Here is a 72,089-nt window from a genome sequence, read left to right as displayed (position 1 = left end):
ACTAGCTCCCGATACTTCACGCCTTCCTTGAAGGCACAAACAGCTTGGTGCTGAGATACATTTTACACTGTGTGATGCAAGGTGGTCCACCTCTGAATATAATCCCTCAAAGTCTCATTCGGTTTCTGCACACAATGTTGCAATTCTGTCAGCCCTGCTGGTCGTTTGCAAGTTCCTTCAAAGGTTCTAACAAACACTCGAGCGAGCTCTTCCCAGCTCTATATACTGCCAGGTGCCAACTGAGTCAACCATGCTCTGGCTGAGCCCTCCAACATCAAGGGAAGGTGCTTCATGGCCACTTCATCATTGCTGCCTCCAATCTGTACAGCCACTCGGTAATCCTCTAGCCAAGTATCAGGCTTGGACTCACCAATAAACTTGCCGACTCCAGTCGCCAACCTGAAGTTGGGTGGAATCACCGCAGCTCTGATGGCTCTGCTGAAACACTCAGGGCCTGAAACATGTACTCTGCTGCCAGTCGGTTGGTCTCTGTCACGGCCCTCTCTGTGTGCTCTGTTCCTGTCTACCAGACCTTGAACGAGAATTGATCTCGCATCAAAGCCTGGCTCTCTGGGGTCGACTGGACCTCTGCGCGCGCCATTGTGAGGGCGTATGTCATCATGCTGCCGAGGCGCATTCAATCCACTCCTCAGAGGAGGTGTGGGCACTCGACGACGATCGTCTCGACCGAGTCGGTGATCATATTGCTCATGGTTCCTGTGCCGATCTTGCCGGGGCTCACGTCCCTCACGCCTCGGGGGCGATCTTGGGCTGTGGGCCGACTGAATTGTGTCCGCCCTCACCGAGCTACTGTGAATCATGTTCCGTGTGACTGAGACACTGCTGTATTCTGCTCTCCTGCTGCCCGGAGTAAAGCCCGAATCTACATCAAACGTCAGCCAGCCTCCGATTGGGAGGGCTGAATCGACTCCGCTATACGAGCTGCAGCAGTGACATTTTCAATCGGCGTGCGGTATACCTGCGGTGGAGGTGGAAAAAGTTGTCGTCGACTGGAATCAGGGATCCGCTGCCGAGCGCGCTCGTCGAGAGCTCGCTGGAGGTTATCCAGTCGAGTGCGTTCAGCCAGGTTGGCCAAGCGCACCTCCTCCAAGGCCCGAGCCTCGGGGGTCTCCCCAACGATGGGAGTGTGGAGTGCATCCATATTGCGGCGGCGAAGCTCTTCCCTTTGCTGCGAAGAAAGTGGCTCGGGGCGGTACTCCTCGTGGACATGCGACGAATCGTCATTGCCATCACCACCGTCCTCGCGGGGGAAGCCAGGAGGACTGCGCGGTTCGTTGACCATCAAAACTTCTGCTGCGGGATCGCTGCTGTCGCACTCGGATGCGGTCTCTGCGGAGCCAGTCGAACAGGCCGTAGAGAGTTTCGTCGGGCTCGATTGCCGCGACTTGCGGAGTAGCCGACTGGCGGGCCACCGCATGCCTCACCCACCGCTGAAGTCGCGACCGATCGGACCGCTTGCGACGGCGTGCGGCGGGGAGTGAGGACATCACAGGAGTCGACTGGTACTGAGTCGACTGCTGCCGGAGGAGGACGCCGCGAACGCACGCGCGAAAGTGCGTCGCCCCACGGACGGGGAGCGCCTCAACGTCGAGTGGAGCTTCTTGGAGCCAGGCAGAGTTGTCGGCAATGAAGACGAGCGCGTCGAGACGGACCTCGCGGCCCTCAGCCAATCCTCCGCCGGAAACCATGACGATGGGAATCGGAAAAATTGCAACTTCACCGAAAAGTCGCTAAGACACCTGCCCCACGGTGGGCGCCAACTGTCGTGGTTCTAAGTCTGACAGTAGAGGAGGGGGGTAGGTATGGAGAGGCAAGATCCCAGCTACGGTGAAGTTGTACACACGAGTTTACGAGTTCAGGCCCTTCTCGGAGGAAGTAAAAGCCCTACGCCTCGGAGCCCGGAGGCGGTCGATTGGTTTATGCGTGTGAATGTTACAGGGGGTGCGAACCCTTGTGCCAGTGGAGGGGGGTGGCTTATATAGAATGCGCCAGGACCCCAGCCAACCCACGTTACAAGGGGTTCAATGTACATAAAGACGGGGCGTTACTGATAACGCCAGCATCAAGTGCTATAAATGGCTTTAAAGACTACGGAGTGAACGCCTGACCGTTGCAGTGCCGGTCGACTCCTGATCTTTGATAGGTCGAGTGCTTCTTCATATGATCGAGTGACCACACGAAGGCCCGATCTCCGAGTGGTTGATGCGTCGAGTGGATGGCAATCGACGCCTTGGCAGGACCCTTCTTGTTGCCCTTTAGGTTTCTTTGCTTCTTTGATAATGACCCTGGATAGAGCTCATAGGTCGGGCCTATGACCCTACCCCAGGTCTATGTCATCATCATTCGCCGCCAAGGAGTGGGGCCGGGGCACCTCCATTTTAATTACTACCGAGTCTGCTTTGAACCGTTTATGGTTTATGCATTGAACCGTTATATCTGCGGTACTGCTTATATCTGAATTATGCTAGTTGATGCTCTATTTATACTCTGTTGTGCTTATGATGTGTGCTGCCGAAGTGTGGTGGTAACCTCACCAACTAGCCAAAGAGGTTACCACACATCAGGCCTTGCATACAACCAAACACCATGCCCTGGGTTTGTGGACTAACATGCAGGCAACCAAACACCAGGCAGTGTGGTTCAGCCCATGCAGGTAAGAGGGCATGCAGGCAACCAAACAACATGCATATGGTGCATTTGAGGCTGCATTTGCATAGTCAGGTTGGGTGGAAAAGTGTATGCAATGCGGGTACTGTAGCGCACGGCAACCAAACACGCCCTATATCTTCATTGAGGAAACGTAGATAAGCATCGGTGGTATGATGCCTCGTTGATATCCCAGCAAGGGGCCAGGTTGATCGCGCACATATGGTTAGTGGATACTCGCTAGCCACGACATCGACACTCGATGTAAATTTTATTATGCTTGAGGTACTTTATTACTTCGGTGAATCTTTGATTGTAATTTTTTATTGATAGTTTACTAAGCTGACCGCTCGGTATAATTCCTATGAATCTTTATGGTATAACCGATCCTTTTCTGATAAAGAAAATCACCTAGTACGTAGTATTCGCTCCGTCCTAAAATAAGTTAGTACAAAGTTGAGTCACTTAATCTGGGATGGAGGGAGTACTAAATAAGCTTGTGGTTATTTATAGAAAAAAAGAAAGTGAGAATGGCATGGATTCACTTACAGGAAATATAAACCAAACAAAATGGGAAATTATTAGCCGGCAAAAGGAAGGTGACGGAGTTGCTGGGAAGACTGAAACCCGAATCGTCTGTCAAAGATTGCCATGTCGAAGGGATTCTCGACCTTTCTCGTTTATTACCCACAAACAAATCTGCCAGTCGAGTGGACACCATGTCGATGTCACCCTCGGCGCACCGCAAGCGCCGCCCTTCGGCCGCGACTGCCACCAACAAGCGCCGCCGCCGCGTGTCCTCCTCCTCCTCCGCCGCCGCCGCCGCCTCGGAATCCTCCGATGTCTCCTCCTGGGGGTCGCCGCTTCCCGCAGACCTGGTCTGCCTGATCGGGTGGCGGGCGCTGGCCGGCGACCTGCGCGACTACGTGCGCCTCCGCGCCGTCTGCCGCGAATGGCGCTCCGCCACCGTCTGCCCGCGCGGCCGCGGCCTCCACGACCCGCGCTTCCACCCGCGCCGCTGGATGATGCTCCCCGAGGGCCACGGCATCCACCCCGGCCACCGCAAGCTGGGCGGGTACATCCGCTTCATCAACCTGTCCACCGGCGCCATCGTCCGCGTCCGGCTCCCGCTTTTCAGCAGCCACTGCATCCTCGACTCCGTCGACGGGATCCTGCTGCTGCAGCGGGACGAGGACACCGTCATCCGCCTCCTCCACCCCTTCACCGGCGACATTGTGGACCTCCCTCCGCTCGCCACCCTTCTGACAGGGTTAACACCCATCCAGATGAAGATGTTCAGCTGGAACGTTCTGAGGACCGTCGGTGCTACCGCATTCACAGTGAGCGCAGATGGAGTCGTCACCGCCATGATTGGGCTCTTCAAATTGGGACGGGTAGCCTGTGCCACCACCATGGACCAGCAATGGAGGCTCTCGACATGGAGCATATCAAATGGTTGGAGGCCGCTGTCGTTCCAAGGCAAGATGTACACGTTGCACACTCCCACAAATGGCAGCGAGCTTCAGATCTTCCAAATCGAGTTACCAGGGCCCGGGGAGAAGGAGGACTTTGATAGAATCTTGTGCTATCTACCAGCACCTAAGTTGATTGCCACATGTCTGGCAGGCAAACCTCGGAGGCCTTTTTACTACCTCGCAGAATGTGATTCGGAGATCCTGGTGATCGGCCGTTGCCTTACAGATTCACTGCACGTTGAGGTGTACAGACTATCTGACATCATCCAAGACAGGATTGTCCCGGTAACGAGCATCGGAGGAAATGCTCTCTTTATTGAAGAAAGGGTCTTGAGTGTCAGCAGTAGAGTGCACCCCACCATTGTAGGTGACTCTGTTGTACATCTCCATTGCAAAGAATTTTATCTTGGGCATTACCAACTTGCCACTGGGACATGGTTGCCAACAGCGGATGGGTGTGCCAGAGGTGGTGTACCGAGCCCTTGTAGCCTCATCTACCATATCTTCACCTGTTGCTGTCGACCGACTTGGTGAGCGAGTCGTTTCCATGCTTTGCTGTTGCTTAATTGGAGCCTATATATGCTACTTGTTGAGCTGATTGTTTTCACACCTACGCCGTGCTTGTAGGAACAAAGGGGGGCTTCTTTATCAGGGTAATGTGCAACCTAGTTGGAGAGTGAAGAGAAAATGGCGTGAGGGGGTGAGTATGATCTGGAATACCTCAATGGTCGCAAACTTATAAGTAATATCATATCAGTAGGGTAACTTTATCTTTTGACCATTGATTAGATTTGAGATATACAACATACCATTCGTGATTGCACAAACATAAGTTGCTACAATTCTTCTTTGTCTTTACAACTAGTGAAATAACACTCTGTAGACACTAGCTACACCTATAGTCATTGGAAATATATGTGGTGTGATCACCATTTGTGATATGAATTGTGCAATCAGCTTTTGCTTGGGCACCAAATTAGCATGGGAATTTGCCCGAAACTCCATTTTCCAAGAAAACAGACACAGACTCTGACTGCGTTGTAGTGTTGAATATATAACCGGGGCAAAATATTTACAATAGGAAGTGTTACAACTTTGAAGCCTATGGCTGAAATGGAACTCAATTTGAACTGCGTAAAAAACTCAAAGAAATAATTTTATGGTCCTTCTTGACTTAATCAACCATGAATTCCTGGTTGGGCAGCACTTGTTGGTTCTGTGCTTCCAAGTACACCAGGCATGCATCAAGCATGAAAACCTCTTAGAAAAAGGGGCACTGGAAATTTTGTTTCCCCTGATGCATCATCTCTGCTCTGTCATGCCCAGCCGTAGCTGCCAGACAACACCCATTGGTGTTGCTGAAAGCACACTGAAGAAAGAAGTGTCTTGATGTCTCCTCTGTGTTCTCCATAGAGCATCCTTCTTGATAGCATTTACTGTCTTTTAAGCTACATCTCCGAGCATCACAACCCCGTGGGTTTCTCCTTAATTAGCATGCATGTGGCACTGTTCTGATAACCTTGCAGCATGATCACATTCATCATGTGTGGTACTTGGTTTGTCACTGTTGAGTTTTGTTAGAGAAGAGAAAATGCAAGTGATTTTGCCAAGGTCTGCATTGTTTTTTGCATTGTTGGGGGTCACTTTTGTCATGTGTGGTATGGTGTGTCAATGTTGAGTTTTGTTGGAGAAGAGAAAGTGCAAGTGGTATGTATGCATAGGTTTTTGTATCGTTAGTGAGTCAAACACATGTATTACTAGCATGGTACTTCGACGGATTTTATAGTAACTAACAAGGATAGTGGTGGACTTAATCTTGTCAACTGTGATGCATTTGCAGATTCGGTAGCTCGTCAATTACATCTTGATACTCGGTTGTGTATCTCTGTTTTGCATTCGATCATATTGATTTAGTTTTCTTTTTGTGTATTTCTGCTTCGATCATATTGATTTAATTAGTAGTTTTCGTTTTACAGGGATTTGGCTAGTGGTTTAACAGTCACTGATCTGATATCTGTTTTCTTCTTGCCCTTTTGCTAGGCCTAAATGGTTCTCGTGTCACAGAAAAGGAGCGGAGACTAAACTAAATTATCTATCACGTTTTCCTTTTGGCAGTGGCACTCTATTTTCAAGGCAGTGTCAGACTTTTAAATTATCGTAATCTTTTCGCTAAATAATTGTAATCTTTATGTTTAAAAAATACAAGTTAATGCATCCTTTTTATACTATGAAATTGTTCTAACGTAGTTCTGTACTTGTTTATCTCCAAATCAGCTTATATCACTAGTCTCATTGATTTTCATCTTGCACCTGAATAAGCAACCAGGACTTGTACATGTTTTGTTATCATGCATAATCTTAATATCTTTTCTATATCAGCATAAGGTATTTCCTCCAGTTCATTGCCCTCACTCCGCTTACCTGCTCGCTCCTTCCAATAGGAAATCAACTTCTTCAACCGCATGATTTCTCTTGGGGCAACATGCTTTCTCTCGTGCAACATATATACATACAGCACAAAAACAATGCCATTGAACACCTGCATAACAAGTTTGAAAATTCAGTCCAAAACCATGGAACAGAAATATATCACAGGAGCTAAGCACCTGATGGATGGAACACATAAATATCACGAGATAAGCATATTATGCAAGAAGATTCAGTTAAAATTTTCATATCTCTTTGTTTTGTCGACCGAAAATGCAAATGACTCTTCATCTCTTTTCTCTGACCAACGGAAGCATTGTCTCTTGATCTCTTGGATCGTTTCCTCGTCAACACTCAATCAAGCGACTGTTCGTTCCCAACGAGGCATTGAATTCTGACGCGATACACGAGGAGTCCTTCCCTGTTCCATTCAGTAAAGAAGAAGTTCACGGATTCACATCTGCCCACTGCAGCTATATAATGCAGGAGCTGGTAGTTCGATCGACCAACGCACAAACACCTTCTCCCATGGCCAAACCAGAACCCCATATCTGCATGACCCTTACCGTCGCCGCGAGAAGGATCTACGACTTCAAGGTTGAGGGCTACTCCGTCGCCAAATCGATGACTTCCGGCGGCAAATACTTCCAGTCCGACACCTTCAGCGTCGGCGGCTACGACTGGGCCATGCGCTTCAGCTACAACGCAATGTTTGGTAGTACATCGTTCTACCTCGTTTGCCTGAGCAAAATCAAGTCTGAAGTCGGCGTGGTCTCTATGTGCACGCTGCTCGAAAAGTCCGGCAAGCCGTCGGCGACGATCGAGCAGAGGCTGTCCACTATATTCTCATGCTGCGGTCAGCGGGAAGTCTTCGCCGGTTTCATGAGCGAGGAAGATTTCAAGGATCACCTTCAGGGCGATTGCCTCACTATACGCTGCACCATCTCTGTCCTGAGAAATCCGATGACTTAGAGGAACAATCTACTTCATGCTACTCTCTCCGGTTCATAATAAGTGCCGTGGTTTGTGAGATTGAGATTGGGTTTATGTATGCATGGGCGATGATGTATTGATATCGGCTGTCAAGCTCGTTATGTAATGAATATTTAAGTTGCGCGTATGAACTTTGAATTTGCAGTTTTTTTTTAATTTTTTAGAAAAGGAGAATGTACCCCGGCCTCTGCATCTGAACTATGCATGCAGCCATTTTATTAAATTATTCACAAAGACCTTACAAGGTACTCCCTCCGTCCCATAATATAAGAACGTTTTTGACACTACAGTAGTGTCAAAAACGTTTTTATATTATGGGACAGAGGGAGTAATACATAAGCAAGCCTAAAGCCAGCATCTTGACAACACCTGTCGTTACTCCTATCCCCTTGATGAAGAGGTGTCGAATGTCCAAACCTAATACCAAACAGACATCGCACCAAAGCCTACCATCTAAAGCCGGATGTCCCAACCAAGCCACAATACCTGGACTGGAGCACAGACGGTCCGGCGCACTCTCAGTGGGCACCACATGCGCTTACTGCAAGGGCCGTCACCTCCATCTTTCATCGATCCATCTTCAGAGTAGATACGGACGCATCGACTTTGCCAGGCCTCTCTGCCATCGACGTCAGACAACGTCGTCCCCCCTGCGCGAGTCCATTGCCACACATCGGACACCGAGTCTCCACGGCGCCACGCCGTCGAGATCCGCCACCCTCAGTGTGTAGGATGAAGCATCACTCCACCACATGTGCACTCGAGTCGGCACCTGCTCCACAACGATGCCTCCAGCAAGGAGCGCGATGCGAGACGTCGCCATCTTCTGATCCGATAACAGATCTAGGGTTTCCCCCGAAGCAGGCCGAAAGGAGCGAAGCGACATGCTATGACGATGCCTTCAACAAGGTAACACGCCAAGGAACGCCGCCATCGTCCGCCATGACCATAGTCGAGGCACATTCTTTACCGGTTGTCTTATCGCTCCAAACTCACCCCTGGACAAATCTAAGAGCAGACCCGCCGCCACCTCTTGGCCGGCCGCCACGACCACGTGAACGCGCAGCCTGGGCGACCGCCGCCTCTGCACCGCCTTCCTGGCCGCACCTGACTTGGAAAGCCCGACCCAGGGCCAAAGATCAGAGAAGGGATCCCCAGATCCAGGAGACTGAGCCAAGGCCGCCGAGCTGGGATAACGGCCAGGTCGCAGCCGTGTCACGCGCCACCGGAACGCCGCCGCGCGCCATCCCGCGCTGGTGGCCGCCGCCGCCCGCAGCTCCAAGCTGCTGGGATAACGGCCAGGCCGCAGCCGGCGTCAACCAATACAAGTCCGCACAGACACAATGTCGTAAAAAATCACACACACGATTGCACGAAGGTTGAGAACAACAAAATCATTCAAAGAGAGAGCGACAAACAACCCTGCCTGTTTCACCATCTCGTACTACATATTATTGTGAAATTCGTGATCCGAAATTCTCGCTCGGATCTTGCTTGATCTGTTTAAGCTGGCTCCATGGCAGCTGGCTGCTGCCATGCTTCCTGCTTTCCTCACGCGACACCTTCACCATCTCCTCCATCTTGGGAGTCAGGTACGCCCGAGCCTTGCTGCTAGTGGACGCCGAGGCCCGCTGCTGCGCGTGCGAGCTCATGCCGGCCAGTAGGCACGCGCGCCCCGCCCGCAGGTACTCCAGCGGGCCGCGCACGCAGGCGGTCAGGTCACGCAGCTCCTCCTTCGGGGCTAGATAGCAACGATGCACTGCACAAATTCTCTGACACGGCAAATATGCACACTACACAGCCCCCTCCACTTGTGATGAACTTTGAGGACAGCTTCAACCAACAAGTAAGCAGCGGAATAACACAAACAACATGCACAAGTGACACAGGATTTAACGTGGAAAAACCTCCTCAACTTGAGGAGTAAAAACCACGGCTGTGGACCGACCGGTCCACACAACTTCACTATGAGAATGATGAGTACAAAGTCTTCTCTAGAACCACTAAAGAGATTTACAACACACTCTCCACGTTGCCAACCGGCAACAGCAACAACAACCACAAGAAGTAAGATTTCAGCAAAGCAGAGTTTACACAGCTTCTGTACCCTCCAGTGTGTTGCAAACTGCTCTTAAACTGCTGAACCAAACATCACCAAATTTGGCAAACAAGTAGACACACGAGTTCCTGAGATCCCCTCCAAATTTCAGCTCAATCGGACATCGTTTACCTATCCAAACTGTTCGTCTCCCAAAACTACTCTGTTCTGAAACTGCAGCAGTCAGAGCTAACAAAACCACTCTCAAATCTGATGCTCCACTCACCCAATCCTCAGACCAGCTAACCAGATCGAAGTACTCAAAGTAAGGAAGGAGCTCACCAAGTTTGGGGTCGATCCAAGCACGTTTGAGCCTCCAACCACCAGCTTGAATACTGTCTAGTCAGATACAGCAAATCTGGATAGAACCTCTACTTCTTCTTCTTCCTCTCTCTCAGGTTGTATTTTCTCTTGTGTGCTCTCACTCTCACTCTCACGAATGGTAGCCACCACCAGCAAGGGGTGGGGTGGCTAGGGTTTTCTCCTTGCTCCCTTCACCAGGAAACACTCACAACCGTTGGATGCAGCGAAGATCAACGGCTGACATGTGTTGGACTTATGGGCTGATGTTGGGCTGCCAACACACCTCCATGTGGAGGGACTTAGCCCAACAAACTCCCCCTCCCGACATCATGGAGGGTCTCACTGCCTTCCGGCAGCCATGCCAGCGAGCCGGCGGCATACTTCAAGCTTCTTCCTTGTCACCACTTTAGTCAACATATCAGCCCCATTGTCATCGGTGTGAACCTTCTCAAGTTGCATTTTCTTGGAATACAACACATCTCGAATCCAATGATAACGGACTTCTATATGCTTAGACCTTGAATGAAAGCTTGCATTCTTACTCAAGTGGATAGCACTTTGGTTGTCACAAAACAACACATACTTGTCTTGCTTAAAACCAAGCTCACAAGCCAACCGTTTCAGCCACAATAGCTCTTTGCTCGCCTCTGTTACAGCAATGAATTCAGCTTCAGTTGTATTCAGTGCCACACACTTTTGCAGCCTGCTTTGCCATGACACCGCTCCCCCTACATAGGTAACCAAGTAACCTGAAGTAGACTTCCTTCTGTCAACATCTCCAGCCATGTCAGAATTTGAAAAAGCAATCAGCTTGGCCTCACCGTCACCGAAGCAAAGTTTCAGATTGTGCTGCCCCGAAGATATCTCAAAATCCACTTCACGGCTTCCCAATGAGGTCTTCCTGGATTGGACATAAATCTGCTCACAGTACTAACCGCATGAGCAATGTCAGGCCTTGTACACACCATAGCATACATCAAACTCCCAACGGCTGAAGCATAAGGAACATGATGCATTTCCTTTTTCTGCTCATCAGTGGTAGGACATTGCTTTCTGCTCAACTTGAAATGGGCTGCTAGTGGACAACTCACAACTTTAGCATTTTCCATCCCGAACTTCTGAAGTACCTTCTTAATATACTTCTCTTGAGACAAGTACAGCTTGTTGCAATTTCTGTCTTGCTCAATTCTCATTCCGAGAATGTTCTTTGCTGGACCTAAGTCTTTCATAGCAAAACATTTGCTCAACTCCTTCAACTTAGCAATCCTAGAGACATTCTTGCCAACAATCAGGATATCATCAACATAGAGCAATAATATGATGAAATCATCACCTGAGAACCTCTGAATAAACACACAATGGTCTGAGCTACACTTCTTGTAGCCTTGCTCCCCCATGATAGTTTCAAACTTCATGTACCATTGTCTTGGTGCTTGTTTCAGGCCATAGAGACTTTTCTTCAGCTTGCACACATAGTCTTCTTTGCCTTTCACAAGAAACCCCTCAGGTTGCTCCATGTATATTTCTTCCTCCAACTCACCATGAAGAAATGCAGTCTTCACATCCATTTGCTCAACCTCCAAGTTGAGACTTGCTGCCATGCCAAGGATTACTCTTATAGATGCCATCTTCACAACCGGAGAAAAAATTTCATCATAGTCAATGCCTTCTCTCTGGCCAAATCCTTTTACAACTAGCCTGGCTTTGTACCTTGGATGTGATGTGTGCTGTTCTTGCTTGATTCTGTAGACCCACTTATTCTTCAAAAATTTCTTGCCCTTGGGCAACTTCACCAACTCATAAGTATGATTCTTATGCAAGGAATCCATCTCTTCTTGCATAGCCTTTTTCCACTCCTTCTTGTGCTCATCTTTCATTGCATCTGCAAAGCATTCATGTTCTGAACCGTCAGATAATAACACCACGTATTGATCTGAGGGATACCTGCTGGAAGGAATTCGACCCCTGTTGGATCTTCTGAGTGGAGCAGCTGGTGGACTTTCTGGTGCTGGTGCTTCCTGCTGATCCGTATCATCAACTTCAGCATCATATTCTTGCTGCTGCTGTTGGGGAGCTTCTTCTTCACCTGTACCACCATATACATCATCATGTACATCTTCTGCATCTGCTTCAACTTGCACAGGAGCTGGAGCTGCAGGAACTGGGTCAGAATCAATCATGTCTTGCTGCTGCTGAGGAGGAACCTGCCCCTTTGTCTTCACAATATCCTCAATTGTTTGGTCTTCAACAAGCACAACATCACGACTTCTCACAACTTTCCTTGCTATAGGGTCAAACAGCTTGTAGCCAAACTCATCACCACCATAGCCAAGAAAGATACACTGTCGTGTCTTCGAATCAAGATTTGACCTTTCATCTTGAGGAATATGAACAAAGGCCTTGCACCCAAAAACCTTCAGGTGGTCATGTGAGACGTCCTTGTCACACCAGACCCTTTTAGGAACATCTCCCTGCAAAGAATAACTTGGTGAGAGATTAATAAGATAAACTGCAGTCATCAAAGCCTCACCCCAAAAGTGTTTACGTAGCTTTGCACTTGACAGGAAGCATCTAACTCTCTCCACAATTGTCCTGTTCATCCTCAAGACCATTCAGCTGTGGTGTCTTCGAGGGAGTAAATTGATGCCTAATACCTTGCTGCTTGCAATATGCATCAAATGGCCCAATATACTCTCCTCCATTATCAGTGCGAATGCACTTGATCTTCTTCTCAATTTCTCTCTCAACCAAGGCTTGGAATTGCTTGGATACACCTAGTACTTGATCTTTGGTCCTCAAAGTGAAGGCCCAAACTTTCCTGGAAAAGTCATCAATAAAAGTCACAAAGTACTTAGCACCACCAAGAGATCTTACTGACATTTTGCAAACATCGGAATGTATCAAGTCCAGCTTCTCGGGCTTCTTGTGAGGAGGTAGAGTCTTGAAGGCAACTCGGTGTTGCTTCCCTGCTAGACAATCTGAACATTTCTTGATGTGAACTCCTTTCACACTCTTCAACAATTTTTTCTTCACTAGCACTGTCATCCCCTTCTCACTCATGTGCCCAAGTCTCTTGTGCCATAGAGCACAATGGTCATCCTTCTCTAGTGCATTGAAAGAAGCACTAAAGAGCTTAGCATGAACATGATACAACACTGAGACCATTTTACCTCTTGTAACAATCATGTTGCCTTTGGTGAGCTTGTACTGCCCCTTTCCAAAACTGCTCAAGTAATCATCTCCATCAAGCAAACCAACTGAAATAATATTGAGACGAAGTGCCTCAACATGCCTCACAGATTTGAGGACTAACCTTGTACCATTTGTGGTCTCCAAATGCACATCTCCTTTTCTAATGATGGCTGGTCTATCATTGTTCCCCATCTTCACAACACCAAAATCACCTGATATATAGTTAGTGAAGAGCTCTCTGCGAGATGTAGCATGAATGGTAGCACCGCTGTCCGGTATCCAAATCATATCGTCACCATCCACAAGGTTGACGGTTTCATCAGAAACAACAGTGATCTTCTCCTCAACAGTGGAACCAAATCCGCCCTCATTTTCTTCATGCATAACAAGCATGATGTCCTCTTCTACTGCAGTAACTCGGTTGCCCTCTGTGGCACTATCACTGTCAACTTGCTTCTTCTTTTTCTTTTTGTCTTTCTTCCACTTGTCACATTTCCACTTAATGTGGCCCTTCTGATGGCAGTGATGGCACTCATAATCAGCATACTTACTTTTTGATTTGCTCCTACCTCTTTCTGCCCCTTTACCTGGACCTCTGCTCTTGCTTCTCCCCCTGGACTGAGTGACCAACACCTCTGAATGTGAGGAAGAACTAGCTTCAGCCACCTTTCTGGACTCTTCATTTAGTACCCTAGTTTTCACAAGATTCCAAGTGACAACTCCATTAGGTGCTGAATTGCAAACCGTGACCTTAAAGGTCTCCCAGCTATCCGGTAATGAGCCTAGTAGCAGCAAAGCTCTCGCTTCATCTTCAAATGTAATTCCCATTGAAGAAAGCTGATTTATAATGCCTTGGAATGTATTCACATGATCTGCAATTAGAATGCCCTCTTTGTACCTCAAGCACATCAATTGTTTGATCAAGAATATCTTGTTTGTACCTTCTTTTCGGGCAAACAGCTCTTCCAATTTCTGCCATAAGGTGCGTGCATGTGTCTCATCAATGATATGGTTCAAAACATTGTCATCGACCCATTGTCGAATATACCCACAAGCTTGGCGATGAAGTACCATCCACTGACCTTCCTCAATGCCCTCTGGCATCTCAGTGGAGAACACTGGCTTCCAGTATTCTTTCACATACAACAAGTCCTCCATCTTGCCCTTCCATGCTTGATAGTTTGTACCATTCAAAGATATCATTCTGCTGGTATTCACTTCCATCTTTTACCACAAGAAACTCAGCAATTTGCACAAGCAAACCAAGGCTCTGATGCCACTTTGTTGGGGCTGGACAGCAACAATGCGCTGCACAAATTCACCGACACGGCAAATATGCACACTACACAGCCCCCTCCACTTGTGATGAACTTGAGGACAGCTTCAACCAACAAGTAAGCAGCGGAATAACACAAACAACATGCACAAGTGACACGGAATTTAACATGGAAAAACCTCCTCAACTTGAGGAGTAAAAACCACGGCTGTGGACCTACCGGTCCACACAACTTCACTATGAGAATGATGAGTACAAAGTCTTCTCTAGAATCTCTAGAGAGATTTACAACACACTCTCCACGTTGCCAACCGGCAACAGCAACAACAACCACAAGAAGTAAGATTTCAGCAAAGCAGAGTTTACACAGCTTCTATACCCTCCAGTGTTTTGCAAACTGCTCTTAAACCGCTGAACCAAACAGCACCAATTTTGGCAGACAAGTAGACACACGAGTTCCTAAGATCCCCTCCAAATTTCAGCTCAATCGCACATCGTTTGCCTACCCAAACTGTTCGTCTCCCAAAACTACTCTGTTCTGAAACTGCAGCAGTCAGAGCTGACAAAACCACTCTCAAATCTGATGCTCCACTGACCCAATCCTCAAACCAGCTAACCAGATCGAGGTACTCAAAGGAAGGAACAAGCTCACCAAGTTTGGGGTCGATCCAAGCACGTTTGAGCCTCCAACCACCAGCTTGAACACTGTCTAGTCAGATGCAGCAAATCTGGACAGAACCTCTACTTCTTCTTCTTCCTCTCTCTCAGGTTGTGTTTTCTCTTGTGTGCTCTCACTCTCACTCTCATGAATGGCAGCCACCACCAGCAAGGGGTGGGGTGGCTAGGGTTTTCTCCTTGCTCCCTTCACCAGGAAACACTCACAACCGTTGGATGCAGCGAAGATCAACGACTGACATGTGTTGGACTTATGGGCTGATGTTGGGCTGCCAACACACCTCCATGTGGAGGGACTTAGCCCAACAAGATCTAGGAGACTGAGCCAAGGCCGCCGAGCTGGGATAACGGCCAGGCCGCAGCCGCATCACGCGCCACCGGAGCGCCGCCGCGCACCATCCCGCGGTGATGGCCGCCGCCGCTCGCAGCTCCAAGCTGCTGGGATAACGGCCAGGCCGCAGCCGGCGTCAACCAATACAAAGTCCGCACAGGCACAATGTCGTAAAAAATCACACACACGATTGCACGAAGGTTGAGAACAACAAAATCATTCAAAGAGAGAGCGACAAACAACCCTGCCTGTTTTACCATCTCGTACTGCATATTATTGTAAAATTCGTGATCCGAAATTCTCGCTCGGATCTTGCTTGATCTGTTTAAGCTGGCTCCATAGCAGCTAGCTGCTGCCACGCTTCCTGCTTTGCTCACGCGACACCTTCACCATCTCGTCCATCTTGGGAGTCAGGTACGCCCGAGCCTTGCTGTTGGTGGACGCCGAGGCCCGCTGCTGCGCGTGCGAGCTCATGCCGGCCAGCAGGCACGCGCGCCCCGTCCGCAGGTACTCCAGCGGGCCGCGCACGCGGGCGGTCAGGTCACGCAGCTCCTCCTTCAGCACCTCGCACGTCGGATCACCAGCCGCCCCTGGTGCAGACTTCTCCACGGTCTTCAGCTGAGAATCCAGGATCCGAACAGCGCAGGCGTACTCTGCCCCCTCAGCGGCTACCTGTGCGGCCGCCATGTCTTGCGTCGCGGCAAGCCGGATCCATTCCCGCTCCACCTCAATGGATGGAGCGGGGATTTCGGCCAGCTCTAGCTCCAACAGCCGCTTGATCACCGCCGCCGGTGCGGCGACGTGGGCCGCCTGCGCTGTCGCGGCGTCCTTGTAGGTGCAGCTCACCTTGACAAGGCGGGTAACCGACTCCGTGGGTCTGACTCTCGGAACGTGCATGAGCACCAAGAAGCGCCTGTCCTCCCCACCGTAGAGCTCGCCAACGTCGATGGAGGCGACACGTCCATCGGTGCCCACGTGGTTGCCGTAGGAGCCGGACTTTAACTCCAGGACGCGCACGCCACGGTGCAGGCACGTCACGGAGATGCGCGCCTCCTGCACGGCGACCGAGAGGAGCCCGCCGATGCACTGCGCGAACGACTCCTTGATCCCTGCCTGATTCTCAATGAAGGAGAAGGTGCCGCCGGTGGCCTCCGCGATGCTGTGCATCACCACGGCGTCGATGTAGGTGCCGAGACCAAACGTGTGGATCGGCCCAGGCCGGGTGCCGACGTGCATGAACAACGGCGGCACGAGCGTCATGTAGTCCTTGGCACCGCCATTCTTTATGATGCCTAGCGGGATGAACGTGTCCGCGTACACACCGTCGGAGAGAAGGATCATACTGGCGACGACGCTCTCGGCGTCCGGCGAGAACCTGGGCACCCATACGGAGGCCCTCGCCGAGGTTGGTGCCCGTCCATCGGACGACAATGCCCTCAACCGCGAGCTTGGCCGAGCCCTTCCCCACGACCGTCATACGCGTGAGAGGGATCAGGCGGGTCGCCTCCCCGAAGAAGGACACCATAGACAGGTGGTCGTCGGGGCCGAGTTGGTCGATGACGAATCCCATGGCCTGCTTCAGCAGCGCCAGCTTCTGACCCTCCATGATGCCGCTGACGTCTAGCACGGTAACGAGGTCGAGCGGTGCGTGCGCCACGTCGGCTGGCGCCCTTGCGTGCACGAGCACCGCGAACTTGTCCCGGGACGCGCCCCTCCTGAGGGTCGGGAACTCACAGTGCGTCTTGAGGACCAAACTGCCGTTGGTTGGTGCGGCCGGCGCCCCTTCGGCCCGATGCTTCAATGGCTCGACGTCTTGGTACACGGCGACCTGGGCGTATGGAGTCGGCGGCGGCGGGGCGCGATGGAGAACCTTTGTGTTTGACATCGCTCCGCCGAAAAGTTTGTCCCCGACGGTCCGGGCAATCCGATGCTCCGACGGCCTGTCGTCTTGGTACACACCAGCTAGGGCCTGCGGAGTTGTCGGCGGCGCGGCTAGACGGGGAACCTTCCTGCTTGACATGTCGCTCGATGGATAACCAACGTTTGTTGCTAGCTAGGGTTCGTCGACTGGATCGCTTATAAGATGTATGTTTGGGCCAGAGCCGCCCGAGGTTATACGGAAACAGAATCCTCTAATTTTGTGATCTTCCATGCATGCCGGAACTATCCAAAACATGTTTTCGGAGGAACAGAGAACTCAACTTATATTCAGTACTTTTTGGTAAATGAAAATTAGGGTATTGTTATGGCTATTACTGTTATATCTTTCCTAAAATCTAAAACGTGCACGCGCATTTATTGGACGAGTCAAGCGGCCGGCTCTCGACCGCACGATCGCGCCCGCGTTGGTCAGGTGCCACCTGGTCGGGATTGGCCCCGTCCGCGGTCGTGGGTGGTTTTATCCCCATCCGGACGTGAGGAGACCCACCTGTAGGTGATAGAGGGGGGTCGTGGGTGGTTATTTCGAAATCGGTGCCTAAAATCCCTCGCGTCGGTGCTCTCTTCTCATTTCATCTTCGTCTTCGTCGTCGCCAGCCTCTCCACCAAACGGGCTGCGATACGGGGAGGCTCGACGGAGTCCGCAAGTCGGCGGCGGGCTTGCGGGTGCACTAGTAAAAAACAGACCTTTCGTCTGGAACATTAGTCCCGGCCTGGTTTGGGCCCGGGACTAATGTGATCATTTGTCCTTGTCCCAATGGCTAGGAGCAGACGGGGGCACGACGACCATTAGTTCCGATTTAGTTTTGACCTATTTGTGAGTAGGGACTAAAGGGGTGGTGGCACGTGATGACCCACAAGCATATGGGATCAATCGTAGTCCTTTCAATAAGTAAGAGTGCCGAACCCAACGAGGAGCAGAAGGAAATGACAAGTGGTTCTCAGCAAGGTATTTTCTACAAGCACTGAAATAGTCGGTCATCACGTATTTTCTAGCAAGATAATTCGTAACGGACAAGTAACAAGTAGTTTGATAGCAAGATAATTCGTAACGGACAAGTAACGGTAACGGTAAATAAAGTGAAGCAAGGTAGCACAATCCTTTTGTGGCAAAGGACAGGCCAAAATGGTCTCTTATGATAAGCAAAGCTTTCTTGAGGCTGCACGGGAATTTAACCATGTCACTTTCATCATGTTGGTTTGATTCGTGTTCGCTACTTCGATAATTTCGTATGTGGGTGGCCCGGTGTTGTTCTTATTTGAACAAACCTCCTACTTATGATTAACCCCCTCGCAAGCATCCGCAACTACGAGAAAAATATTAAGATAAAATCTAACCATAGCATTAAACTTTTGGATCCAAATCGTTCACTTACGAAGTAGCGCATAAACTAGGGTTTAAGCTTCTGTTGCTCTAGCAACCCATCATCTAATAACTACTCCACAATGCATCCCCTTAGGCCCTAATATGGTGAAGTGTCATGTAGTCGACGTTCACATGACACCACTAACGGAATCACAACATACATATCATCAAAATATCGAACACATATCAAGTTCACATGATTACTTGCAGCATGACTTCTCCCGTGATGTAGCGACCAGACCTCAAACAGTCTGATCTCTGTACATCAGTGTCATCCCTGGATCGGTAATGCTGACACGCACAGTACTTGAGGATTTATAACAGAGTAGCAATCACACACTTATTACATCAAATATCTCAAGAGAGAACTTATTACAGTAATATGGCTTAAGGCCATCTAAAACGATAACAGAGGAAGGCTTGGAAGATAAAGTGAGTCCATCAACTCCAACAGCATAGCTGAGTGAAAGACAACGACCTATGGCACCTTACTCGTCGTCTGAAAAGTCTGCAACATGAAACGTTGCAGCCTGAAACGGGTCAGCACATGGAATATGCTGGCAATGTAACACATAGAGTAATGAACAGAATAAATGCTATCACTACATGCATATTTGGCTGGTGGAAAGCTCTATGGTTACAGTTTTGTATAAAGCCAATTTTACCCTACAACAAAGGAATAAATTTTATTTAACTATCATGGTGGTTGTTAAACATTGAGAAGGTTCCTCCAACTCAATCCCAATTAAGCATCATCATTAAACCCAATCAAGTTATATTAAGAGTGATGAGATCAACATGATAATCCAAGAACCAGATACTCAAAAAGTCCATAACCGGGGACACGGCTAACCATGATTAGTTTGTACACTTCGCAGAGGTTTGCGCACTTTTCCCCACAAGACTCGAATGCATCCATGGTCGAAGAATCAAGATACAGTCTTTCTGAAACAATAACTCTTTACTCCGGGTGGATAGTTACACCTACTTTCCCCTACATCTGCTAGCCCACCACTGAAAGAGGTCATGCAACTTACTCAACTATGCTAGAGCCCATAATTGAAAATTTGGGATGTTACAAACCTACCCCCCTTAAGATGAATCTCGCCCTCGAGATTCGGGTTGGTTAGAAAATAGGTGCGGGTGGTCCTTCCGTAGGTCTTCCTCTCGTTCCCAGGTGGCTTCATCCTCGGTATGGTGGCTCCACGAACTTTGCAGAACTTGATAACCTTGCTGCGTGTGACTCGGCTGGCAAACTCGAGAATCTTGACTGGTTTCTCCTTGTAGGTCAAATCGCTATCCAACTGAATCGCTTCAAGTGGCACTGTATCTCTTAGAGGAATATCAGCCATCTCTACGTGGCACTTCTTCAACTGGGAAACGTGGAACACATCGTGAACTCCTGACAATCCTTCGGGCAACTCCAACTTGTAAGCAACTTCTCCCATACGTTCCAAAACTTTATATGGTCCCACAAAACGTGGTGCTAACTTTCCCTTAACTCAAAAACGCTTAACTCCTCGAAGTGGGGACACACGAAGGTACACTCTGTCTCCGACTTCGTAAAATGTCTCCTTGCGTTGAGAATCCGCATAGCTCTTCTACCTGGACTGGGCTACCTTGAGTCTATCGCGAATCAACTTAACCTTCTCTTCAGACTCTTTAATCAAATCTGGTCCAAACAACTGACGGTCTCCAACTTCATCCCACAACAACGGTGTCCTGCACCTCCTTTCGTACAAAGCCTCGAAAGGGGCCATCTTCAAACTGGCTTGGTAACTGTTGTTGTAAGAAAACTCTGCATATGGCAAATTGTCGTCCCAACTAGATCCATAATCTAGCGCACAAGCTCTCAACATGTCCTCCAGAATCTGATTGACTCTCTCGGTCTGTCCATCTGTCTGTGGATGAAAGGCTTTACTGAATTCTAGCCTGTTACCCAAAGTCTCATGCAACTGATTCCAGAACTTTGAGGTAAAATATGTTCCTCTATCTGATACAATGGTCCTCGGAACTCCATGCAGACATACGATCCTGGTCATGTATATCTTTGCCAACTTTGCACTGGTGTAAGTGGTCTTCACTGGGATGAAATGAGCTACCTTCGTCAACCGATCGACTACAACCCAGATCGAGTCATAGCCTGAACGAGTCCTGGGCAATCCCGTGATAAAATCCATGCCTAGCTTATCCCACTTCCATTCGGGTATCGGCAATGGCTGTAACAATCCTGCTGGCTTCTGATGCTCTGCCTTCACTCTCTGACATACATCACAAACTGCTACATACTCTGCAATATCCTTCTTCATTCCGGTCCACCAGAAATTGTCCTTCAAATCCAGATACATCTTGGTATTTCCTGGGTGATCGAATACGACGAATCATGTGCCTCCTGTAGAATCAACTTCCTGATCTCCGGATCATTAGGCACATATACGCGGTCCTCAAACCATAAGGTATCGTGCTCATCCTCACGAAATCCTTTAGCTTTTCCTTTGCTCATCCTTTCCTTTATCTCGGCGATCTCCTTGTCCGTCTTCTGAGCTTACCTGATCTTATCCATCAAAGTAGACTGAATTTCCAATGCTGCTACATAGCCTCTTGGAACTATCTCCAAACATAGCTCGCGAAGATCCTCTGCTAACTCCTTGGGTATCTCTCCGGTTATGAGTGTATTGACATGGCTCTTGCGACTCAACGCACCAGCTACTACGTTAGCCTTTCCGGGATGATAGTGCAACCTCATATCATAATCCTTGATGAGCTCCAACCATCTCCTCTGCGTGAGATTTAACTCCTTCTGCGTGAAAATATACTTCAAACTCTTGTGATCCGTGTACACCTCACAATGGTTTCCGATGAGAAAGTGTCTCCATGTCTTCAACGCATGCACTACGACTGCTAACTCCAAATCGTGTGTAGCATAATTCAACTCATGGGGTTTCAGCTGTCGTGAGGCATAAGAAACAACTCTTCCATCCTGCATAAGCACTGCTCCAAGTCCTCGACGAGAAGCGTCGCAATACACTTGATAATCCTTGCGTTGATCTGGAAGAATCAACATTGGGGCTGTAACCAAACGTTTCTTCAACTCCTGAAAACTGGCCTCACATTCCTGAGTCCATTTGAACTTGGTGTCCTTCTTCAACAACTCTGTCATGGGCTTGGCAATCTTCGAGAAATTCTCAATGAACCTCCGATAGTATCCTGCGAGTCCAAGAAAACTCCGGATCTCTCCAACTGACGTGGGTGCTTCCCAATTTGTCACAGTGACAACCTTGGTGGGGTACTGCTATTGCTTCTCCGGATATAATATGTCCGAGGAATCCAACTTCCTTCAACCAAAACTCACACTTGCTGAACTTGGCATATAGCTGATGTTCTCTGAGCTTTCCAAGTACCAAACGCAAATGCTCCTTATGCTCCTCTTCATTCTTCGAGTAGACCAATATGTCATCAATGAACACCACGACGAACTTATCCAAGAACTCCATAAACACCTCATTCATCATGTTCATGAAATAGGCAGGTGCGTTAGTCAGACCAAATGACATAACGGTATGCTCATATAGCCCATACCTTGTGGTAAAAGCTGTCTTAGGTATATCCTGCTCTCGAATCTTCAGCTGGTGGTATCCTGATCGCAGATCGATCTTGGAAAATACTTTAGCTCCTTGCAACTGGTCAAACAAATCGTTGATCATCGGCAGTGGGTACTTGTTCTTGATTGTCACTTCATTCAATCCACGATAATCAACAACCATTCTCAATGATCCATCCTTCTTCTCCACTAGAAGCACTCGTGATCCCCAAGGTGACGAACTTGGGCGAATATAGCCTTTATCTAGTAACTCCTTAATCTGCTTCTTAATTTCCTCCAAATCCTTTGCGGGCATCCTGTACGGTCTCTTAGATATTGGCCCTGTGCCTGGCAAAAGCTCAATAAAAAACTCAATGTCTCTATTCGGTGGCATGCCTGGCAACTCTTCTGGAAATACATCAGGGAAATCCTTCACCACTGGTACTTCCTCCTGTACAACTCCTGATAAGGAATTCACTTGAGTCCTCTTCAGCACATGCCAGGATACATACTTAATTCTCCTTCCTTCTGGGGTGGTGAGCATAATCGACTTACTGGCGCAATCGATGTTTCCTCCATACATCGATAGCCAATCCATACCCAAAATCACATCCAAACCTTGCGACTCTAGAATTATCAGGTCTGGGGGGAAAACATGCCTACCTATGGTCAATGGCATCTGAAAACATCCTTGGCTTGCCATATGTTCCGCTCCTGGCGAGCTTACTAACATAGGTGTTCTAAGAACTTTGGTGGGCAACTTATACTTATCCACAAATCCCCTTGATATGTATGAATGCGATGCACCAGTATCGAAAAGAACGATTGCAGTAAATGACTTAACCAAAAACTTATCTATTACTGCATCTGGTTGCGCTTCAACCTCCTCCACGCTCACGTGGTTCACTTGTCCCCTGTTGAAAGGGTTAGGCTTCTTCCCAGAGCTTCCATTGCCGTTTCCATTCTTTGCTTCAGAACACTCCGTGGCGTAATGTCCATTCTTCCCACACTTGAAACACGTAATGTGACTTAGATCCTTCTTGGCGGGCGTTGCTGGGTTGGAACGGTTCTGGCCGTTGCTTCCTCCAATCCCATTCCCATTCTTGGGGCCACTATGGTTGTGAGAACTCCCTCCATTGTGATTGTGACCTCCATGGTTATGGTGAAGGTGTCCTCCCGAGTTCGGGGTAAAACGGGGTCTCTGCTGAGCTCCTGAATTGTACTTCCCTTGTCCATACTTCCTCTTGCGGTTGTCAATCTGCTGCTTCTTCCCTTTAATCATGAGAGATCTATCTACCAACTCCTGGTAGTTGTTTAAGGTTGCCACCATCAACTGCATGCTCAGCTCATCATTCAGTCCTTCCAAAAACTTCTCCTGCTTAACTGCATCCGTAGCGACGTCATCTGGGGCATAACGTGCTAACTTACTGAAATCATCCACATACTGGACAACTGTGCGTCCTCCTTGGCGCAAGTTGCAAAACTCACGCTTCTTCATGGCCATAGCTCCTGCTGAAACATGGGCAGTATGAAAAGCCTGCTAAAACTTATCCCATGTGACAGTGTCGATGGGGTAAGTGGCTGTGAAATTCTCCCACCATGATGCTGCGGGTCCATCAAGCTGATGTGCGGCAAAGCGCACTCTCTCCGCATCTATGCATCCTGCAGTGGTCAACTCCCTTCCAATCTTGCAGAGCCAATCATCTGCAACTATCGGCTTGGTGCTACTGGAGAACACCGGCGGATTCAGCCTTAAGAAACGGGCTAAGTGATCAACAGGTGGTGGTGGTGGTGGGTTGTTGTTGTTGTTGCTCCCCTAGTTCTGATTCTGAACTAGTATCTGCATCAATGCATTCTGCTGCTGGATCAACTGAGTGAGTTCCGGTGGGAAAGCAAATCCATTGTCGCGTCTCGGAGGCATCTGATGGGTTTAGAAAAGATGAGAAAGCAGAATAGAATGAGATCTAGAGAGAAAACACTACCCATATGCACATGAGACAAACACAAACATATCACTTCAATCAATTCAAACAAGGGCATACAATCGGTCTAACTATCGTTACAAAAGTGCTCGGACTATACTATATACATGGGGGAATACTACTACTAATATGGTGGTCGACTAGAAAACTTGATCGGTGGAAGACTCCATGATATCTGCTCTAGCTTCATCAACGTAGTCATCATCGCTATCGAGGTCCGAGTCGGTGTCGTCGATGATGATGTAGTTCTCCGGACAAATGGAATCGTCGTCTTCTCCTCCTGGTGCGGGGTCTCCCATGAATATTCCTAGTTTCCTCATCAAAACGTCATTCTTCTCCACGAGTATCGTCATTTCTTTCTCATATCCATCGCGTGTAGACTTGAGTTCTTCCTCCAGCTCTGTGATCCTGGCCATTGCCTTCTTCAGATCTATCGTGCCTGCGCACATCTGGTTCTCCTGGCGATGAATGCGCTGGTTTAACTCCTGGATGATAGCTGCAATTGATCTATCCTTCCTGGTGCTGATCATCTCCCATTGCTCATCTCGGCGCCCACAAATCTGGTAGATAGTATCCTTGAGATCCTTGTGGTAAACTTCTCCAATGCGTCCCATGGTGATGTGGGCTGCCATGCTCTTTCCTAGACTCCAGGTTGGTGCATCAAAGGAAAACTCTATGGGCTCAGTGGCTGGCATGAACGTCCTTCCTGGAACTTGAACTCAAATCATCGAACGCTCCTCTTCTGGTAAAGTGGCGATGTAGGTCCCGGTGAAGCTTGGTATTCCGATGTTCAGGTACCTAGTAACTTCCTTCAAGTGTCATCCAAAAGGTGTATCTTCATCCGGTTGTGTGAACTTGTCCCTTGCATCCGCCATCCTATAGAGTAGAAAAGGGAGAGGGGTCAGAAAGGAGAAGAGAGTAGTGATCTAGGGCTTTAGCTTAGTGGTCGTGTCCTATAGTCAGCGTGTGCTCTGTACCATCTTGTAGCGACCAGACCTCAAACAGTCTGATCTCTGTGCATCAGTGTCATCCCTGGATCTGTAATGCTGACACGCACAGTACTTGAGGATTTATAACAGAGTAGCAATCACACACTTATTACATCGAATGTCTCAAGAGAGAACTTATTACAATAATATGGCTTAAGTCCATCTAAAACGATAACAGCAAAAGGCTTGGAAGATAAAGTGAGTCCATCAACTCCAACGGCATAGCTGAGTGAAAGACAACGACCTATGGCACCTTACTCGTCGTCTGAAAAGTCTGCAACATGAAACGTTGCAGCCCGAAACGGGTCAGCACATGGAATATGCTGGCAATGTAACACATAGAGTAATGAACAGAATAAATGCTATCACTACATGCATATTTGGCTGGTGGAAAGCTCTATGGTTACAGTTTTGCATAAAGCCAATTTTTCCCTACAACAAAGGAATATATTTTATTTAACTATCATGGTGGTTGTTAAACATTGAGAAGGTTCCTCCAACTCAATCCCAATTAAGCATCATCATTAAACCCAATCAAATTATATTAAGAGTGGTGAGATCAACATGATAATCCAAGAACCAGATACTCAAAACGTCCATAACCGGGGACACGGCTAACCATGATTAGTTTGTACACTCTGCAGAGGTTTGCGCACTTTTCCCCACAAGACTCGAATGCATCCATGGTCGGAGAATCGAGACACAGTCTTTCTGAAACAATAACTCTTTACTCCGGGTGGACAGTTACACCTACTTTCCCCTACATCTGCTAGCCCACCACTGAAAGAGGTCATGCAACTTACTCAACTATGCTAGAGCCCATAATAGCTTGTGGCTGCACACGGAAGTTTCTAGCATGAATAATCTTATGATCCCTTTGAGCCTTGGTGGCGGACCATAGGGTGATCACACGGGTACTCCGGGGTCCCCTTGGACAACACTGGATTCTCCAGGTGCCCTGACAACCACTGGGTACTCCAGGGTGCCTTCAAGCAATCCACCCAGATGTGTATTAAAGTAGCCACCTTAAGTTAACCATTAATAATAACTCTCACATCTGTCATGAATCACTCGAACCAAACCACGTCTACAAGCATAGCATAGCAATATAAGCAACGTAGAAGTAACTCCCAAAGGTTTGATAATAAACAGGTGAATAGGTACTACCTCATCTACTTCCCAAAACCCACATGTTAATCAGATCCTAACCATGCAATTGTTTGAGGATTGATCTAATGCAATAAAACTGGGTAGTAAAGAGGTATGATCAAAGTGTCACTTGCCTTGCTGATGATCTGTGAAACTTAGAGACTCGTAGTAGCACGCTTCGCACTCCGGGTACTCTATCGCAAACAAACAAGCATACAATAAGCACCCAACTAGAAGCACGAGTAAAACTCAAATAAGAGATCTAACCAGAAAGTTCAACTTAAGAACTCCGGTTTGCAAAAAGAATCAAATCAAACGAAGCAACGAAACTCAAACTGCGAAAGAAACAAGATCCGTTTACTAATCTGGACTAAAGTCAAATTTTACAGTACCAAAATCTTGTTCAAGTTAGCTAAACATAAAGAGGGCTTCGAGACGAAGATCTAGGCGCTTGAATCGCCTGATTCTGATAGACGAGCGAAAAGATAAACTAAAATGAAAATCAAGGCAGAAATCGCGATCGAAAATAATCACGGAAAAACCCTGGAAAAAGAAAAACTGACGAACAGGCCAACGAACGAACGTTCGCTGTCTGCGACTAACGGATGAAAACCGTTCGTTAAAACGAGCGTACAAACGGGCGTTCGCTAAATAACTAAACCGGGAAAAAAATAAACCGATCTAAAAAAATAACCTAGGGTTTCTAAAAAAACAAACGGTTAACCGGAAAAAACCGGCGGCGGATCGGGCGGCTACCTTGGGATGGGGTCGGTGGGCGGCGCGACGGCGGCGACTCTGGCGATGGCTGGCTGGCGGGGACGGGTGGCGGCAGGGCTCCTGGGAACGGTGGCGACGCGGGCGAGAGGCGGCGGCGTCGAGACCCGCGGCGGCGGCGGCGACTCGCGGCGGCGGCGGCGATTGCTGGCGGCGGCGCTAGGGTTTTGGGGGGCTGGGCTGCGGCTCGGGCCTCCCGGCTCTTAAAGGCCGGCCGGGCGCAGTGTCCGGGTCGGACACGGCCCGTTAAGTCGGTTGGCGTTTTTTTTAAATAATTTTGCGCACAGAAAAACAAAGAAAATAAATACTAAACAGACTCCAAAAATCCTGAAATAAATTTTCCCCGTCCTATAAAAACATAGCAGACAAAGTGAACATTTATTTGGGCCTCTAATGCAATTTTGAAAAACGCATATGATCCTAATTCAAATAAAATAGCAATAAAACTCCAAATAAAATTCTTATTTGATTTTAATACTTAATCTCCAATATTTCTTTATTTTGGGGAAGTCATTTTATCCCCTCTCTTTTATTTTCATATATGAATTATTCAGAGAGAGAATAATTAAAATCAAGTGATCCTCTTTTCAAAATTTCAAGTCATTTTATCCCCTCTCTTTTAAAATCAAGAAATCGCAAATATGAAAATTAACGAAATCCCCAACTCTCTCCATGGGTCCTTGAGTTGCGTAGAATTTCTAGGATCAAGCCGAAATGCAAATAAAATATGATATGCAATGATGATCTAATGTATAACATTCCAAATTGAAAATTTGGGATGTCACACGTGACCTCAAGAACAAAAGTAACTACTCACAAATGATAACCATGCTCAAGATCAGAGGGGTATTAAATAGCATAATGGATCTGAACATATAATCTTCCACCAAATAAACCATATAGTAATCAACTACAAGATGTAATCAACACTACTAGTCACCCACATGTACCAACCTGAGGTTCTGGTACAAAGATTGAACACAAGAGATGAACTAGGGTTTGAGAGGAGATGATGATGTTGAAGATGTTGATGGAGATGGCCCTGTTGGAAATATGCCCAAGAGGCAATAATAAATTGGTTATTATCATATTTCCTTGTTCGTGATAATCGTTTATTATCCATGCTAGAACTGTATTGATCGAAAACTCAGATACATGTGTGGATACATAGACAACAACGTGTCCCTAGTAAGCCTCTACCGGACTAGCTCGTTGATCAAAGATGGCTATGGTTTCCTAGCCATGGACATGAGTTGTCATTTGATAATGGGATCACATCATTAGGAGAATGATGTGACGGACAAGACCCAAACTATAAACGTAGCATATGATCGTGTCAAGTTTATTGCTATTGTTTTCTGCATGTCAAGTACATGTTCATATGACCATGAGATCATGCAACTCACTGACACCGGAGAAGTACCTTCTGTGTACCAAACATCGCAACGTAACTGGGTGACTATAAAGGTGCTCTACAGGTATGTCCGAGGGTGTCTGTTGAGTTGGCATGGATCAAAGATTGCGATTTGTCACTCCGTATGACGGAGAGGTATCTCAGGGGCTGATACGTCTCCAATGTATCTATAATTTTTTATCGTTCCATGCTATTATATTATCTATTTTGGATGTTTAATGGGCTTTAATATGCTCTTTTATATTGTTTTTGGGACTAACCTATTAACCGGAGGCCCAGTGCCAGTTGCTGTTTTTTTGCCTATTTCAGTGTTTCGCAGAAAAGGAATATCAAACGGAATCCAAACGAAACGAAACCTTCGCGAGGATCTTTTCTTGGAACAAACGCAATTCAGGAGACTTGGAGTGGAAGTTAGAAACGCAACGAGGCGGCCACGAGGCAGGAAGGCGCGCCCAGGGGGGTAGGCGCGCCCCTCGCCCTCATGGGCCCCTCGTAGCTCCACCGACGTACTTCTTTCGCCTATATATACCCTAAAAACATCCAGGAGAGCCACGAAACCACTTTTCCACCACCGCAACCTTCTGTACCCGTGAGATCCCATCTGGGGCCTTTTCTGGCGATCTGCCGGAGGGGGATTCGATCACGGAGGGCTTCTACATCAACACCATAGCCTCTCCGATGATGTGTGAGTAGTTTACCATAGACCTTCGGGTCCATAGTTATTAGCTAGATGGCTTCTTCTCTCTCTTTGGTTCTTAATACAAAGTTCTCCTCGATGTTCTTGGAGATCTATTCGATGTAATATTCTTTTGCGGTGTGTTTGCCGAGATCCGATGAATTGTGGGTTTATGATCAAGATTATCTATGAACAATATTTGGTTCTTCTCTGAATTCTTATATGCATGATTTGATATCTTTGCAAGTCTCTTCGAATTATCGGTTTAGGTTGGCCTACTAGATTGATCTTTCTTGCAATGGGAGAAGTGCTTAGCTTTGGGTTCAATCTTGTGGTGTCCTTTCCCAGTGACAGTAGGGGTAGCAAGGCACGTATTGTATTGTTGCCATCGAGGATAAAAAGATGGGGTTTATATCATATTGCTTGAGTTTATCCCTCTACATCATGTCATCTTGCTTAATGCGTTACTCTGTTCTTATGAACTTAATACTCTAGATGCATGCTGGATATCGGTCGATGTGTGGAGTAATAGTAGTAGATGCAGAATCGTTTCGGTCTACTTAACACGGACGTGATGCCTATATTCATGATCATGCCTAGATATTCTCATAACTATGCGCTTGTCTATCAATTCCTCGGCAGTAATTTGTTCACCCACCGTAATATATGCTATCATGAGAGAAGCCACTAGTGAAACCTATGGCCCCCGGGTCGACTTTACATCATATAAGTTTCCGATCTACAATTCTAGTTTACTATTTATTTATTTAGCAATCTTTACTTTCCAATCTATACAACAAAAATACAATAAATATTTATCTTATTATCTTTATCAGATCTCACTTTTGCGAGTGGCCATGAAGGGATTGACAACCCCTTTATCGCGTTGCTTGCTGATACGTCTCCAACATTTCTATAATTTATGAAGTATTCATGCCATGTTTACAATAGTTTTATATGATTTTGGTATGATTTGATTAGAACTAACCCAGACTGACGCTGTTTTCAGCAGAACTACCGTGGTGTTGTTTTTGTGCAGAAATAAAAGTTCTCGGAATGCGATGAAAATCAACGGAGAATTTTTCTGGAAAAATATAAAAAATACTAGAACGAAGAGTTACCGGAGGGGAGGCCCGTGGGCCCCACGAGGGTGGAGGGCGCGCCCCTATGCCTCGTGGATTTCCCGTGGGGCCCCCTGACTTGTTCTCGATGTTAACCTCTCCTATAAATACCCAAACCTCCAGAAAATAACCTAGATCGGAAGTTCCGCCGCCGCAAGCCTCTGTAGCCACGAGAAATCAATCTAGGCCCTCTCTGGCACCCTGCCGGAGTTGCCATCATCACCGGAGGCCATGGAGGAGGATAGGAGAACCTCTCCCCATCCAGGGGGGAGGCCATGGAGGAGGAAGCACAAGGGGGAGAACCTCTCCTCCTCTCTCTCTCGGTGGCGCCGGAGTGCCATCGGGAGGGGTATCATCGCCGCGGTGATCGTCTTCATCAACATCACCATCATCATCACCATCCTCATCTCTTTTACGCGGTCCACTCTCCCGCACCCCGCTGTAATCCCTACTTGAACTGGTGCTTTATGCCACATATTATGATCCAATGATATGTTGCCATCCTATGATGTTTTCAGTAGATATCCTTTGTCTTTGGGTTGATTGATGATCTAGATTGGTATGAGTTGTATGTTTTATTTTGGTGCAGTCCTATTGTGCCCTCCGTGTCGCGCAAGCATGAGGGATTCCCGCTGTAGGGTGTTGCAATACGTTCATGATTTGCTTATAGTGGGTTGCTTGAGTGACAGAAGCATAAACCCGAGTAAGGGGGTTGTTGCATATGGGATAAAGGGGACTTGATATGTTAATGCTATGGTTGGGTTTTACCTTAATGATGTTTAGTAATTGCGGATGCTTGCTAGAGTTCCAATCATAAGTGCATATGATCCAAGAAGATAAAGTATGTTAGCTTATGCCTCTCCCTCATATGAAATTGCAATGACGACTACCGGTCTTGTTAAGATTGCCTAGGATAATTCCGCACACCGACCCATCATTATTCACACTCGCTATTTATAATATTTAGTAGTATATTCTAACTTTATGATAACAGCACCTACTTTTATATTTTAGCTCTCCGATACCATGCAAAGTTATCCTCTTCATACCCACAACGTAGTTTTATTTCTCGTTTTAGTTGGAAGCAAACATTCGGTGTACGTAGAGTCGTATCAGTGGCAGATAGGACTTGAGAGAATATTGATCTTACCTTTAGCTCCTTGTGGGTTCGACAATCCATACATATCACTTCCACCTATGGAAATTGCTATGATGATTCCCTGCACTTGGGGATTATCAAGCTCTTTTCTGGCGCCGTTGTCGGGGAGCAATAGCGTGGGGTTGATATTCTCGTGTGTGCTTGTTTGCTTTCTTCACTAAGTAGATTTTGTTTTTCCTTTTTGTTTCTGTTTAGTTGTGGGTGAAACATACAAAAAAAATTAGAATGAAATTACAAAAAAATTTACTTGCCTCTCATGCCTAAAAAGTTTTTCAATAAGAGAAGTGATTGGAAGGTTATGCATTGGAAAAGTGAGGGTCGACCTTGAACACTTGTGTTCATGCTCATGGAAACAATGTAAAAAAATTCATGGAAGTTTCTCTAAAAATAATTGTCCCCTTGTATATATCCATTGTATTATAAAAGTAATGTGCCCAGCTTTGGTTTTAGGATGATTAGATTGCTTGTTTACTTTGTCCAGTACAAAAACAGAAACTTTGGCTGTAGCGCGTGAATTTACATTTTTTACTGGAAAGTCAAATGGGTCTGAAACTTTTTGCACATTACTTCCGTACAATTTGTTTAAATTTTCATTTTTTTTAGAATTTTTGGAGTTACAGAAGTATACTAACCTTCCAGATTACTACAGACTGTGTTGTTTTTGACAGATTCTGTTTACTATGTGGTGTTCGCTTATTTTGCTGAATCTATGGGTAGTATCGGGGGGTATGAAGCATGGTGAAGTTGGAATACAGTAGATATAGTTCTAATATGAAATTGGAATGAGTTTGCAACAGTACCTAAAGGTAGTGATTTGCTTTATTATACTAACGAATCTCACAAAGTTTTTGTTAAAGTTTTGTGTGGATGAAGTGTTTGAAGATCGAGGAGCTATCAATATGAGAAGAATAAAGAGAGGCAAGAGTTGAAGCTTGGGGATGCCCAAGGCACCCCAAGTAAATATTTCAAGGATACTCAAGCATCTAAGCTTGGGGATGCCCCGGTTGGCATCCCATCTTTCTTCTTCAACGATTATCGGTATACCTCGGTTTTTATTTTGCTCACATGATTTGTGTCCTTTGTGTTTTTCTTTTTCTTTAAGAACCATGCTAGTATGAGATGTCCCTTCATCGATTTATAGAATGATTCATGTGCTTCACTTATATCTTGTGACGCCCGAATAATTAAGCTACAGTAAACCTCTGTTAATGATGCCACGTCACCACGGTAATTGTTCCTAATCTCGCGTTAGTTCAAAACCGATTCAAATTCAAATTCAAAATCAAGTCAAACGGTAAAAGTTTTCAAACATTAAAACTAAAATGTTTGGGTTGTGCCAAATAATGCATAGGTATTTATGGTGGAGAAATCACATTTTTATAAAATGTTAGACTACTCTAAAATGATTTAAACACTAGCAAAACCTATTGATTCAATATGTGCGTACGCACGCAGTCATCAGGGTATCCTTTTTAAAATTATCTTCCCGACTCAGGCGTCATTCCGGACATGAGTTGTTTCTCGGCAATTCAAACCTTTATTGATTGTCCAACTAAGTGTTTTCAACTTATCCATCCTTGATCAGAGCGTCTGCTTCTGATCCTTCTTTTTGGAAACCATAATTTCTTTCTTTTTAAGTGTCAGACTAATCAGGTGATTCTTGAATCTGAGGCCTCTGCATTCTTTCTTCCTCTGAGTGAGTACCGATACTCACATCAGCTCCATTGTGGATCACCCGATCCATTGTTGGAATGTCATCCGACAGTGTCCTTCATATTCAATCACCTTGTGAGTTCTTCCCCTGATACGTAGTGCCGTTGGTAAATTGTATCCTCTCCTTTTGTCACCCATGCTCTACTATCGAGCTTGTGTTATTTACTATTGAAGCTTGTGGTATATGTTCCCAAGATGACCCTAAGGGTTGAACCTATGCCTTTCCAGATCCGGGTAAACCCGAGAGCTATCACGAGTCGTACTCTTCTGGAGTTTTGCTAGATAAAATTTAAACATTACAACTTCTTTGAAAAATGAGAAGTGAATGAAAGGTTATGCATTGGAGAAGTGGGAGTCGACCTTGAACTTTGTGTTCATGCCCATGGACACGATGTATATCCTATCATAGAAGCTTCTTGTAATAATAACTATTTCCTTGATATGATATCGTCTGGTATCTGTGTATTGATCCTTTGCAATCGTGGTTCCGACCATATTTTCTCCTTGATTCCATTTCTCAGACAAGTTAAAGCACTTGTCTTTTGTTGATCGATACATCTCCACAACCTTTATTCTGATCTTCCTCGAGTATTACCCTCTGGTATCTCGAGAACTGTGTTGCTTCATGCGAGTCTTCATCTAGTATTGCTTCTCACCGATTTCAGATTCCCCCAGGTTCTTAGTTATTAGTCACTCGAGAACACCGATAAGTGAATCGATTCCGCACTCTGATTCAATAACTCTAAGTGATTTACGTTGCTTACGAGTTTAATAATCCTTCAAGTCATTCCTAGCCTTATCGGCTATATCATTATCGTGCAAACTTTTTACTGTGCTACCTGGTCCTTCTTCTCGGAGCACAATTTTTGACGATGAGCTAAGCTTACGTTGATTTTCCTCATCATATCATTTCGCCTTGAACAACTAGCTTGATTCCGAGTTTGTGTCATATCCGTGGTTTCAATAACTTTTTGCTCCATCCTTTCTTTTGCTTGATGTTGTCGATGAGCGATTATATCTTCATGAAACCTCTCGACAAATGTGTCATGATCATCATCAACATTCCGAGCTCTTCAAGGATATTGATTGAATCCATGTTGAGAAATACCATCCTTCCCCTCGATGTTTTGTGTTAATCATCGACCACTTTATTGCCTTCCGTTCAACACAAACTTTTTCATGTTCTGTGTTATACCTTGAGTTCCTTGCTACCCATCATTTTTTCTTCTTTACCTTGAAGTATTACCATATTTTATGTCAAGAATGTCATGCGAATTTCACCATGTCTTGAGAATCCTTGATACATAGTGATACTTCTCACCATCACCATTATTCCTTGTTCCTTGTGTTGTTTCTAACCGGGATACCGACAAATGCACTATGATGTGTAAAATTCAAAACTTCTAGCAACCCTATTGCTTGTAAGTTAATGGTCGATAGTTCATTTTACTTCTTTTGTCATTTAGTCACCATTCAAACATTGATCGTGCGACCCAGCCCATATTTCGGGTGCACCTTTCAATCAATGTTCAATTGAGTATGCTTTCCTCTAGCACACCATTATATCATTTGATCTGACAAATGTTATCTCCTTGTTCACATGACTGTGGAAACCCATCTTTTTGGAAATCTGGAGGAATTGTCGCTGAGTCAATCAGCCACCTCCTCACCTCTCCTTGGTTTAATGATGAACTCTTGTTTTGGAACTCGCTTCCATGGTTCATTTCCCGAGAATCTTACAATGTCATCCCGTCAATTTGTGTCGTACCTTCTCTTCTCAGGCATCCTAAGCCTAAGGTATTCTGACAACAATCAGATCTGAATCTCAGTCAGATATGATGGTTGGAACATATTTCAAAGAGTTATAACATTGGTCTTTATATGACCCGGTAAGGTGATGTCATGCCTGGCACACCTAGCCGGAGGGCCTATTGTTATAGCTTGCTTTTGGCAAGGTTATCCATTCTTCCATGAGGAAATTGTAAGACTTATTCTATAAGTTGTTCCTGATGGATCCTTTGTGTATCCATAGCCTAATCTTTACCTGATGACCATGTCAATGCTATCTCGAAGCATGACTGTGCTACTCCGATCATCAATAAGAGCACTTGAAGCACAATGTTGAATTCTCTTTATCAATTATCCAAACACTGTTGTATGGGTAATGTCATGAAATTTCTTCCCCCTTTCCTAAAGGGTTTTCTACGTTATATCCTGTCATGGATATCATGCTCTGCTTGTCCTTGGGAAGGATATACCCCTGAAGCACATTTTCCTTTCCATTGTTCTGTTTAATCGGATAATCGCTTTTTCCTTTCCATTGTTTGTTTAAACATTTCTTGTAATCTACTTATCTGAGCAGTGATAATTCACTGCTTAGATAAGCTCCTTGTTGTACCACTGTATCAGTAAGACCCTGTTACTATTGTTGATGACATTCCGGTAACCACCGATGGACGAGAACTTTGCCTATTGGTCCGCCTCGTTCAACGAGCAGGAAAATGGTTCTCTTCGTCCCTCGCCCTTGGTACCGATGTTGTTGCCGACATAACTGGCAGGCTATCCTCTGGCATGCCTTGCTTACATGATCGTGCAAGACATTACTACCCTTTCTACTTTTAACCCACATGGTGGGCCCATAACCCACAGTTCCATAGGATCGAAACCTGACACTCCTGTACCCCTTGTTTCCAAAGTTATTCCTCACGCGCGGCTTTGTATGTAATTCACGAGCCACCTTTCGAGAGATCACCAATTCTGGTATCCGAAACAATACTTATGCCCATTGCTCTGAACCCCTTTCACACTCTGTTTCAGGCATCGAACGATTGCCTGCCCGCTTGAAACTTGCCGTGATACCTCTTTATATTGCTCTCGATATTTTCTTAAGTTTCAATTCGATAGTTACTTTCCGCCACCTTCCCTGATGTTATCTACCACATAGTCAACCTTGTAGAGGTCCATTCTCCCAGAATACCCCCTTATTCTTTCGTAAGTACGATGAAGTTCCCGAAGAAAGGATGTCGATTTCATCACGATGACCTGAAGAAGAGAAACGAAGACATTAACGTAATGGATTGACCTCTTCGAGAAGAGCAACCAAGACCGAGAAGATCCGTTAGAATTTCACAACCACAAATTTCCCCCTTACACCACCTCTTAAATCTCGGGACGAGATTTCTTGTAGTGGAGGAGAATTGTGACGCCCGGATAATTAAGCTACAGTAAACCTCTGTCAATGATGCCACGTCACCATGGTTATTGTTCCTAATCTCGCGTTAGTTCGAAACCGATTCAAATTCAAATTCAAAATCAAGTCAAACAGTAAAAGTTTTCAAACATTAAAACTAAAATGTTTGGGTTGTGCCAAATAATGCATAGGTATTTATGGTGGAGAAATCACATTTTTATAAAATGTTAGACTACTCTAAAATGATTTAAACACTAGCAAAAACAATTATTTAAACGCTTTAAAAAATTTAAAACAAATGAAAACTACTTTATTTAAAGTTCCCAACTTAATGTGGTTGTGGTATAATTAGAACTACCAATTTAGGATCTATTGCACTAATTAATAAAACTAAATAAACTTAAGAGATAAGTGAAAACAGAAAAGAAAGAAATAAAAAGAAGATTAACAGGAAAAGTAAACAAAAGATAAAACGGGAAACAAAGAACCCCCCACCCCCTGGGCTACGGCCCAGTTGGCCTAGCGACCAGGTCGGCCACCCCGCGCCCCAGCCTACTAACCCCCCAGTCCACCCGACCGAAACCCTAACCGTCCCACTTCTCCTCCCGATCCCCCACTCTCCCCTCGCGCCCCTCCTCCTGGTCCCGATCTGGATCGGGAGCGTGCCGTCGCCGTCGCCACAGCAACCGACGCCGCCTGTCCCTACCTCGTCGCTGGACCTCCTCGCGCCTCCCGTCGCTGGAGCCACGTCGCCACGCCGATCTTCGCCGTTGCCTGGACATCGCCGGAGCTGCCCCGCCGTCGTCCCCGTCCTCCTCCTCAACCCCCGCTGCTGTTTCCCTATAGCCCCACGGTGAGGCCCTCGGCCTCCTCTCCCCCCCCTCCGCCGCGACTTTGCCCCGCAGCTCCCTGCTCCGGTCGTCGCCGCAACACCTGCCCTCGCCTACGTCCGGGGCCGCGCCTCCCCGGTGCCCCTCTGCCCCCTTCGGCCACCGTCCCACACCACGCACGTCGCTCCCTCGGCGCGCCACCCTGCTCCGGCCACGGCCGCGGCCGCCGGCGTCGCATCACGCGCCTGCCCCCTCCGCTCGCTGGTTGGAGCGCTCGCTCGGGTGCCCAGCCGGGCTCCGCCCGTTAACCCGGCGCCCAGCGCCCACACCCGTCTGCCCACGCGCCCGCTAAGGCCCCATGGGCCAATGACAGGGGGGCCCCAGCCCCCTGAACGTTTTTAAAAAAAGATAAAAAATTAGTAATTAATTAATTAAGTAATTAATTAACTTAATTAATCCCGCTTAGTTAAACTAATTAAACTTAATTAACCTAAATATCTAATTAAACTAACTAATCTATTAGTTAGGGCAATGTGTCAATGACAGATGGGACCCACACGTCAGCTTGACCCAGTCAACACCTCTGTTGACTGATGACGTCATGCTGACGACATGCTGATGCAGTAATGCCATTTTCGGATTAAATTAATAATAATAATTTGTAAATTGATTTAAATCTTTAAAAATGAATATAAAATAAACCGTAACTCGGATGAAAATATTTTGTACATGAAAGTTGCTCAGACCGACGAGACGAATCCGAATACACAGCCCGTTCGTCAGCCACATGTCCTTAGCATAGCAAACGTGCAACATTTCACCTCCGGTTCATCTGTCCGAAAACGTGAAACGCCGTGGATACTTTCCCGGATGTTTCCCCCCTTCGTCGGTATCACCTACTACCGCGTTAGGGCACACCTAGCACCGTGTATTGCCATGTTACGCTTTGTGATGCTTTGATTGCTCTATTATTTATTGTGTTCCCCCTCCGTTACTCCTTTTCGGTAGACCCCGAGACTGCCGGCAACCCCCAGTTCGACTACGGAGTTGACGACCCCTCCTTCTTGCCAGAGAAACCAGGCAAGCGCCCCCCCCCTTGATCACCAAATATCGCCTATTCTTCTCTCTACTGCTTGCATTAGAGTAGTGTAGCTTGTTACTGCTTTCGGTTAATCCTATTCTGCTGCATAGCCTGTCATTGTTGCTACAGTTGTTACCCTTACCTGCAATCCTAAATGCTTAGTATAGGATGCTAGTATTCCATCAGTGGCCCTATACTCTTGTCCGTCTGACATGCTATACTACTGGGCCGTGATCACTTCGTGAGGTGATCATGGGCATATGCTATATAGTTTATACTGTTACATTACTTATGATACTGTTCAGAGATGGGGGCTGAAGGGGCAGGTGGCTCCATCCCGGTAGAGGTGGGCCTGGGTTCCCGATGGCCCCTGACTGTTACTTTGTGGCGGAGCGACAGGGCAGGTTGAGACCACCTAGGAGAGAGGTGGGCCTGGCCCTGGTCGGCGTTCGCGGATACTTCAATTAACACGCTTAACGAGATCTTGGTATTTGATCTGAGTCTGGCCACTGGCCTATCCGCACTAACCAACTACGCGGGAACAGTTATGGGCACTCGACGTCGTGGTATCAGCCGAAGCCTTCTTGACGTCAGTGACTGAGCAGCGCGCGCCGGGTTGGACCGCGTAACGCAAGTTCCTTTGTAATGGAGGTTTCTAGGTCTGCTCTCCGGCCACCCACGCAACGTGCAGGTGTGCAATGGGCGATGGGCCCAGACCCCTGCGCGCATAGGATTTAGACCGGCGTGCTGACCTCTCTGTTGTGCCTAGGTGGGCCTGCGACGTGTTGATCTTCCGAGGCCGGGCATGACCCAGGAAAGTGTGTCCGGCCAAATGGGATCGAGCGTGTTGGGTAATGTGGTGCACCCTTGCAGGGAAGTTTATCTATTCGAATAGCCGTGTCCCTCGGTAAAAGGACGACCCGGAGTTGTACCTTGACCTTATGACAACTAGAACCGGATACTTAATAAAACACACCCTTCAAAGTGCCAGATATAACTCGGTGATCGCTCTCACACAGGGCGACAAGGAGAGGATCATCGGGTAGGATTATGCTATGCGATGCTACATGGAGGACTTCAATCTACTCTCTTCTACATGTTGCAAGACGGAGGCTGCCAGAATCGTAGTCTTCGACATGACTAGCTATCCCCCTCTTATTCTGGCATTCTGCAGTTCAGTCCACCGATATTGCCTATTTACACATATACCCATGCATATGTAGTGTAGATCCTTGCTTGCGAGTACTTTGGATGAGTACTCACGGTTGCTTTTCTCCCTCTTTCCCCCTTTCCATTCTACCTGGTTGTCACAACCAGATACTGGAGCCCAGGAGCCAGACGCCACCATCGACGACGACCCCTACTACACCGGAGGTGCCTACTACTACGTGCAGGCTGCTGACGACGACCAGGAGTAGTTTAGGAGGATCCCAGGCAGGAGGCCTGCGCCTATTTCGATCTGTATCCCAGTTTATGCTAGCCTTCTTAAGGCAAACTTGTTTAACTTATGTCTGTACTCAGATATTGTTGCTTCCGCTGACTCGTCTATGATCGAGCACTTGTATTCGAGCCCTCGAGGCCCCTGGCTTGTATTATGATGCTTGTATGACTTATTTTATTTTTAGAGTTGTGTTGTGATATCTTCCCGTGAGTCCCTGATCTTGATCGTACACGTTTGCGTGTATGATTAGTGTACGATTGAATTGGGGACGTCACAAGTTGGTATCAGAGCCGACTGCCTGTAGGAATCCCCCTTCCACACTCCTTGGCCGAAGTCGAGTCTAGTCAATTGCCAAACTTTTACTAACATGGCTGTGTGGTTTACGGGCCCACGTCGCCATTGGGTGGTATTAGAATCTTTTACTCCTCGTCTATACTCTGGGACTCTGATCTCTCTTCTATTCAGGTTAAATGGTTTTGCTAACTCTAACATTAGGATCTCGTAAATACTTCCTCCCGGAGAGCCTCCCTGCTCCACTAGAAGATTCTGAAGATACTCTCCAATGTTCTCCCGAGAACTTGCGTTCAACGGCTTTGCAATTCCCTATCACCAATACAACCCTATGGATAACTACTTACACTTGCCGTTGATACATTTGTTCCCGGTTGTTGCTGTTATTACAAGATGCCCTGAAATTCTCTCTATTGTTCCGAGAATACTTTGAGCCTACTGCCTTGCAGTCCTTTGCCACCTTAATACCCCAGCGGGTAATTCCTTCCACTTATCGAGTATCCGCTCATCCCCAGTTGTTCATGTGTTTCACATAAGTCTTCGAAATAACTTTTCGATCTTTCGAAAATCCTCTGCAGCTTGTTATTCTTGAAATTCTTGCCTGCTTGCATTATGGTTAATTCCATATGACTAGTAGTCCTCGATAAGATCCCTTGTCTTAGTCATTTTGAGCCTATTGATTCAATATGTGCGTACGCACGCAGTCATCAGGGTATCCTTTTTAAAATTATCTTTCCGACTCGGACGTCATTCCGGACATGAGTTGTTTCTCAGCAATTCAAACCTTTATTGATTGTCCAACTAAGTGTTTTCAACTTATCCATCCTTGATCAGAGCGTCTGCTTCTGATCCTTCTTTTTGGAAACCATAATTTCTTTCTATTTAAGCATCAGACTAATCAGGTGATTCTTGAATCTGAGGCCTCTGCATTCTTTCTTCCTCTGAGTGAGTACCGATACTCACATATCAGCTCCATTGTGGATCACCCGATCCATTGTTCGAATGTCATCCGACAGTGTCCTTCATATTCAATCACCTTGTGAGTTCTTCCCCTGATACATAGTGCCGTTGGTAAATTGTATCCTCTCCTTTTGTCACCCATGTTGTACTATCGAGCTTGTGTTATTTACTATTGAAGCTTGTGGTATATGTTCCCAAGATGACCCTAAGGGTTGAACCTATGCCTTTCCAGATCCGGGTAAACCCGAGAGCTATCACGAGTCGTACTCTTCTGGAGTTTTGCTAGATAAAATTTAAACATTACAACTTCTTTGAAAAATGAGAAGTGAATGAAAGGTTATGCATTGGAGAAGTGGGAGTCGACCTTGAACTTTGTGTTCATGCCCATGGACACGATGTAGATCCTATCATAGAAGCTTCTTGTAATAATAACTATTTCCTTGATATGATATCGTCTGGTATCTGTGTATTGATCCTTTGCAATCGTGGTTCCGACCACATTTTCTCCTTGATTCCATTTCTCAGACAAGTTAAAGCACTTGTCTTTTGTTGATCGATACATCTCCACAACCTCTATTTTGATCTTCCTCGAGTATTACCCTCTGGTATCTCGAGAACTGTGTTGCTTCCTGCGAGTCTTCATCTAGTATTGCTTCTCACCGATTTCAGATTCCCCCAGGTTCTGAGTTATTATTCACTCGAGAACACCGATAAGTGAATCGATTCCGCATTCTGATTCCATAACTCTTAAGTAATTTATGTTGCTTATGAGTTTAATAATCCTTCAAGTCATTCCTAGCCTTATTGGCTATATCATTATCGTGCAAACTTTTAACTGTGCTACATGGTCCTTCTTCTCGGAGCACAATTTTTGACGATGAGCTAAGCTTACGTTGATTTTCCTCATCATATCATTTCGCCTTGAACAACTAGCTTGATTCCGAGTTTGTGTCATATCCGTGGTTTCAATAACTTTTTGCTCCATCCTTTCTTTTGCTTGATGTTGTCGATGAGCGATTATATCTTCATGAAACCTCTCGACAAATGTGTCATGATCATCATCAACATTCCGAGCTCTTCAAGGATATTGATTGAATCCATGTTGAGAAATACCATCCTTTCCCTCGATGTTTTGTGTTAATCATCGACCACTTTATTGCCTTCCGTTCAACACAAACTTTTTCATGTTCTGTGTTATACCTTGAGTTCCTTGCTACCCATCATTTGTTCTTCTTTACCTTGAAGTATTACCATCTTTTATGTCAAGAATGTCATGCGAATTTCACCATGTCTTGAGAATCCTTGATACATAGTGATACTTCTCACCATCACCATTATTCCTTGTTCCTTGTGTTGTTTCTAACCGGGATACCGACAAATGCACTATGATGTGTAAAATTCAAAACTTCTAGCAACCCTATTGCTTGTAAGTTAATGGTCGATAGTTCATTTTACTTCTTTTGTCATTTAGTCACCATTCAAACATTGATCGTGCGACCCAGCCCATATTTCGGGTGCACCTTTCAATCAATGTTCAATTGAGTATGCTTTCCTCTAGCACACCATTATATCATTTGATCTGACAAATGTTATCTCCTTGTTCACATGACTGTGGAAACCCATCTTTTTGGAAATCTGGAGGAATTGTCGCTGAGTCAATCAGCCACCTCCTCACCTCTCCTTGGTTTAATGATGAACTCTTGTTTTGGAACTCGCTTCCATGGTTCATTTCCCGAGAATCTTACAATGTCATCCCGTCAATTTGTGTCGTACCTTCTCTTCTCAGGCATCCTAAGCCTAAGGTATTCTGACAACAATCAGATCTGAATCTCAGTCAGATATGATGGTTGGAACATATTTCAAAGAGTTATAACATTGGTCTTTATATGACCCGGTAAGGTGATGTCATGCCTGGCACACCTAGCCGGAGGGCCTATTGTTATAGCTTGCTTTTGGCAAGGTTATCCATTCTTCCATGAGGAAATTGTAAGACTTATTCTATAAGTTGTTCCTGATGGATCCTTTGTGTATCCATAGCCTAATCTTTACCTGATGACCATGCCAATGCTATCTCGAAGCATGACTGTGCTACTCCGATCATCAATAAGAGCACTTGAAGCACAATGTTGAATTCTCTTTATCAATTATCCAAACACTGTTGTATGGGTAATGTCATGAAATTTCTTCCCCCTTTCCTAAAGGGTTTTCTACATTATATCCTGTCATGGATATCATGCTCTGCTTGTCCTTGGGAAGGATATACCCCTGAAGCACATTTTCCTTTCCATTGTTCTGTTTAATCGGATAATCGCTTTTTCCTTTCCATTGTTTGTTTAAACATTTCTTGTAATCTACTTATCTGAGCAGTGATAATTCACTGCTTAGATAAGCTCCTTGTTGTACCACTGTATCAGTAAGACCCTGTTACTATTGTTGATGACATTCCGGTAACCACCGATGGATGAGAACTTTGCCTATTGGTCCGCCTCGTTCAACGAGCAGGAAAATGGTTCTCTTCGTCCCTCGCCCTTGGTACCGATGTTGTTGCCGACATAACTGGCAGGCTATCCTCTGGCATGCCTTGCTTACATGATCGTGCAAGACATTACTACCCTTTCTACTTTTAACCCACATGGTGGGCCCATAACCCACAGTTCCATAGGATCGAAACCTGACACTCCTGTACCCCTTGTTTCCAAAGTTATTCCTCACGCGCGGCTTTGTATGTAATTCACGAGCCACCTTTCGAGAGATCACCAATTCTGGTATCCGAAACAATACTTATGCCCATTGCTCTGAACCCCTTTCACACTCTGTTTCAGGCATCGAACGATTGCCTGCCCGCTTGAAACTTGCCGTGATACCTCTTTATATTGCTCTCGATATTTTCTTAAGTTTCAATTCGATAGTTACTTTCCGCCACCTTCCCTGATGTTATCTACCACATAGTCAACCTTGTAGAGGTCCATTCTCCCAGAATACCCCCTTATTCTTTCGTAAGTACGATGAAGTTCCCGAAGAAAGGATGTCGATTTCATCACGATGACCTGAAGAAGAGAAACGAAGACATTAACGTAATGGATTGACCTCTTCGAGAAGAGCAACCAAGACCGAGAAGATCCGTTAGAATTTCACAACCACAAATTTCCCCCTTACACCACCTCTTAAATCTCGGGACGAGATTTCTTGTAGTGGAGGAGAATTGTGACGCCCGGATAATTAAGCTACAGTAAACCTCTGTCAATGATGCCACGTCACCATGGTTATTGTTCCTAATCTCGCGTTAGTTCGAAACCGATTCAAATTCAAATTCAAAATCAAGTCAAACAGTAAAAGTTTTCAAACATTAAAACTAAAATGTTTGGGTTGTGCCAAATAATGCATAGGTATTTATGGTGGAGAAATCACATTTTTATAAAATGTTAGACTACTCTAAAATGATTTAAACACTAGCAAAAACAATTATTTAAACGCTTTAAAAAATTTAAAACAAATGAAAACTACTTTATTTAAAGTTCCCAACTTAATGTGGTTGTGGTATAATTAGAACTACCAATTTAGGATCTATTGCACTAATTAATAAAACTAAATAAACTTAAGAGATAAGTGAAAACAGAAAAGAAAGAAATAAAAAGAAGATTAACAGGAAAAGTAAACAAAAGATAAAACGGGAAACAAAGAACCCCCCACCCCCTGGGCCACGGCCCAGTTGGCCTAGCGACCAGGTCGGCCACCCCGCGCCCCAGCCTACTAACCCCCCAGTCCACCCGACTGAAACCCTAACCGTCCCACTTCTCCTCCCGATCCCCCACTCTCCCCTCGCGCCCCCTCCTCCTGGTCCCGATCTGGATCGGGAGCGTGCCGTCGCCGTCGCCACAGCAACCGACGCCGCCTGTCCCTACCTCGTCGCTGGACCTCCTCGCGCCTCCCGTCGCTGGAGCCACGTCGCCACGCCGATCTTCGCCGTTGCCTGGACATCGCCGGAGCTGCCCCGCCGTCGTCCCCGTCCTCCTCCTCAACCCCCGCTGCTGTTTCCCTATAGCCCCACGGTGAGGCCCTCGGCCTCCTCCCCCCCCCCTCTGCCGCGACTTTGCCCCGCAGCTCCCTGCTCCGGTCGTCGCCGCAACACCCGCCCTCGCCTACGTCCGGGGCCGCGCCTCCCCGGTGCCCCTCTGCCCCCTTCGGCCACCGGCCCACACCACGCACGTCGCTCCCTCGCCGCGCCACCCTGCTCCGGCCACGGCCGCGGCCGCCGGCGTCGCATCACGCGCCTCCCCCCTCCGCTCGCTGGTCGGAGCGCCCGCTCGGGTGCCCAGCCGGGCTCCGCCCGTTAACCCGGCGCCCAGCGCCCACACCCGTCTGCCCACGCGCCCGCTAAGGCCCCCTGGGCCAATGACAGGGGGGCCCCAGCCCCCTGAACGTTTTTAAAAAAAGATAAAAAATTCGTAATTAATTAATTAAGTAATTAATTAACTTAATTAATCCCGCTTAGTTAAACTAATTAAACTTAATTAACCTAAATATCTAATTAAACTAACTAATCTGTTAGTTAGGGCAATGTGTCAATGACAGATGGGACATGCTGATGCAGTAATGCCATTTTCGGATTAAATTAATAATAATAATTTGTAAATTGATTTAAATCTTTAAAAATGAATATAAAATAAACCGTAACTCGGATGAAAATGTTTTGTACATGAAAGTTGCTCAGAACGACGAGACGAATCCGAATACGCAACCCGTTCGTCAGCCACATGTCCTTAGCATAGCAAACGTGCAACATTTCACCTCTTGTTCATTTGTCCGAAAACGCGAAACGCCGGGGATACTTTCCTGGATGTTTTCCCCCTTCGTCGATATCACCTACTACCGCGTTAGGGCACACCTAGCACCGTGTATTGCCATGTTACGCTTTGTGATGCTTTGATTGCTCTGTTATTTACTGTGTTCCCCCTCCGTTACTTCTTTCTGGTAGACCCCGAGACTGTCGGCGACCCCCAGCTCGACTACGGAGTTGACGACCCCTCCTTCTTGCTAGAGCAACCAGGCAAGCCCCCCCCCTTGATCACCAGATATCGCCTATTCTTCTCTCTACTGCTTGCATTAGATTAGTGTAGCTTGTTACTGCTTTCGGTTAATCCTATTCTGCTGCATAGCCTGTCATTGTTGCTACAGTTGTTACCCTTACCTGCAATCCTAAATGCTTAGTATAGGATGCTAGTATTCCATCAGTGGCCCTACACTCTTGTCTGTCTGCCATGCTATACTACTGGGCCGTGATCACTTCGGGAGGTGATCACGGGCATATGCTATATACTTTATACTGTTACATTACTTATGATACTGTTCGGAGATGGGGGCTGAAGGGGTAGGTGGCTCCATCCCGGTAGAGGTGGGCCTGGGTTCCCGATGACCCCCGACTGTTACTTTGTGGCGGAGCGACAGGGCAGGTTGAGACCACCTAGGAGAGAGGTGGGCCTGGCCCTGGTCGGCGTTCGCGGATACTTTAATTAACACGCTTAACGAGATCTTGGTATTTGATCTGAGTCTGGCCACTGGCCTATACGCACTAACCAACTACGCGGGAACAGTTATGGGCACTCGAGGTCGTGGTATCAGCCGAAGCCTTCTTGACGTCAGCGACTGAGCGGCGCGCGCCGGGTTGGACCGCGTAACGCAACTTCCTTTGTAATGGAGGTTGCTAGGTCTGCTCTCCGGCCGCCCACACAACATGCACGTGTGCAATGGGCGATGGGCCCAGACCCCTGCGCGCATAGGATTTAGACCGGCGTGTTGACCTCTCTGTTGTGCCTAGGTGGGGCTGCGACGTGTTGATCTTCCAAGGCCGGGCATGACCCAGGAAAGTGTGTCCGGCCAAATGGGATCGAGCATGTTGGGTAATGTGGTGCACCCCTGCAGGGAATTTTATCTATTCGAATAGCCGTGTGCCTTGGTAAAAGGATGACCCGGAGTTGTACATTGACCTTATGACAACGAGAACCGGATACTTAATAAAACACACCCTTCCAAGTGCCAGATATAACTCGGTGATCGCTCTCACACAGGGCGACAAGGAGAGGATCGTCGGGTAGGATTATGCTATGCGATGCTACTTGGAGGACTTCAATCTACTCTCTTCTACATGCTGCAAGACGGAGGCTGCCAGAAGCGTAGTCTTCGACAGGACTATCTATCCCCCTCTTATTCTGGCATTCTGCAGTTCAGTCCCCCGATATTGCCTCTTTACACATATACCCATGCATATGTAGTGTAGATCCTTGCTTGCGAGTACTTTGGATGAGTACTCACGGTTGCTTTTCTCCCTCTTTCCCCCCTTTCCATTCTACCTGGTTGTCGCAACCAGATACTGGAGCCCAGGAGCCAGACGCCACCATCGACGATGACCCCTACTACACCGTAGGTGCCTACTACTACGTGCAGGCCGCTGACGACGACCAAGAGTAGTTTAGGAGGATCCCAGGCAGGAGGCCCGCGCCTCTTTCGATCTATATCCTAGTTTGTGCTAGCCTTCTTAAGGCAAACTTGTTTAACTTATGTCTGTACTCAGATATTGTTGCTTCAGCTGACTCGTCTATGATCGAGCACTTGTATTCGAGCCCTCGAGGCCCCTGACTTGTATCATGATGCTTGTATGACTTATTTTATTTTTAGAGTTGTGTTGTGATATCTTCCCGTGAGTCCCTGATCTTGATCGTACACGTTTGCGTGTATGATTAGTGTACGATTGAATTGGGGGCGTCACATATCTTTTGAGTTTGACCTTATAGAATGCTCTTTGCGCTTCACTTAAATCTTTTGAGTATGGTTTTATAGAATGCTTCGTGTGCTTCACTTATATATTTTGAGCTTGGATATTGGTTAGTCTATATTAATTGTAGAATGCTCCATGAACTTCACTTAGATCGTTTGGAGTATGAATAATACTATCATCTAAAGCGGATTTGGAAGAGTGTCGACTTTAGTTAGTAATGATTCCACTATTTCGGAAGAGGTTCCAATTGATTATGAGAACAAAGTTGCTATCTATGATGATTATTGTGATGACATGTATGCTATAAAGAATAATGTTAACTATGAAACTTGTCATCATGATTTTAATTTTCAAATGGATTATGCCTCACATGACAGTTATTTTGTTGATTTTGCACCCACTATTCCGAAGAAGAAGAATTTTGCTTATGTGGAGAGTAGTAAAATTTCTATGCTCGTAGATCATGAAAAGAATGCTTTATGTGATTGTTATATTGTTGAACTCATTCATGATGCTACTGAAAATTATTATTTGGGAGGAATGTTGGGGAACGTAGTAATTTCAAAAAAATTCCAACGCACACGCAAGATCATGGTGATGCATAGCAACGAGAAGGGAGAGTATTGTCCACGTACCCTCGTAGACCATAAGCGGAAGCATTATGACAACGCGGTTGATGTAGTTGTCCGTCTTCACGATTGACCGATCCTAGCACCGAAGGTACGACGCCTCCGCGATCTACACACGTTCGGCTCGGTTACGTCCCATGAACTCACGATCTAGTAGACTGTCGGGGAAGAGCTTCGCCAGCACGACGGCGTGATGACGATGATGATGAAGCTACCGGCGTAGGGCTTCGCCTAAGCACTACGACGATATGACCGAGGTGGATTATGGTGGAGGGGGCACCGCACACGGCTAAAAGATCAATGATCAACTTGTGTGTCTATGGGGTGCCCCCTCCCCCGTATATAAAGGAGTCGAGGAGGGGGAGGGACCCAGCCTCCTAGGCGCGCCCCAAGGGGAGTCCTACTCCCACCGGGAGTAGGATTCCCCCCCCCCCCCTCCCTAGTTGGATTAGGAGAGAAGGAAGGGGAAGGAAGGAGGAAGGAAAGGGGGGGCCGGTGCCCCTCCCAATTTGGATTGGGCTTGGGGGGGCGCGCCCCCTCCTTTGCTCCCTTCTCCTCTCACCCACTATGGCCCAATAAGGCCCATATACCTCCTGGGGGGTTCCAGTAACCTCCCGGTACACCGGTAAATGCCCAATCTCACCCGGAACCATTCCGATGTCCAAATATAGTCATCCAATATATCGATCTTTATGTCTCGACAATTTCGAGACTCCTCGTCATGTCCGTGATCATATCCGGGACTCCGAACAACCTTCGGTACATCAAAACACATAAACTCATAATATGATAGTCACCGAACGTTAAGCGTGCGGACCCTACGGGTTCGAGAACTATGTAGACATGACCGAGACACGTCTCCGGTCAGTAACCAATAGTGGAACCTGGATGCTCATATTGGCTCCTACATATTCTACGAAGATCTTTATCGGTCAAACCGCATAACAACGTACGTTGTTCCCTTTGTCATCATTATGTTACTTGCCCGAGATTCGATCGTCGGTATCTCAATACCTAGTTCAATCTCGTTACCGGCAAGTCTCTTTACTCGTTCCGTAATGCATCATCCCGATACTAACTCATTAGTCACATTGCTTGCAAGGCTTATAGTGATGTGCATTGCCGAGAGGGCCCAGAGATACCTCTCCGACAATCGGAGTGACAAATCCTAATCTTGATCTATGCCAACTCAACAAGTACCATCGGAGGCACCTGTAGAGCACCTTTATAATCGCCCTGTTACATTGTCACGTTTGGTAGCACACAAAGTGTTCCTCCAGTATTTGGGAGTTGCATAATCTCATAGTCATAGGAACATGTATAAGTCATGAAGAAAGCAATAGCAATATACTAAGCGATCAAGTGCTAAGCTAACGGAATGGGTCAAGTCAATCACATCATTCTCCAATAATCTGATCCCGTTAATCAAATGACAACTCATGTCTATGGCTAGGAAACTTAACCATCTTTTATTCAACGAGCTAGTCAAGTAGAGGCATACTAGTGACACTCTGTTTGTCTATGTATTCACACATGTACTAAGTTTTCGGTTAATACAATTCTAGCGTGAATAATAAACATTTATCATGAAATAAGGAAATAAATAATAACTTTATTATTGCCTCTAGGGCATATTTCCTTCAGTCTCCCACTTGCACTAGAGTCAATAATCTAGTTCACATCGCCATGTGATTTAACACCAATAGTTCACATCACCATGTGATTAACACCCATAGTTCACATCGTCATGTGACCAACACTCAAAGGATTTACTAGAGTCAGTAATCTAGTTCACATCGCCATGTGATTAACACCCAAAGAGTACTAAGGTGTGATCATGTTTTGCTTGTGAGAGAAGTTTAGTCAACGGGTCTGCCAAATTCAGATCTGTATGTATTTTGCAAATTTCTATGTCTGCAATGCTCTGCACGGAGCTACTTTAGATAATTGCTCCCACTTTTAATATGTATCCAGATTGTGACTTAGAGTCATCCAGATCGGTGTCAAAGCTTGCATCGACGTAACTGTTTACGACGAACTCTTTATCACCTCCATAACCGAGAATATTTCCTTAGTCCTCTAAGGATAATTTTGACCGCTGTCCAGTGATCTACTCCTAGATAAAAATTGTACTCCCTTGCCAAACTCAGGGCAGGGTATACAATAGGTCTGGTACACGGCATGGCATACTTTATAGAACCTATGGCTGAGGCATAGGGAATGAATTTCATTCTCTTTCTATCTTCTGCCGTGGTCGGGCTTTGAGTCTTACTCAATTTCACACCTTGCAACACAGGCAAGAACTCTTTCTTTGACTGTTCCATTTTGAACTACTTCAAAATCTTGTCAAGGTATGTACTCATTGAAAAAACTTATCAAGCATCTTGATCTATCTCTATAGATCTTGATGCTCAATATGTAAGCAGCTTCACCGAGGTATTTCTTTGAAAAACTCCTTTCAAATACTCCTTTATGCTTTCCAGAAAATTCTACATTATTTCTGATCAACAATATGTCATTCACATATACTTATCAGAAATGTTGTAGTGCTCCCACTCACTTTCTTGTAAATACAGGCTTCACCGCAAGTCTGTATAAAACTATATGCTTTGATCAACTCATCAAAGCGTATATTCCAACTCCGAGATGCTTGCACCAGTCCATAGATGGATCGCTGGAGCTTGCACATTTTGTTAGCACCTTTAGGATCGACAAAATATTTTGGTTGCATCATATACAACTCTTCTTTAAGAAATCCATTAAGGAATGTAGTTTTGACATCCATTTGCCAGATTTCATAAAATGTGGCAATTTGCTAATATGATTTGGACAGACTTAAGCATCGCTACGGGTGAGAAAATCTCATCGTAGTCAACACCTTGAACTTTGTCAAAAACCATTTTCGACAAGTCTAGCTTTGTAGATAGTAACACTACTATCAGCGTCCGTCTTCCTCTTGAAGATCCATTTATTTTCTATGGCTTGCCGATCATCGAGCAAGTCAACCAAAGTCCACACTTTCTTCTCATACATGGATCCCATCTCAGATTTCATGGCCTCAAGCCATTTCGCGGAATCTGGGCTCATCATCGCTTCCTCATAGTTCGTAGGTTCGTCATGGTCAAGTAACATGACCTCTAGAACAGGATTACCATACCACTCTAGTGCGGATCTCACTCTGGTTGACCTACGAGGTTCGGTAGTAACTTGATCTGAAGTTACATGATCATCATCATTAGCTTCCTCACTAATTGGTGTAGGAGTCATAGGAACAGATTTCTGTGATGAACTACTTTCCAATAAGGGAGCAGGTACAGTTACCTCATCAAGTTCTACTTTCCTCCCACTCACTTCTTTCGAGAGAAACTCCTTCTCTAGAAAGGATCCATTCTTAGCAACGAATGCCTTGCCTTCAGATCTGTGATAGAAGGTGTACCCAACTGTCTCCTTTGGGTATCCTATGAAGACACATTTCTTCGATTTGGGTTTGAGCTTATCAGGATGAAACTTTTCACATAAGCATCGCAACCCCAAACTTTAAGAAACGATAACTCTGGTTTCTTGCCAAACCACAGTTCATATGGTGACGTCTCAACGGATTTAGATGGTGCCCTATTTAATGTGAATGCAGCTGTCTCTAATGCATAACCCCAAAACGATAGTGGTAAATCGGTAAGAGACATCATATATTGCACCATATCTAATAAAGTACGGTTACGATGTTCGGACACACCATTACGCTGTGGTGTTCCAGGTTGCGTGAGTTGCGAAACTATTCCGCATTGTTTCAAATGAAGACCAGACTTCTAACTCAAATATTCTCCTCCACGATCAGATCGCAGAAACTTTATTTTCTTATTACGATGATTTTCCACTTCATTCTGAAATTATTTGAACTTTTCAAATGTTTCAGATTTATGTTTCATCAAGTAGATATACCCATATCTTCTCAAATCATCTGTGAAGGTCAGAAAATAACGATACATGTCGCGAGCCTCAACACTCATCAGACTGCATACATCAGTATGTATTATTTCCAACAAGTCTGTTGCTCGCTCCATTGTTCCGGAGAACGGAGTCTTAGACATCTTGCCCATGAGGCATGGTTCGCAAGCATCAACTGATTCATAATCAAGTGATTCCAAAAGCCCATCAGCATGGATTTTCTTCATGCGCTTTACACTAATATGACCTAAACGGCAGTGCCACAAATAAGTTGCACTATCATTATTAAATTTGCATCTTTTGGCTTTAATATTATGAATATGTGTATCACTACGATCGAGATTCAGTAAACAATTCACCTTGGGTGTATGACCATTGAAGGTTTTATTCATGTAAACAGAACAACAATTATTCTCTGAATTTAAATGAATAAATGTATTGCAATAAACATGATCAAATCATATTCATGCTTAACGCAAACACCAAATAACATTTATTTAGGTTCAACACTAATCCCGAAAGCATAGGGAGTGTGCGATGATGATCACATCAATCTTGGAACCACTTCCAACACACATCGTCACTTCACCCTTAACTAGTCTCTGTTCATTCTGCAACTCCCGTTTCGAGTTACTAATCTTAGTAACTGAACTAGTATCAAATACTGAGGGGTTGCTATAAACACTAGTAAAGTACACATCAATAACATGTATATCAAATATACCTTTGTTCACTTTGCCATCCTTCTTATCCGCCAAATACTTGGGGCAGTTCTGCTTCCAGTGACCAGTCCCTTTGCAGTAGAAGCACTTAGTCTCAAGCTTAGGTCCAGACTTGGGCTTCTTCACTTGAGCAGCAACTTGCTTGCCATTCTTCTCGAAGTTCCCCTTCTTTCCTTTGCCCTTTTCTTGAAACTAGTGATCTTTTCAACCATCAACACTTGATGCTTTTCTTTATTTCTACCTTCGTCGATTTCAGCATCACGAAGAGCTTGGGAATCGTTTCCGTTATCCCTTGCATATTATAGTTCATCACAAAGTTCTAGCAACTTGGTGATAGTGACCAGAGAACTCTGTCAATCACTATCTTATCTGGAAGATTAACTCCCACTTGATTCAAGTGATTGTAGTACTCAGACATTCTGAGCACATGCTCACTAGTTGAGCAATTCTCCTCCATCTTGTAGCCAAAGTGCTTTTCAAAGGTCTCATACCTTTCGACATAGGCATGAGTCTGAAATACTAATTTCAACTCTTGGAACATCTCATATGCTCCGTGGCGTTCAAAACGTCTTTGAAGCCCCGATTCTAAGCCGTAAAGCATGGTGCACTAAACTATCAAGTAGTCATCATATCGAGCTTGCCAAACGTTCATAACGTCTGCATCTGCTCCTACAATCGGTCTGTCACCTAGCGGTGCATCAAGGACATAATTTTTCTGTGCAGCAATTGTTGGGGAACGTAGTAATTTCAACAAAAATCCTACGCACACGCAAGATCATGGTGATGCATAGGAACGAGAGGGGAGAGTGATGTCCACGTACCCTCGTAGACCGAAAGCGGAAGCGTTATGACAACGCGGTTGATGTAGTCGTACATCTTCACGATCCGACCGATCCAAGTACCGAACGCACGGCACCTCCGAGTTCAGCACACGCTCAGCTCGATGACGTCCCGCGAGCTTCGATCCAGCAAAGCTTCGCCGGAGAGTTTCGTCAGCACGACGGCGTGATGACAGTGATGATGATGCTACCGATGCAGGGCTTCGCCTAAGCACCGCTACGATATGACCGAGGTGGATTATGGTGGAGGGGGGCACCGCACACGGCTAAAAGATCAATGATCAATTGTAGTGTCTATGGGGTGCCTCCTGGCCACGTATATAAAGGATGGAGGGAGGAGGAGGCCGGCCCTCATAGGGCGCGCCCAAGTGTAGAGTCCTACTAGGACTCCCTAGTCCTAGTAGGATTCCAACTCCCACATGGAATAGGAAAAAGGGAAGGGAGAAGGAGAAGGAAGGAAGGGGGCGCCCCCCCCTCCCTAGTCAGATTCAAACCAGTGCATGGGGAGGGGTGCGGCCACCCTTTGAGGCCTTTCTCTCCCTTCCCGTATGGCCCATTAAGGCCCAATACGAATTCCCGTAACTCTCCGGTACTCCGAAAAATACCCGAATCACTCGGAACCTTTCCGATGTCCGAATATAGTCGTCCAATATATCGATCTTTACGTCTCGACCATTTTGAGACTCCTCAGCATGTCCCCGATCTCATCCGGGACTCCGAACTACCTTCGATACATCAAAACACATAAACTCATAATACAAATCGTCACCGAACGTTAAGCGTGCGGACGCTACGGGTTCGAGAACTATGTAGACATGACTGAGACACGTCTCCGGTCAATAACCAATAGCGGAACCTGGATGCTCATATTGGCTCCTACATATTCTACGAAGATCTTTATCGGTCAAACCGCATAACAACATACGTTGTTCCCTTTGTCATCGGTATGTTACTTGCCCGAGATTCGATCGTCGGTATCTCAGTACCTAGCTCAATCTTGTTACCGCAAGTCTCTTTACTTGTTCCGTAATGCATCATCCCGCAACTAACTCATTAGTCACATTGCTTGCAAGGCTTATAGTGATGTGCATTACCGAGAGGACCCAGAGATACCTCTCCGACAATCGGAGTGACAAATCATAATCTTGATCTATGCCAACTCAACAAGTACCATCGGAGACACCTGTAGAGCACCTTTATAATCACCCAGTTACGTTGTGATGTTTGGTAGCACACAAAGTGTTCCTCCGGTAATCGGGAGTTGCATAATCTCATAGTTATAGGAACATGTATAAGTCATGAAGAAAGCAATAGCAGTAAACTAAAATGATCAAGTGCTAATCTAACGGCATGGGTCAAGTCAATCACATCATTCTCCTAATGATGTGATCCCCTTTATCAAATGACAACTCTGGTCTACGGCTAGGAAACTTAACCATCTTTGATCAACGAGCTAGTCAAGTGGAGGCATACTAGTAACACTCTGTTTTGTCTATGTATTCACACATGTATTATGTTTCCGGTTAATACAATTCTAGCATGAATAATAAACATTTATCATGAAATAAGGAAATAAATAATAACTTTATTATTGCCTCTAGGGCATATTTCCTTCAGTCTCCCACTTGCACTAGAGTCAATAATCTAGTTCACATCGCCATGTGATTTAACACCAATAGTTCACATCATCATGTGATTAACACCCATAGTTCACATCGTCATGTGAACAATACCCAAAGGGTTTACTAGAGTCAATAATCTAGTTCACATCGCTATGTGATTAATTAAGGTGTGATCATGTTTTGCTTGTGAGAGAAGTTTAGTCAACGGGTCTGCCAAATTCAGATCCGTATGTATTTTGCAAATTTCTATGTCTACAATGCTCTGCACGGAGCTACTTTAGCTAATTACTCCCACTTTCAATATGTATCCAGATTGAGACTTAGAGTCATCTGGATCAGTGTCAAAACTTGCATCGACATAACCCTTTACGACGAACCTTTTTTCACCTCCATAATCGAGAAAATATCCTTATTCCACTAAGGATAATTTTGACCGCTGTTCAGTGATCTACTCCTAGATCACTATTGTACTCCCTTGCCAAACTCAGTGTAAGGTATACAATAGATCTGGTACACAACATGGCATACTTTATAGAACCTATGGCTGAGGCATAGGGAATGACTTTCATTCTCTTTCTATCTTCTGCCGTAGTCGGGCTTTGAGTCTTACTCAACTTCACACCTTGGAACACAGGCAAGAACTCTTTCTTTGACTATTCCATTTTGAACTACTTCAAAAAAAATTCAAGGTATGTATTATTAAAAAAACTAATCAAGCATCTTGATCTATCTCTATAGATCTTGATGCTCAATATGTAAGTAGCTTCACCGAGCTCTTTCTTTGAAAAAACTCCTTTCAAATACTCCTTTATGCTTTCCCCGAAAATATACATTATTTCCGATCAACAATATATGTCATTCACATATACTTATCAGAAATGCTGTAGTGCTCCCACTCACTTTCTTGTAAATAGAGGCTTCACCGCAAGTCTGTATAAAACTATATGCTTTGATCAACTCATCAAAGCGTATATTCCAACTCCGAGATGCTTGCACCAGTCCATAGATGGATCGCTGGAGTTTGCACATTTTGTTAGCACCTTTAGGATCGACAAAACCTTCTGGTTGCATCATATACAACTCTTCTTTAAGAAATCCATTAAGGAATGTAGTTTTGACATCCATTTGCCAGATTTCATAAAATGTGGCAATTTGCTAACATGATTCGGACAGACTTAAGCATCGCTACGAGTGAGAAAATCTCATCGTAGTCAACACATTCAACTTTGTCAAAACCATTTTCGACAAGTCTAGCTTTGTAGATAGTAACACTACTATCGGCGTCCATCTTCCTCTTGAAGATCCATTTATTCTCAATAGCTCACCGATCATCGGGCAAGTCAATCAAAGTCCACACTTTGTTCTCATACATAGATCCCATCTCAGATTTCATGGCCTCAAACCATTTCGCGGAATCTGGGCTCATCATCGCTTCCTCATAGTTCGTAGGTTCGTCATGGTCAAGTAACATGACCTCCAGACCAGGATTACCATATCACTCTGGTGCGGATCTCACTCTGGTTGACCTACGAGGTTTGGTAGTAACTTGATCTGAAGTTACATGATCATCATCATTAGCTTCCTCACTAATTGGTGTAGGAGTCACAGGAACAGATTTCTGTGATGAACTACTTTCCAATAAGGGAGCAGTTACAGTTACCTCATCAAGTTCTACTTTCCTCCCACTCACTTCTTTCGAGAAAAACTCCTTCTCTAGAAAGGATCCATTCTTAGCAACGAATGCCTTGCCTTCAGATCTGTGATAGAAGGTGTACCCAACTGTCTCCTTTGGGTATCCTATGAAGACACATTTCTTCGATTTGGGTTTGAGCTTATCAGGATGAAACTTTTCACATAAGCATCGCAACCCCAAACTTTAAGAAACGATAACTCTGGTTTCTTGCCAAACCACAGTTCATATGGTGACGTCTCAACGGATTTAGATGGTGCCCTATTTAACGTGAATGCAGCTGTCTCTAATGCATAACCCCAAAACGATAGTGGTAAATTGGTAAGAGACATCATAGATTGCACCATATCTAATAAAGTACGGTTACGATGTTCGGACACACCATTACGCTGTGGTGTTCCAGGTGGCGTGAGTTGCGAAACTATTCCGCATTGTTTCCAATGAAGACCAAACTCGTAACTCAAATATTCTCCTCCACGATCAGATCATAGAAACTTTTATTTTCTTGTTACGATGATTTTCCACTTCACTCTGAAATTATATGAACTTTTCGAATCTTTCAGACTTATGTTTCATCAAGTAGATATACCCATATCTGCTCAAATCATCTGTGAAGGTCAGAAAATAACGATACCCGCCACGAGCCTCAACACTCATCGGATCGCATACATCAGTATGTATTATTTCCAATAAGTCAGTTGCTCGCTCCATTGTTCCGGAGAACGGAGTCTTAGTCATCTCACCCATAAGGCATGGTTCACAAGCATCAAGTGATTCCCAAATCCCATCAGCATGGAGTTTCTTCATGCGCTTTACACCAATATGACCTAAACGGTAGTGCCACAAATAAGTTGCACTATCATTATTAACTTTGCATCTTTTGGCTTCAATATTATGAATATGTGTATTACTACTATCGAGATCCAACAAACCCTTTTCATTGGGTGTATGACCATAGAAGGTTTTATTCATGTAAACATAACATATTCTCTAACTTAAATGAATAACCATATTGCAATGAACATGATCAAATCATATTCATGCTCAACACAAACACCAAATAACACTTATTTAGGTTCAACACTAATCCCGAACGTATAGGGAGTGTGCGATGATGATCATATCAATCCTGGAACCACTTCCAACACACATCGTCACTTCACCCTTAACTAGTCTCTGTTCATTCTGCAACTCCCGTTTCGAGTTACTAATCTTAGCAACTGAACTAGTATCAAATATTGAGGGGTTGCTATAAACACTAGTAAAGTACACATCAATAACATGTATATCAAATATAGCTTTGTTCACTTTGCCATCCTTCTTATCCGCCAAATACTTGGGGCAGTTCCGCTTCCAGTGGCCAGTCCCTTTGCAGTAGAAGCACATAGTCTTAGGCTTAGGTCCAGACTTGGGTTTCTTCTCTTGAGCAGCAACTTGTTTGCCGTTCTTCTTGAAGTTCCCCTTCTTCCCTTTGCCCTTTTCTTGAAACTAGTGGTCTTTTCAACCATCAACACTTGATGCTTTTCTAGATTTCTACCTTCGTCGATTTCAGCATCACGAAGAGCTTGGGAATCGTTTCCGTTATCCCTTGCATATTATAGTTCATCACGAAGTTCTAGTAACTTGGTGATAGTGACCAGAGAACTCTGTCAATTACTATCTTATATGGAAGATTAACTCCCACTTGATTCAAGTGATTGTAGTACTCAGACATTCTGAGCACATGCTCACTAGCTGATACTCCTCCATCTTGTAGCCAAAGTGCTTGTCAAAGGTCTCATACCTTTCGACATGGGCATGAGTCTGAAATAATAATTTCAACTCTTGGAACATCTCATATGCTCCGTGGCGTTTCAAAAACGCCTTTGAAGCTCCGATTCTAAGCCGTAAAGCATGGTGCACTAAACTATCAAGTAGTCATCATATTGAGCTTGCCAAACGTTCATAACGTCTGCATTTGCTCCTGCAATTGGTCTGTCACCTAGCAGTGCATCAAGGACATAATTCTTCTATGCAGCAATGAGGATAATCCTCAGATCACGGATCCAATCCACATCATTGCTACCAACATCTTTCAACTTTTTTCATTGGGAACATATCAAAAATAAACCATGTCCGATCATCTAAGTGATCACGTGATCCATATCAACTAAACCATGTCCGATCATCACGTGAGATGGAGTAGTTTTCAATGGTGAACATCGCTATGTTGATCATATCTTCTATATGATTCACGCTCGACCTTTCGGTCTCCAGTGTTCTAAGGCCATATCTGCATATGCTAGGCTCGTCAAGTTTAACCCGAGTATTCTGCGAGTGCAAAACTGGCTTGCACCCGTTGTATGTGAACGTAGAGCTTATCACACCCGATCATCACGTGGTGTCTCGGCACGAAGAACTTTCGCAACGGTGCATACTCGGGGAGAACACTTGTACCTTGAAATTTAGTGAGAGATCATCTTATAATGCTACTATCAATCAATGCAGAATAAGATGCATAAAGGATAAACATCACATGCAATCAATATAAGTGATATGATATGGCCATCATCATCTTGTGCCTTTGATCTCCATCTCCAAAGCACCGTCATGATCACCATTGTCACCGGCGCGACACCTTGATCTCCATCGTAGCATCGTTGTCGTCTTGCCAACTATTGCTTCTACGACTATTGCTACCGCTTAGTGATAAAGTAAAGCAATTACAGGGCGATTGCATTGCATACAATAAAGCGACAACCATATGGCCCCTGCCAATTGCCGATAACTCCGTTACAAAACATGATCATCTCAAAAATATAGCATCATGTCTTGACCATATCACATCACAACATGCCCTGCAAAAACAAGTTAGACGTCCTCTACTTTGTTGTTGCAAGTTTTACGTGGCTGCTACGGGCTGAGCAAGAACCGTTCTTACCTACGCATCAAAACCACAACGATAGTTCGTCAAGTTAGTGTTGTTTTAACCTTCTCAAGGACCGGGCGTAGCCACACTGGTTCAACTAAAGTTGAAGAAACTGACACCCGCCAGCCACCTGTGTGCAAAGCACGTTGGTAGAACCAGTCTCGCGTAAGCGTACGCGTAATGTCGGTCCGGGCCGCTTCATCCAACAATACCGCCGAACCAAAGTATGACATGCTGGTAAGCAGTATGACTTGTATCGCCCACAACTCACTTGTGTTCTACTCGTGCATATAACATCTACGCATAAACCTGACTCTGATGCCACTGTTGGGGAACGTAGTAATTTCAAAAAAATTCCTACGCACACGCAAGATCATGGTGATGCATAGCAATGAGAGGGGAAAGTGTTGTCCACGTACCCTCGTAGACCGAAAGCGGAAGCGTTATGACAACGCGGTTGATGTAGTCGTACGTCTTCACGATCCGACCGATCCAAGTACCGAACGCACGGCACCACCGAGTTCAGCACACGTTCAGCTCGATGACGTCCCGCGAGCTTCGATCCAGCAAAGCTTCGCCGGAGAGTTTCGTCAGCACGACGGGACATGACGGTGATGATGATGCTACCGACGCAGGGCTTCGCCTAAGCACCGCTACGATATGACCGAGGTGGATTATGGTGGAGGGGGGCACCGCACACGGCTAAAAGATCAATGATCAATTGTTGTGTCTATGGGGTGCCCCCTGGCCACGTATATAAAGGATGGAGGGAGGAGGAGGACGGCCCTCATAGGGCGCGCCCAAGTGTGGAGTCCTACTAGGACTCCCTAGTCCTAGTAGGATTCCACCTCCCACATGGAATAGGAAAAAGGGAAGGGAGAAGGAGAAGGAAGGAAGGCCCCCCCCCTCCCTAGTCCAATTCAGACCAGTCCATGGGGAGGGGTGCGGCCACCCTTTGAGGCCTTTCTCTCCTTTCCCGTATGGCCCATTAAGACCCAATACGAATTCTCGTAACTCTCCGGTACTCCGAAAAATAACCGAATCACTCGGAACCTTTCCGATGTCCGAATATAGTCGTCCAATATATCGATCTTTACGTCTCGACCATTTCGAGACTCCTCATCATGTCCCCGATCTCATCCAGGACTCCGAACTACCATCGGTACATCAAAACACATAAACTCATAATACAAATCGTCACCGAACGTTAAGCGTGCGGACCCTACGGGTTCGAGAACTATGTAGACATGACCGAGACACATCTCCGGTCAATAACCAATAACGGAACCTGGATGCTCATATTGGCTCCTACATATTCTACGAAGATCTTTATCGGTCAAACCGCATAACAACATACGTTGTTCCCTTTGTCATCGGTATGTTACTTGCCCGAGATTCGATCGTCGGTATCTCAATACCTAGCTCAATCTCGTTACCGGCAAGTCTCTTTACTCGTTCCGTAATGCATCATCCCACAACTAACTCATTAGTCACATTGCTTGCAAGGCTTATAGTGATGTGCACTACCGAGAGGGCCCAGAGATACCTCTCCGACAATCGGAGTGACAAATCCTAATCTCGATCTATGCCAACTCAACAAGTACCATCGGAGACACCTGTAGAGCACCTTTATAATCACCCAGTTACATTGTGACGTTTGGTAGCACACAGAGTGTTCCTCCGGTAATCGGGAGTTGCATAATCTCGTAGTTATAGGAACATGTATAAGTCATGAAGAAAGCAATAGCAGTAAACTAAAACGATCAAGTGCTAAGCTAACGGAATGGGTCAAGTCGCTCACATCATTCTCCTAATGATGTGATCCCGTTTATCAAAGGCTCCTGCCAGTTGCCGATAACTTTAACAAAACATGGTCATCTCGTACAACAATTTATATCTCATCACGTCTTGACCATATCACATCACAACATGCACTGCAAAAACAAGTTAGACATCCTCTGCTTTGTTGTTGCAAGTTTGACGTGGCTGCTACGGGCTGAGCAAGAACCGTTCTTACCTACGCATCAAAACCACAACGGTTTTTCGTCAAGTATGTGTTGTTTTAACCTTCAACAAGGACCGGGCGTAGCCACACTCGATTCAACTAAAGTTGGAGAAACTGACACCCGCCTGCCACCTGTGTGCGAAGCACGTCGGTAGAACCAGTCTCGCGTAAGCGTAGCGTAATGTCGGTCCGGGCCGCTTCATCCAACAATACCGTTGAATCAAAGTATGACATGCTGGTAAGCAGTATGACTATTATCGCCCACAACTCACTTGTGTTCTACTCGTGCATATAACATCTACACATAAACTTGGCTCGGATGCCACTGTTGGGGAACGTAGTAATTTCAAAAAAAATCCTACGCACACACAAGATCATGGTGATGCATAGCAACAAGAGGGGAGAGTATTGTCCAAGTACCCTCGTAGACCGTAAGCAGAAGCGTTATGACAACGCGGTTGATGTAGTCATACGTCTTCACTATGGACCGATCCTAGCACCGAAGGTACGGCACCTCCTTGATCTGCACACGTTCGGCTCGGGGATGTCCCATGAACTCACGATCCAGTAGAGTGTCGGGGAAGAGCTTCGTCAGCACGACGGCGTGATGATGGTGATGATGAAGCTACCGGCGCAGGGCTTCGCCTAAGCACTACGACGATATGACCGAGGTGGATTATGGTGGAGTGGGGCACCGCACACGGCTAAAAGATCAATGATCAACTTGTGTATCTATGGGGTGCCCCCTCCCCCGTAAATAAAGGAGTGGAGGAGGGGGAGGGGGCCGGCCTCCTAGGCGCACCCCAAGGGGAGTCCTAAGATTAATAGACAAATTCCTCACGTCCACCAGTTTATTTCATAATTTTTGGAGAAGCATAAGTATGGTTGCTGTTCAGATCATTACAGACTGTTCTGCTTCTGACAAATTCTGTTTTCATTGCATAGTTTGCATGTTTTCTAGTTTCTATGGCTTATATTTCTCAATATAAATTGTAGAAATGATATGGTACAGTAGGCATTGTGTGAGAACAATTATGAACCTTGTCTTTGACAGTACCAAAGTGAATGGTTTACTCTTTATCATACTAATCTATCTCACGAAGTTCCGTTAAGTTTTGTGTGATTGAAGTTTTCAAGCTTTGGGTGAGATATCGATGTGAGGAGAATAAGGAGTGCAAAGACCCTAAGATTGGGCATGCCCAAGGCACCCAAAGGTAATATTCAAGGAAGACTCAAGCGCCTAAGCTTGGGGATGCCCCGGAAGGCATCCCCTCTTTCGTCTTCAAAACTATCGGTATACCTTACTCGGAGCTATATTTTTATTCGTTACATGATATGTGTTTTGCTTGGAGCGTATTTTCAATTTTTCTTGCTGTTTGAATAAAATCATTGGATCTGAAATCTTGAATGAAAGAGAATCCTGCCATGGCTAGTTAATTATTTGACTACTCAGTGTTCTTCACTTATATCTTTTGGAGTAGCTTGTCATTTACTCATGCGCTTCACGTATATCCTATGAGTAAATGGTTGAATGAATTGAATATCATAAATCTGAATTTATATACGTTTCATATGCTTATAACATGGGGAGTAATGACTTCACACATAATAAGTATAGGTAGTAAACTTATTGAAAGGTAGCAAACGCAGAATTGGTCACTTGAACAATTCATGAAAGAATATTGAAGGAAGAGAGATTTCACATATAAATATACTATCTTGGACATGTTTTGTAATTGTGAGCACTCATTAAAATATGACATGCTAAAAAGTTGATGTTGGACAAGGAAGACAACTTAATGGGTTATGTTTTCCTATATCCGCAACGTTATATTGTCTTGGATCATCCAACATGTTGAGCTTGCCTTTCCCTCTCATGCTAGCCAAATTCTTTGCACCAAGTAGAGATACTACTTATGCTTCCAAACATTCCTTAACCCAGTTTTTCCATGAGAGTCCACCATACCTACCTATGGATTGAGTAAGATCCTTCAAGTAAGTTGTCATCGGTGCATGCAATAAAAAATTTCTCCTTCAATATGTATGATCTATTAGTGCGAAGAAAATAAGCTTTATACGAACTTGTGATAGGGAAGAAATAAAAGCGACGGACTGCATAATAAAGGTCTTTATCACAAGCGGCAATATAAAGTGACGTTCTTTTGAATTAAGATTTTGTGCATCCAACCATAAAAGCGCATAACAACCTCTGCTTCCCTCTGCGAAGGGCCTATCTTTTACTTTTTTCTTCTACCCTTATACAAGAGTCATGGTGATCATCACCTTTCCTTTTTACACTTTTTCCTTTGGCAAGCACTTTGTGTTGGAGCGATCCGGATATATATATCCACTTGGATGTAGGTTTTCATAAATTATTATTGTTGACATTACCCTTGAGGTAAAAGGTTGGGAGGCGAAACTATAAGCCCCTATCTTTCTCTGTGTCCGATTAAAACTTTGAACCCATAAATATCACATGAGTGTTAGCAATTGTGAAATATTAAATGATAGTTGAGTATATGGAGTTTGCTGAATCAAAGCTCTTACATAAACCCTTCCCGAAAATAAGATGAATTGCAATTGTTTGATGACTAAGAGCTCGGTTTGTTAGTTTTCAAGAAAGTTTATGATCTATACTTTAACATGTGAATACCTTGTTACTTGAACACGAGAAGTTTCATGAGTTGAGCTACTGTTATGATATATAATGATGCTAGAAAAAGTGATTGGAACTATCATTGATCAAACTTATGCACTTGCTAGCATTCACACTTCATAAATTATTTCTTTTATCATTTACCTACTCGAGGACGAGCAGGAATTAAGCTTGGGGATGCTGATACGTCTCCAGCGTATCTATAATTTATGAAGTATTCATGCCATGTTTACAATAGTTTTATATGATTTTGGTATGATTTGATTAGAACTAACCCGGACTGACGCTGTTTTCAGCAGAACTACCGTGGTGTTGTTTTTGTGCAGAAATAAAAGTTCTCGGAATGCGATGAAAATCAACGGAGAATTTTTCTGGAAAAAATAAAAAATACTGGAACGAAGAGTTACCGGAGGGGAGGCCCGTGGGCCCCACGAGGGTGGAGGGCGTGCCCACCCCCCTAGCGCGCCCCTGTGCCTCGTGGACTTCCCGTGGGGCCCCCTGACTTGTTCTCAACGCCAATCTCTCCTATAAATACCCAAACCTCCAGAAAATAACCTAGATCAGAAGTTCCGCCGTCGCAAGCCTCTGTAGCCACGAGAAATCAATCTAGGCCCTCTCTGGCACCCTGCCGGAGGGGGCCATCATCACCGAAGGCCATGGAGGAGGATCCCAGAGGGGCCATCATCGCCGTGAAGGCCAAGATCCAGAGGGAGAACCTATCCCCATCCAGGGGGAGGCCATGGAGGAGGAAGCACAAGGGGGAGAACCTCTCCTCCTCTCTCTCGGTGGCGCCGGAGTGCCATCGGGAGGGGAATCATCGCCGCGGTGATCATCTTCATCAGCATCACCATCCTCATCTCTTTTACGCGGTCCACTCTCCCGCACCCCGCTGTAATCCCTACTTGAACATGGTGCTTTATGCCACATATTATGATCCAATGATGTGTTGCCATCCTATGATGTTTTGAGTAGATATCCTTTATCTTTGGGTTGATTGATAATCTAGATTGGTATGAGTTGTATGTTTTATTTTGGTGCTGTCCTATTGTTCCCTCCGTGTCGGGCAAGCGTGAGGGATTCCCGCTGTGGGGTGTTGCAATACGTTCATGATTCGCTTATAGTGGGTTGCTTGAGTGACAGAAGCATAAACCCGAGTAAGGGGGTTGTTGCGTATGGGATAAAGGGGACTTGATATGTTAATGCTATGATTGGGTTTTACCTTAATGATCTTTAGTAGTTGCGGATGCTTGCTAGAGTTCCAATCATAAGTGCATATGATCCAAAAAGAGAAAGTATGTTAGCTTATGCCTCTCCCTCATATGAAATTGCAATGACGACTACCGGTCTTGTTAACGATTGCCTAGGATAATTCCGCACACCGACCCATCATTATTCCACACGCGCTATTTATAATATTTAGTAATATATTCTAACTTTATGATAACAACACCTACTTTTATATTTTAGCTCTTCGATACCATGCAAAGTTATCCTCTTCATACCCACAACGTAGTTTTATTTCTCGTTTCTAGTTGGAAGCAAACGTTCGGTGTACGTAGAGTCGTATCAGTGGCAGGTAGGACTTGAGAGAATATTGATCTTACCTTTAGCTCCTTGTGGGTTTGACACTCCATACTTATCACTTCCACCTTTGGGAATTGCTTCCCTGCACTTGGGGATTATCACCCCCTAGATGGGAGGAGAGTTCCCCTTCTGGTCCATGGCCTCCATGGCGAGGGGCGGGAGCCCCTCCGAGATTGGATCTCCCTCTCTGTTCTCTTCTGTTTCGCGCTCTCCAGATCTGGCCGAAAACCGTTTCTTATATTTCCGGAGACCCGTAACTCCGATTGTGCAACACGATTTTTTCCGGATATAAGCTTCCTTGCGCCCGAAGTAGAGCTCCAACCGACGTACGAGGTGAGCACAACCCACCACCACGAGTCAGGCTCCTCTGGCGCGCCCTGGTGTCTTGTGGGCTGTGTGGGCCTCCATTTGCGGTGATTCCAACTCCCAAAAATCACATATATTCTAAAATAATTTTCCGTAAAATTTTATTGCATTTGGACTTCGTTTGATATGGATTTTCTGCTATACAAAAAACATGCAAAAAATAGGAACTGACACTGGGCACTGGATCAATAGGTTAGTCCAATAAATCATATAAAAAGGTGCCAAAAATATGTGAAAGTTGTATAATATTGGCATGGAACAATAAAAAATTATAGATACGACGGAGACGTATCAGCGGGCTCGTAGGAGATGAGTGCGGGGGAAGGGGGGTCGGGCAGGGGAGGAGGTGCGGGGGGTTCTCAGGCACGAGGAAGACGACGACCAAGTCCAGCACAAACCATTTTGACGGGACTGTGATTCAACGGTCCTGGATAATCTGTGCAGGGGCAGATCTAACGGCTCGCGTGGTGACCGGGCGAATCTCGTGCCAGTCGGCACAGAGTGTTGCCCAAAAAAAAATGCTTATTTGGAACTCCAGTCACAAAATATGTGATTTTCCTTAGAAAAGAAACAAATACTTCGTATGTGATTTTGTGCAATTAACTCGTGTTTTCATCGAATGTTTCAAAAAAAAACTCATGTTTTCATCGATGTTCCACTATGCAATTAACTCTCGTTTCTCCCCCTAAAAGGAAAAACTCTCGTTTCCCGAACGCAATTCGCGTGAGCGTCAGCCAATCGTCATGACACCCCTGACGAATCGAAAGCGCCGCCCCTCGGCCGCGGCCGCGCGCAGCGACAGCGGCAGCAAGCGCCGCGACGCTCGGCCATCCCCGCTGCCACCCCGGAATCCGAGTCCCCCTACGCGTCTTCCTCGTGGGCGTCCCTTGCCGAGGACCTACTCGACCTGATCGGGTGGCGGGTGCTGACCGGCGACCTGCTCGACTACGTCCGCCTCCGCGCCGCCTGCCGCCAGTGGCGCTCATCCACCGTCTCCCCGGGCGGCCGCAGCCTCCACGACCCGCGCTTCTACCCGCGCCGGTGGATGCTGCTGCCCGAGGGCCACGGCCTCCACCCCGGCCACACCAGGCTACACGGGTACATCCGGTTCATCAACCTGTCCACCGGCGCCATCGTCCGGTCAAATCTCCCGATCTTCAGCGACCACTGCGTCCTCGACTCCGTCGACGGGATCCTGGTGCTGCAGAGGGACCACGACACCGCCGTGCGCCTTCTCCACCCCTTCACCGGCGACATCGCGGACCTCCCGCCGCTCGCGTCCCTCAGGACGATGCTGACACCCGGACAGCAGCAGATATTGGACTGGTCGTTTTTCAGGACCATATGCGCGACCTCCTTCACTGTGAGCGCAGATGGGGTCGTCACCGCCATGATTGCTCTCTTCTATTTAGGGCGGGTAGCCTGTGCCACCTCCATGGACCAGCAATGGAGGCTCTCGACATGGAGCGTATCAAAAAACTGGAGGCCAATGTCGTTCCAGGGCAAGATATACACGTTGCACTGTGACACATTGGACAGTGAGCTTCAGATTTCCCAGATTGACCTGCCGGGGCTCGGGGAGAAGGAGGATTTTGGTGATCTGTTGTGTTATCTACCGGAACCAAAGTTGATCGCCACATTTCCGGCAGGCAGACTTCACATGCCTCACCACCTCGGAGAATGCGACTCGGAGATCATATTGATCGGGCGTGAAGAATGTAGGCTCTCTTTTCACATTGGGGTTTACAGAGTAGCTGACATTTTGGCAGACAAGATTACACCAGTAACAAGCATCGGAGGAAATGATTTGTTTGTTGAAGACAGGGTTCTGAGTGTGAGCAGTAGAGTGCACCCTACCATTGTGGCTGACGCCATTGTACTTCTCCATCAGAAGGAAGTATATCTTGGGCAATACCACCTTGCTAGTAGGACATGGTTGCCAACAGCAGATGGGGGTCTCAAAGGTGCTTCTGTACCCAGTCCTTGTAGCCTCATTTACCATATTTTCACATGTTGCTATCGTATTCTTTGGTGAGTTGTTATCCCCCTTTTTTAATTACTTAATTGCAGCCTTTTGTGGTACTTGGTGAACTAATTGTTTTAACACATAATATATGCTTGTAGGAACAAAGGACAAATTCTTTTTCAGGGGACGCTTCAACCTATTTGGAGGGTGAAGAGAAAGTGGCGACTTGGGGTGAGTATGACCATTTGCCTCTTCCTATTTTTGCTAATGATCCATTACTCGACCTTTTTATAGCCATAGCTAGCGAATTAATTTGGTGATATAGAAGAAACACTGGTTTAAATTAACCTCATATCAGTAGGGAAACTTTATCTTATGACCTTTGATTAGATTTGAGATATGCAATACCATTCGGGATTGCACAAACATTTCTCGATTGGGATGCGCAAGTCTTTATATGCTGCTACATTCTTGTTTGTATATACAACTAGTGAAATAACAGTCTGTTGATACTAGCTACAACTAGAGTCATTGGAAATATAGGCTTTTGCAAACACCATTTGTGATGTGGATTGTGCAATCAACTTTTGTTTAGGCACTGAATTAGCATGAAGGTTCTTCTAAAAGTTCTTTTTACAAGAAATCAGGAGAGGCTCCGACTGCATTGTATTAAATTCAATAGGGGTAAAATACTTACTATGTGAAGAGGACTTTCAAACCTACATATCTGAAATAAAACCCGATTTTTTGAACTGGTCTAAAAGAAGCTGAGATCTACTTTGAAATTGAAGTCGGGAAGTACCGATAAGGACCATGTTGTTGAATAACTTGCTGATTCTCTGCTTTCAAATGCAACAGTGTTGAGCAAGCGTGAAAACCTTGAAGAAGAAGGGCTGCTGAAAGGTTTGTTTCCCTGATGTATCATCTATGTCGTGCAAAGGTGTAGCTGCCAAACAGATGTTGCTGAAGCCTGAAGGTACACCTAGAAAACAAGCGCCATGACATCTCCTCTGTTAGGCAAACCAAGCATTCAAAGGAAATGCTAATGTTGAAACGTCTTCGTTGAATCATGTTTCGGGCGTTCAGTCTATCAGATACAAGCAATCAAGAAATTTTCCTTTGGTTTTCATCGTACGCTTCAACACAGCGAGCTTCGCTGGCGGCACTGGGCGGACCCATGCCCCCACCCAATTTCCGTTTTATTAGCTTTGAAGCCCATTTTTTACTAAATGGGCCCCCAGCTGACAAAGCAAGTGTGCCCCCACTCTCACTTCGGCCCCCATTGAAATTTTGGGCTGGGTTCGCCCCTGGGCGGCAGGAGGGTGCTGCGAGAGTAGCAGCGGGCTACACGCGGGTAGTCGTCTCCCTTGTTTCTTCCATCGAGTGCAGGGAGGAGAGGACGGCCTAGACACGCGAAAGAGGACAGGAGCGTTGACCCCGTGTGAGGTATTTACCCCAAACCATCACATTTGGTGTTAGGGTAACAACTTAGTACTCCTTTCGATCGGTACAAACTTCTTCTAAAACAGCGATAATTAATATGGATCGAAAGGAGTATCATATTTCAGGTAGGGCGTGAGGAATCACCAACATTACGCCTAACGACTAACGAAGAGCACTGATTGTGTGATAAGCTTGCAAAAATAGCGAAACTGGCAAGTTGGATCTACCTGTCAGGTTAAGGTGGCGTGCTTGTGTGGATAATATGCTGAGTTGGACGAGCATCCCACCTATCAATGATTATGTTTTTCTTTCACTTTTCCATTTTATTTCTTCCTCCTTTTCTCATCTCCTTCCTCTTCTTCCATCTCATTTTCTCCTTTTCATCCACCGCTGCCACTTCTTGCATGTTCTTGCAAGCCACCGCCCAATCCAGCGAGGGAACCGTCGCGGTGTGTCCCCACAGCTGCCTTCGATCTCCGGATCCCGTCGGCCGTCTCCTTCTTCTCTTCCTCGAAAATCGGATCCCCGCCTCCATCCGTCGAATCCCGTTTCTAAGCAGCCATTCGTTGTGCCGTTCTTCCTCGGCAGCCCACCAAGCCCCCTTAACCCCTCGCCACTCTACCTCACTCGTCATGATTGTAGTCGTCACTAGGTGGTCTACGGATCTGAATGAAATTTTTTTTTATGTCCGGTATTTGTTGTACTACCATGATTGATGACTAGCAAACATGCTCATGCATCGCAATGGGAGAAAATTACATGTGACATGTCATAGGAGTGGGGATCCACCGCGTCCGGCCATAGACTAGTTTTACCGTAGCCTGATATAGTTTAGTTAAAATATGTCCGAAATGTAAATGTTTTTGACCGATTCGAATGAAAATCATTCGGTTTGCATGTAATTGTGTGGTTTGTTTAAACTTGTTTTGAAATGTATGCTGATAGCTTTCGATGGCCGGCTCCCGTGGACGGATGCGGTGTCTGGTTTACGGGTCAACACTAGAGATGCTCTAATTCCTTTGTTACCTAGGATAAATAGGTCATATCTCATCTGAGATTAGTTGATTCTTAAGGCTGCTTGATGATTCTCTTACTATGGATGTATATAAATCGATGGAACAGGATGCAAGAAAGCAATGTGAGACTATTTAATTTGTTAAACAAAGCTAATTTACAACACTCTTTTTTCGAGGCAGCTACTTTACAAGGGACCTCCTATATGCCACTCTTTGCGGCAAGTAGTCGCACAGGGGGCAGTCTAGTTGGGCCGGCCCATGGCGGTGCGAGGGTAAAAATGATTTGCGGTAAGTGGGGTTCGAACCTGTGACGACGCGCTGCAGTGTGCTCGATCGAAGCCACTACGACCACACTTTCCGCCAGATAAGCATCGCGAAACTAAAAGAACCATCGAATAATCAAACTTAAATCCCGTTGAAAAGAATCACGAACAAATTTTGAAATTTTCTGAAACCATGAACTCATCTTGAAATTTGGGCACTTTTTCCAGAAAGATGAACATTTTTTAATTTTGAACAAAATCTGAAAATGGGAACAAATTTTTAACAGGTTTTTTTAGAGCACCAACACTTTAAAAAAATTAAGAACAATTTTGAAATTCCCGAGAAAACTCAAAATTGCAAAAAAAAATACGTGAACAAACTGTTGAAAACCGGACATTTTTCTAAAACTTTGTACATTTTTTACAAAACGCGAACAATTTTTTGAACTTAAGCTGGCTTGGCTGGCTGTGGCCTTTGGAAAGCCCCACCCAGGAGCAAATTATAAACTGTGCGTACCAGGTCTAGTTCGGCCCAGCAATCGAATTGTTTTTTTCTGGACGCACTTATGCAT

The 72,089-nt window shown here is 45.7% G+C and overlaps 2 protein-coding genes across 2 annotated transcripts; both read left to right on the top strand.

Moving 5' to 3' along the window:
* Positions 1-3,326: 3,326 nt before the first annotated feature.
* On the top strand, positions 3,327-7,541 carry LOC123055998 (uncharacterized). Its single transcript, XM_044479778.1, has 3 exons — positions 3,327-4,672; positions 4,770-4,842; positions 7,056-7,541. The coding sequence occupies exons 1-3, from the start codon at positions 3,387-3,389 to the stop codon at positions 7,539-7,541; spliced, it is 1,845 nt and encodes a 614-aa protein (XP_044335713.1). The 5' UTR covers positions 3,327-3,386.
* A 9,924-nt stretch (positions 7,542-17,465) lies between these two features.
* Positions 17,466-68,864, top strand: LOC123055997 (uncharacterized). The gene is made up of 2 exons (XM_044479776.1): positions 17,466-17,478; positions 67,564-68,864. Exons 1-2 carry the CDS (start codon positions 17,466-17,468, stop codon positions 68,862-68,864), a joined length of 1,314 nt encoding a protein of 437 aa, XP_044335711.1.
* The last annotated feature ends 3,225 nt before the right edge of the window (positions 68,865-72,089 follow it).

This window comes from Triticum aestivum, chromosome 2D (genome assembly GCF_018294505.1).
Source record: "Triticum aestivum cultivar Chinese Spring chromosome 2D, IWGSC CS RefSeq v2.1, whole genome shotgun sequence".
Lineage (NCBI taxonomy): Eukaryota > Viridiplantae > Streptophyta > Magnoliopsida > Poales > Poaceae > Triticum > Triticum aestivum.
Note: the sequence above shows the minus strand (reverse complement) of the source record. Positions and strands in the feature narration are given on the sequence as shown.

Bases quoted from the DNA above. Each gene is read 5' to 3' on its own strand.
- LOC123055998 (XM_044479778.1), top strand. From the start codon at position 3,387: ATGTCGATGTCACCCTCGGCGCACCGCAAGCGCCGCCCTTCGGCCGCG. The intron at 4,673-4,769 runs GTGAGCGAGTCG...CCGTGCTTGTAG, and splicing joins TGTTGCTGTCGACCGACTTG to GAACAAAGGGGGGCTTCTTT. The intron at 4,843-7,055 runs GTGAGTATGATC...TATATAATGCAG, and splicing joins AGAGAAAATGGCGTGAGGGG to GAGCTGGTAGTTCGATCGAC.